Genomic DNA, 72089 nt, shown 5'->3' with positions numbered 1-72089 from the left:
GATGTGGAGAGGGAGAAATAATTTGAAGATGAAGCCACAGATTTTGAATACGGGGTGAAAGGTGGAGCCATACATTTAATAGGGAAGAGAAGAAGGAGCTTTAAAAAAGGAGGTGGAAAAATCTGTAAATAACAATGGTCATTCATTCAAGAGGAAGTGTTGTGTAGACATTTCGGATTTAAGAGCTCTGTAGTTGAGAAGAAAGATTTGGACCTCAAAATTACATTTGAGAGAAAGTGCACAGGCAGCATTTGAAGCCACTGGGGAGGACACACTTGCTTAAGGTCTGAGAATAGGACAGGAGAGAAGAGTTCATCAGACCAAATCCATCAAGTCAACGTTCAATGACTGAATTGAATTGAATTGAATTGAATTGAATTGAACGTTCCTGGGAAGGAAATAATGGAGAGGCATCAAGAATAAAGAAAAAGAACCACCAATATTTGACATTAGGATAACTTAGAAGGTAACGTGGCCATAAGTGGTGAGGGGTCATTTGTTTAATGTAATGGAGAGATTAGGTTATGACTAAAAAGTGTACATTGCATTCAGTGCCATGAAAGTCACTGGTGAACTTGACAAGCTATGTGTAATTAATTAGCAGCTGTATGAAAATTTCAAATCCCTAAGGAATATTGCAGATCATGTTATCCTCAAACTCTTTTGACAGATACAAACACAGGTTCAAGGCATTCAAGTAAAACTCCCAAGGTCGCATAGCCATCCCTGGACTGGGAGCTTCTTCCACAGCTCTTTTTATTATATCATGGTCACTGAAATTTTCTTAACCTGGGTTGTCAAATTGAATTTTTAACTAAATTAGACCTATGACTGTCCAAAGAGATAAGAATGAGATTCAATTGTATAGAATAGTAAGTCTTCTTTTCCTCCAGATATTGATAGGAGTTAGTAAACTGAGATAATTCAATGCAAGGAGAACAGAAATGCTCTCAGTCAAAGGGTCCACCAGAGAAAAGCAGAGGTACCCAGTCCAAAGGACAGTAGTCCCTAGCACAAGGAAGACATCTTTCATTTTGGCATTTAGAAAAAGCCACCAATGGCTTGGTTAAAATTACAAACTAGCATACTGTAAAACGTCATGTCAAAACAAAACAAAACAAAAAGCTCTAAACACCACCTTACAGTGGCATATCAGAAAGTATTTGAAAATGGTTACATGCCATTACTTTTTTCACTTTGGTAAGATGAAAACAACAACATGACTTTTTCTTTTTTTATGTGTTAACAATGTACTCTCTCAGGCTAAGACCTTGTATTCCAAGTTGAAGCCTAGGGCAAAATTTTTATAGCTGAATTATAAATCCCCGAAAATAGAGATTTATAATGGAAATTCTTGGAACCCATGCCTAATAGATCTATACTACCCGGAGCCCCTCTTATGAAAGGAAGGCTTTGAGACTTTCTTCCAGATAACTTTGCTAATAAGATTAAATGATGAAAAGGTGTTCAGATGAAATATTTAAGATCTAACCCTTTTTCACTACAAGTACCTATTGCAGTAGGCCCTATACATTGAAAAACATAAACAGAAGAATCTGTCATAGCTGGATAGAGGAATGTAATATGAAAAATTCTTTGGGGAAATGATGGGTTATTAAGGTATGGACTATAATATCATCGTCAATCTATAAAACTTTTACAACCTAGTCTTATTTGCACAGAGATTACATCCCCAAAGCTCAGTGCCAAAGACACATGTTAATAAGCTCACAACTTTTAATTAAGCGATATGTAAAAGTAGATTCCCATTAAGCTGTGATTTGTGGGCTAGTTCATTACAGTGGGCCCCAACCACCAGACACATATTCAATACAAATCAAGCAGTCTGCATATTATCCAGCTTAATGTGAGCCTACCAGTGATGTTTTATTGCCAGTTCAGGAGAGCGGTTCATAGGAAGTATTTTCCCCCAAAAGACTAGGACAGAGATCAAACCCTAATGACCCCATGGTGCTTGTTTAATGAAATGACTCATCTGCATTGTTTATTTGCATAACACAATAATTACTCATACAGTTAATTATCATACATCTGATGATCTGACCTCAGGGGTTAGAGTTTTTATTGCCATAAACCCATAGAGGGCAGTCCTGGTAGTTGGTTTGGGTAGTTGGGAGCAAGATTAAATTCCCCTTCATTGAATTCCCCTTCAGTTTGGTTGGGAAAGGAAGTGGTAAGGAATTAATGGTCTGGGGAGAATGAGTTAAGTGAAAAGAAAATGAGCCCGAATTTTTCCTCCGTGAACTAAATTCTCCAGGAATTAAAGTGTTAATTCTACGAAATAAAACCATGGAACACTGAGGGGAGAATATGATCTCGTGATTGAGCACATTTTTGGTGTAGAGAAGGGGACCAGAGAAAGGGAAAAACTGGTGTTATTGATGGCATAGACAATAAAAACTCTCTGCATAAAATATAGTCATGAATACCTTAAAAAATAAATGATGTATAATTGAATTGATGTATACATGATTGAATTAATCATTTAATTAATAACTCAATTTATTCCTTGAATATTTATTCAACACTCATTGTGTACCAGGTGCTTTACCAGAAATATATCTGAAATGTGTATCTGATCTTATGTATATCGTATACATATCTGATAAAATGCCTGGCATACAATAAGTGTCTACATGTACATATGTATTCATCTATTTGTATTCATCGACACAAAAGGTCTTTACCAAAAAGAAAATCCTTACAGTTTTCTTGTACCTATTTTAGGCTCTCTATTCAACTCAACCGAGTTTTCTACTTATAACAGTGCCTCTAAAATATTTTGATAATTGATGAAGTTTTTAAAATACACTTTTAAGGGTTATTTTTCCAAGTTTCCTTCACTCTTTTTTTTCTCTCTATTAATTACACCTGTGCTGTATGCTTGTTGCAAAAACATTGGAAATGTAGATACACAGAAAAGAAAATCACCTAAAGCACCAATACCAATAGACAACTAGTGTCAACGTTTGGCATATATCCTCCTATAATTTAAAGCAAATATATCCATATATCTGTATTTATGTAGAGAGATAGAGAGATTTTATAAAAATATATTTAGATTATAAATAACAACCTTTGCATTTTCTTTAAAATATATTACAGGGCGCCTCGCTGACTCAGTCCGTAGAGCACATAACTCTTGATCTCATGATTGTGAGTTCGAGCCCCACACTGGGTGTAGAGATTACTTAAAAATAAAATATTTTATTAAAAAAATATACATTACAGATGCACTTCCACATCAATTACTAAATAGTAGCAGAAACAATGCTTTGTGCTTGCTGAACAAGGGGTTGGAAAATTATGGCTCAAGTCCAAATCCAGATCACCACCTGTTTGTTTGTTTGTTTGTTTGTTTGCTTTTTACATTTATCCATTTATTTTGAGAGAGAGAGAGAGAGAGAGAGAGAGAGCAGGGGAGGGACAGAGAGAGGGAGAGAGAGAATCCCAAACAGGCTCTGCATGCTGTCAGCGTTGGGCTCTAGCTCAATGCAGGGCTCGATCCCATGAGCCTGAGCTCATGACCTGAGCTGAAATCAAGAGGTGCATGCTTAACCAACTGAACCAACCAGGCGCCCCTTACTACCTGTTTTTCTAAATAAAGTTTTACCGGAACACAGGAACACCATTTCCCTTACATATGTCTATGGCTGATTTTATCCTATCACAAGAAAGCTGAAGAGTTGTGACAGAGACAATATGGCCAAAAAACCTGAAAGATTTACCTGGTCCTTTACAGGAAAAGTATAGACCCCTACACTAAACCATATCTCTTGGGAAGATTACATTCCTACTGTGCAGTGTGTTTGGGGCCATACGACAACTCTGGTCAATGAGACATGAGTAGAATTGACATTTCCACTTGGCAGGTCTTGACATGAGAATACCTGTGCAAACTCCAAGTCTCTTTTCTTCCCTGTAAGTAGTATCAGATAAAAAAAAGATACAAGACAGACTTTCCGTGAGTGAGAAATATGCTTTTATATATGTTAGTGAGATTTCAATATTCTGCTGTGTTTTTCAAGACTGTGGAGAATTCCACTACAAGAGTCTAAATGATTTATGTCACCAATCCTTTATCATAGTTTAAATATTTACATTATTTCTAATGTCCTATTTATAAATAACTCACTATGGAAAGTATTAGGTATTTTATTTCCATACTTATTTGAGTATTTCTTAAGATAATTACCTAGTAATGTACTTGCTTAAATATCCAGGTTTTTGTTTGTTTGTTTTTTGGGTTTTTTTGGTAGTGATTTGTTTAAGCTTTTAAAAAATGTTTATTTATTTATTTTGAGAGGGAGATGGGGAGAGGGGTAGAAAGAGAGGCTGAAATAATCTGAAGCAGGTTCTGTCCCACGTGGGGCTCCAATGTCAGAAACCATGGGATCACAACCTGAGCGGAGATCAAGAGTTGGATGCTTAACCCACTAAGCCACACAAGGCACTTCTTAATGTTTTCTGCACCAAATAATGATCCAGTTATCCCATGGAATATCTAAAACTATTCCATTTTTTTTAAATATTGCATCATTACTTTTATTTTGTTCAGATTTTTTGAGGTATAATTGACAAATGAAAGTGTACATATTTAAAGTGTACAAGTGAGATTTGACATAAGTATATTTTGTGAAATGATTACCACAATCAAGTTAATTAACACATCCATCACCTCATGTAGTGACCTTTGTGTGTGTGCGTGCTGAGAACACTTAAGGTCTATTCCCTTAGCAAATTTCAACTACACAACACACAACCATTAACCATAGTGATCATGTTGTGCATTAGATGCTCAGAACTTAATCATCTTATAACTGAAGCATCTCCCCATCTTTCCCTCACCCTCAACCACTGGTAGCCACCATTCTATAGTCTGTTTCTGTGAATTTGACTTTTTAATTTTTGTTGATTTGTTTGTTTGTTGTAGATTTCACATATATGTGAGAGCATATAGTATTCGCCTTCTGTCTGGCTAATTTCCCTTAGCATAATGGCCTCTAGGTTCATTCATATTGTCACAATGACAAATTTCCTTCATTTTTATGACTAAATAATATTCCACTGTGTGTGTATACCACATTTTCTTTGTCCATTCATCTGTTGACAGAAACTTAAGTTGTTCCCATATCTTGGCTGCTGCAAATTATGCTGCAATGAACATGGGAGCGCAGATATTTCTTTGAGATACTGATTTCATTTCTTTTGGATACATACCAAAAAAGAGGAGATTGCTGGACCATATGGTAATTCTACTTTTAATTTCTTGAGGAACCTCAATACTGTTTTCCATAGTGACTGTGCCAGTTTACAGCCTCATGGACGGTATACAGGATTCCCTTTTTCTATTTCCTTGCCAACCCTTATTATCTGTTGTCTTTTTGATTAAAGCCATTTTATTCTACCAGGTGTATGATAATATATCATTGTGGTTTTGACTTGTATTTTCCTGATGACTAGTGATGTTGAGCACTTTTTCATGTACATGTTAGTCATTTGTATGTCTCCTTTGGAAAAATATCTATTCAAATCCTCTGTCCATTTTTTTTAATGTTTATTTATTTTTGAGGGAGAGAAAACCAGTGGGCTCTGAAGTGGGCTCTGTGCTGACAGCAGAGACTCTAATATGGGGCTTGAACTCACAAACCATGAGATCATGAATAACCTGAGTTGAAATTGAACACTTAACCGACTAAGCCACCCAGGCACCCCGTGGTCCTTTGCCCATTTTTTGAGTTGTTTTTTCTTTTGCCATTGAGTTATATGAGTTCCTTATGTATGTTGGATATTAATCCCTTATCAAATATATGGCTTGCGTGTATAGGTTGCCTTTTCCTTTTCTTGATGATTTTCTTTGTTGCACAGGAGCTTTTAGGTTTGATATAGTCTTACTTTTTTTTTTTCTTGCTTTTTTTGTTTGTGCTTTTGGTTTCATATCCAAAGAATCATACACAAGATCAGTGTTGAAGAGCTTCTTCTCTTTGGCTTTTTTCCCAGTACTTATATGGTATCAGAACTTATGTTTATGACTAATTTATTTTGAGTTAATTTTTGTGAGTGATATAAGATTTCATTTTCTCCATGGGTTTATCCGGTTTCCCAACAAGCACCATTTGTTAACAAGACTATCCTTTCCCATTTAGGTATTCCTGGTTTCCTTGTCAAATATTAGTTGACTTTTCCCACAGGTATTTAAATCTGGGCTCTCTTTTCTGTTCCATTGATTTACATGTCTATTTTTATGCCATTGCCATACTGTCTTCATTTCTATACTTTGTAGTATAGTTTTAAAGAAGGAAGTGTGATGATTCTGGCTTTGTTTTTCTTTCTCAAGATCACTTTTGTTGTTTGAAGTTTTTTACAGTTCTATACAAGTTCTAGACCATTTTTTTCCATTTCTGTGAAAAAGGTCAGTGGAATTTCAACAGGGATTGCATTGATTCTAAAGATCACTTTGGATAGAATGAACATTTTAACAATATTAATTCTTCTAATTCATAAACATAGAATATTTTTCCATTTATTTGTGTCTTCTTCAATTTCTTTTATCAGTGTCTTATGCTGTTTAGTGTACAGGTCTATCACCTCTTTGGTTAAATTTATTCCTAATTATGCATTGTTTTTAATGACACTTATTAAAATGGCATTGTTTTAATGGCATTGTTTTAAATGATATTGTTGTCTTAATTTCTCTTTCATGTAGCCCACTATTAGTGTATGGAAACACAACTTACTTCATACAGTGATTTTATATCTTGCAACTTTACTGAATTTGTTTATTAGTTACAATAATTTCAGTGGAATCTTTAGAGTTTTCTATATATAGCATCATGTCATCTACAAACAGAAAATTTTCTTATTTGGATGGCTTTTATTTCTTTTTCTTGCCTAATTGCTCTGGCTAAAACTATGTTGAATAAAAGTAGCAGGAATGGGCATCCTTGTCTTTTTCTTGATCTTAGAAGAAAAGATTTCAGCTTTCTACCATTGAGTGTATCAACTATGGGCTTGTCACATATGACCTTTATTTTGTCAGGTACATTCCTTCTATATTTATTTTTAAATTTTTTGTTTTAGTTTATATTTGAGAGAGCGAGGGAGAGAGAGACGGAGACAGAGCATGAACGGGGGAGGTGCAGAGAGATGGAGACAGAATCTGAAGCAGACTCCAGGCTCCGACCTGTCAGCACAGGGCTTAAACTCAACGAGCAGTTAGATCATGTCCTGAGTTGAAGTCAGATACTTAACCGGCTGAGCTGCCAAGGTGCCCCCTATTTTTTAAGTTTTTACCATGAGTGGACATTGCATTTTGTTTTGCGAATTTATTTTCTGCATTTGTTGAGATGACCATACAATTTTTGTTCTTTTATTTTATTAATGTAGAGTATCACATTTATTGATTTGCATACATTAAACCATCTCGCATGCCGGGGTAAATCCCACTTGATCACGGTGTATGATCTTTCTAATGTACTGCTGAATATAGTTTGCCAACACTTCATTGAAGATTTTTGTATCTATGTTCATCAGGGATAGTGGTCCATAATTCTTGTTTTGCTCTGTCGTAGTCTAATGCTGGCCTTATAAATGACTTTGGAATTTACTCCCTGTCTTCTCTCCAATACTTTGGAAAAGTTTGAGAAAGATTGGTATTAATTTTTCTTTAAATGTTTGGTAGAATTTGGGGTGCTTGGGTGGCTCAGTCGATTAAGCACCCAACTGTTAATTTCAGCTCAGGTCATGATCTCATGGTTTGTGAGACAAGCTCTATGTCAGGTCTTGCACTAACAGTGCAAAGCCTACTTGGAACTCTCTTTTTCCCTCTCTCTCTGCCTCTCCCCACCTGCACGTGCACATGCTCTCTCTCTTTCAAAATAACTAGATAACGTTTTTAAAAAAATGTTTGGTAGAACTCACTAGAAAAGCCATTAGGTCCTGAGTTTTTCTTTATTGGGAGATTTTCGACTACTGATTTAATCCCCTTATGTATTATTGGTCTGTTCAGATTTTCTATTTCCTTGATTCAATCTTGGTAGGTTGTATATGTCTAGCAAGTACCCATTTCTCCTAGGTTGTCCGAATTTTGGTACATAATTATTCATGGTGGTCTCATGATTCTTTGTATTTCTGTGGTAACAGTTATAATGACCCTTCTTTTATTACTGATTTTATTTGTCTTCTCTGTTTTCCTTAGTTTAGCTAAAATTTTGTGATTTTTTTTTCCTTTAAAAAAGAACCAGCTTTTGGTTTCATTGGTCTTTTCTTTAGTTTTCCTAGCCTCTATTTCATTGATTTCTTCTTTGATTTTTGTTATATCCTTCACTTTAACTTTGGCTTTGGTTTGTTATTTTATTTCCAGCTTCTTGAGATTTTAAGTTAGGATTTTTATGTGTGATCTTTCTTCTTTATTTAATGTGGATGTTTACTGCTATAAAATTCCCTCTTAAAACTGCTTTTTCTGCATCCCATAAGTTTTTATATGTTGTGTTCAAGATATTCATTTGGTTCAAGATATTTTTTAAATGTTTATTAATTTATTTTGAGAGAAAGACAGTGAGAGTGAGAGGGAGCAGGACAGAGATAGCCCAACTAAGAGAGAGAATCCCAACTAGGCTTCTCACTGTCAGCACAGAGCCCGATGCGGGGCTCATTCTCAGGAACCATGAGATCAAGACCTGAGCTAAAATCAACAGTTGGATGCTCAACCAACTGAGACACCCAGGTACCCCTCAAAATACCTTTTTAAATATCCCTTTTAAATTCTTCTTTGACCCATTGGCTTTTAAGGAGTGTGTTTTTGGTTTCCCCATATTTGTGAATTTTCCAATTTTCCTTCTGCTATTGATTTTTATTTTCATACCACTGTGTTTGGAAAAGAGCTTTAGTATAATTCAGTTTTATTAAGTTTGCTAAAACTTGTTTTGACCTAACATTTTCTGGAAATTTCTCCGTGTGTGCTTAAGAAAACTGTGTATTCTGCTACTGTGGATGGAACATTCTGTACAGGTTTGTTAGATCCATTTGGTCCAAAGTATAGTTCAAGTTCAATGTTTCATTATTGATTTTCTGTCTGGACAATCTATCCATTGTTGAAAGTGGGGTGTCAAAGTTCTTTACTGTTAGGGCATTGTTGTCTATTCTCTCTTCAGATCTGTTAGTAGTTGCTTCATATATTTAAGTGCTCCGATTTGGGGTGCATGTATATTTACCATTGTTATATCCTCTTGATGAAGGAACTCTTCTGTAATTATGTATTGACCTTCTTTGTCTTTTGTTACAGTTTTTTTTTTTTACTTAAAATCTATTTTATCTTATGTAAGTATTTCTATCCCTCCTCTCTTTTAGTTTTTATTGGAATGGAATATCTTTTTCCATCCCTTTGCTTTGAGCCTGTGTGTGTCCTTAAAGCTCAAGTGAGTGTATTGTAGGTTACTGTTTCTTAATCTGTTCACCAGTTCTATGCCTTTTAATTGGATAATTTAGTCCATTTACTTTTGACTAATTATTAATCAAAATTATTGACAGGTAAGGACTTACTAATGCCACCTTATTGTTTTCTAGTTGTTCTATAGTTCTCTGTGCCTTTGTTCATCTTTTACTGTCTTGTTTTGTAGATTGATGATTTTCTGTAGTGACATCCTTTGAATACATAATCTACTGTCATCTGGTCTGAAGGTTTCTTCTGCGGAGAAATCTACTGATAACCTTACACAGATTCCCTAATGTGAGAATTTTTTTTTCTTGCTGTTTTTAAAATTCTCTCTTTTTTCTTTTTGTTAGACAGCTTTAATGTAATATGTCTTGAATAAGATGTCTTTGGGTTGAATCTTTTGGGGGAACTATGAACTTCATAAACTTGGATATCTGAATCTTTTCCTGATTTGGGAAGTCCTTAGTCATTCATCCTTCAAGTAAAGCTTTCTACCTCTTTCTGTCTCTTTCTTCTGGGACTACAGTATGCATAGAAACTTTCACTTGATGGTATCTCATAATTCACGTAGGTTTTCTTCATTTTTTCGTTCTTTTTTCTTTGTTCTCACCTAACCAGATGATTTCAAATGAGCTGTCTTCTACATCACAGATTCTTTCTTCTTCTTCTGTTCGATCAAATCTGATGTTGATGCTCTCTGTTGCATTCATTGTATTCTTCAGCAACGAATTTTCTACTTGGCTCTTTTTATGATTTCTATTTCTCTGTCAGTCTTCTTATTTTGCTCACATATCTTTTCTCTTGATTCCATTTAAGTGTCTTTGTGTGTTCTTGTAGATCAGTGAGCTTCCTCAGAACAGCTATTTTGAGTTTTTATCAGGCAAATCACAGATTGCTATTCCTTTGGAGCCATTTCCTGGAAAACTGTTGTATTCCCTTGGTGGTGTTATGTTTCCTTGATTTTTCACGGTCCACGAAGACTTCCATTGCTGTCTTTGGATTTGAAGAAGTAGTCACCTCCTCTAATCTTTACTCACTGGTTTCAGGAGAGAAATACCTTCTGTCAGCCCTGCTAGGAATTGTCAGGCTTTCTTGGATTCCTTCTTTGGATATGCCTGCCTTCACCCTTATTCTTTTTTGGTGGAGTGAGTTCTTAAGATGTATGACTTCATTTGGTCCTGCAAAGTCAGGCCAAGTCCTAATAGCTTCTCCCTAGGGTTGCTTCCCCTAGGATGCTACTGAATGCTCATATTTGTGTGCTTTTTTGCAATCCTTTGATATTTGGTCAGCTTTTCACATATGCTCACTAACCATCTGCAAACGTTTTTACTCTTTGTCCTTGAAAAGCACACAGATCACGAAGTGGTGGGGGAGGGTGTTTGGGTGAGACACATAGAGCATTGAGGGTGCCCATGGTATAGGTGGAAAGATCCATTGGTGAGGTGTCCTCAGTGGTTCATGGATAAGATTCCTGATAGAGACTTCAAAGCAATTAATAGGATCTGTGTTGATTATCTCTAAGCACTAGCTATTCTTTCCACCCTTTTCTGCCCCTCAGTTTTGTAGCATACCTCGGTATTGCATCTGAGGCAAGAAAGAAGTGGGCCTTGTAGGCAGCATCATTCATAGATGCAGAAGCTGGGTGCTCACATGCACTCTCTCACTTTCCCCATGGACAAAATCATGGGCCAAGAGCACTGGGCTATGATGCCTTGAAGGACGGTTGATCCAGGTAAAACAAAACTGTTCCTCTTACCCACTTCCATGGGTCTAATCTCGATTTTTTTTTAATCCAGTAGTATGCTAGAACATTTCCACTGGCCTCTAGGACTTCCATAAAAATATTCTGGTCTGATGGTGGTTGTCAAAATTGTTGTTATTGGGGCAGCTGGAAGGCTCAGTCAGTTAAGGATATGACTCTTGGTTTTGGCTTGGGTCATGATCTCACAGTTCAAGAGTCCAAGCCCAACATTGGGCTCTGTGCTGACAGAGCACCTGCTTGGGATTCTCTTTCTCTGTGTCTCTGTGACCCTCCCTCCTCATATTGACTCTCTCTTTCTCAAAATAGTTCAATAAACTTTTTAAAATGGGGTCTTTTAGGGCAACAATGGTAAAAAGTTCTCTTCTACCTTTTTGCTGATGTCACTACTCTAAATCCACCCAACACATTTTACTGGATCGTTCTTTGCTTACTAAAAAAATTGAATGGCTAATAAATGGATAATGAACTCTGTCAATAACATCATTTTAAATGTCTCTCCATTACTAATGTTATACATTGCCCTAGTAAATTTTTAATGGTGAATCATTGCTCAATGACTAAGTGCTATACAAAATTTGCTAACATTTTCTTCAGGTCCGTAATTCTTCTTTGCAGATATTTGTCTCTGTGTGTTTGGATGAGTATACGTACACATCATCATTGTTGGGTAGCCACCAGTCTTACTGTACACACATGCAGGTCATAAAGACATAAAATGTTTAAAAGCTCATACTTTGCAGTTATCGAGAATAATTTAATGCCATACAATGTATCGGTTCCCTAATAACTTTATTTACATCAACCAAAAGAAAAAAAAATCAACCAGAAATTCACCCAGCCTTAATGATTTTCTGAAGGATGTTTTCCGAAATAGTTTAAAAATGTTTTCCAGGTTTATTAATTTAGGAATTCAATTCCTCTAAAATACATTTGATACGTAAAAGATATTTGTCCCAGCGAAGTGTTTTTATTTCTCACCACAGAGGTACGTATATTAAACTCCGATTTTTAACTTCTTCTTTATCTGGGGATATATCATACATCTCTGATATCTAATGTTTTATGTTTGCAATCTTCTTCTTTTCTTTCCTAATCTTAATGGAAGAGGAAATTAATAATGAGGTTTATCACCAAAAAATTGCTACTGTTAATTTATGTTCCTATTTTCTGAATTATCTTCAGTTTTGAAGGTTTATTTGGTATATTTTTTCTAGTTTCTTTACATTTATGTATTTAATAGAAAAATATTTCTATCTAGATACAACTCTGGCCACCTTTCATAAGTTTTCATATGCAGTGTTCTAATTGTTTCTTAAACACTAATTTTTTGATAATTTGTGATTGCAACTTTATTTCCTCTTGGCCCAAAGTACTTTTTTTGGCCCACAAATATTTTTATAAGTTCCTCAACATGTATCCTTTTAATGTAAATTTCTATACCTTTATAACTGTTTCTGTACAGTCTTACCTGAATATGTAATTTACATCTTCTGTTATGTGTGATTTGGTGATTTTTGTTGTTGTTGTTGGAAAGTTCTAATATATGATATATTCTTATAAAAATGATTTTTTATTGTCATCAGAAACATTAACATCCTTCTATGTAAATTATGTTGGTTTATTGTATTATTTATGTTATCTATATTAGTAAATATCTGGCAATTTGTTATAATTACATTCAATGCTTTTTAAATATATAGATTTCCGCGAACTACCAACGCTCTCTTAACTCAAAATATCTAAGAGTTGGTTCTCAGATTGTTTATTAAAAGTTTGCCTCATGGCTCGTAATCAAGTTTGGGTTTTTTGCTTGGTTGGTTGCTTTTGTTTTCATCTGGACATATTATTTTTTCCCAGTAGCAAATATAAGATTTTCTTCTAGGCAAGATTTTTGGTGAGCAAATGCTTTTAAAAGCTTATTCATTGGTCAATGCTCCAGTGGCTGTGCATGTGTTAAAGCCTAGAGTTGTGGTAAATGAAAATAGTTTAACTGATCTGCCTAAGAATTATATAAGATTTAGGGACTATGGAAATATGAAAAAAGTGCTCATCAGATTTAGAGGGTTCTCTAGTGGGTGATTGTGAGATACAGTTTTTAAGAAGGGTCAGTGCTCCCAATGAGAAGATGCCATTTGAGCAAAGACAAGAACGAAGTGAAAGAACTAGTCATGTAGAGCTCTGGGGAAATTTAGCTGTATGGGTATCAGCTTTAGGGGAAAGCATGGAATTATCTTCCGGGCTGAAAGAACAGGTATTATTGGGAAATAGGAAAAGGTCAGGGTGATCGAACAGTGTGAAATAAAGGCAAGTGTAGGTGTGAGATAAGGAGAGGTGATTGAGGATGATTTGAGGCCATGATGATAACTTTGGTTTTTATGCCGACTTAAAAGAGAATTTGAGCAAAGGAATCATATAATCTGACTTATTTTCAAAGGATCATGTCAGCTAATCTGTTGAGAATGGATCAGAGTGGAATGAGAGTAAAAGTCGTGAAATTAGTAAGGAGACTACTGAGAAATCAAGGAGAGCAATAACAGTGACTCAGATTGGGACCATGGAAGGGAACTATGTGATAAGAACTCAGATTCTGGGGTTATTTTCAAGTAGAGTTTCTGGACGATTGATACGGAGTCAAGAGGTGCTCTCAGAGGTAGTCCAGATCTTTACAGTTGAACCAGCCCTCAGGACAGCACTCCCAGCTTTCCATGACCATGTAACTTGCTTTGAACCTCTGGTTGGAAGTGACATACCTCATGTCTTCTGAAAGCTTAAGCATTGGTCATGCTGCCACGTACTCCTTTTTCCCTCTGCTATGACAATCCACAGTGTTCTGGAAAGTTGGTACTTGATGAACATAGGCACAGAGTGAGAATAATAATAATACTGTGTAGATTTCTCAGGGAATCTGTAATGGATATATAACTGGCACAAGAAATTATCTGTCTTTTTTAAGCTAACAGTTGTTAACCAGCAATCACTTGTAAGGTATAAAACATATCTAATGAGTACTCTAGGATGTGACAAAATGAGGAAAAAATACAATGTAAGTAGCAAGTATTGAGTATTACTGGCTGTATTTGACAATGTACTACAAAAAGAGCTGAGCTTAAAAAGAATTTACTGATTAGCAAGCAGAAATCAAAGTGGATGAAGAGAATGGAAAAATTTGGAGATTTACAAGGTTGGAATAGGTAACTGCTTTCCATCAGTACAAAGTAAACTTGAGAATGTCTTTGAGCAAAGGAAGCTTTTTGGCAAGGATCAAATCAATGGAAACCCCTCATTCCCATTCTTCATATCTGTGGGTAGATTACGGTGATGCTCAGTTCATGTAGCAGAATATGACTCAGGAAAAAGATGTCACTTTCCCATCAAGCCTTAATGATCTCAGGGCACCTGCAATTAAGTCCTGTGTCAAAAAAGAACTGTAAGTGGGGCACCTGGGTGGCTCAGTCGGTTAAGCATCCAGCTTCAACTCAGGTCATGATCTCATGGTCTGTGAGTTCGAGCACCGCGTCAGGCTCTGTGCTGACAACTCAGAGCCTGGAGTGTGTTTCGGACTCTGTATCTTCCCCTCTCCCATTCACATTCTGTCTTTCTCTTTCTCTTTCCCAAAGATTAATAAGCATTAAAAAAATATATTAAAAAAAAGAACCGTAAGTATGGTTATTGGTACATGAAACTGATTGGAATTAAATAAATAAAAAGCTGCCTAAGTTTTTGAGACAGTTGTACTGCCAAAAAAAATTTGCTAGCCTAAATTAAGACACTGTAATCATTTCAGACCATAAAGAACCCTGAGGCCCCAAGGATTAGGAAGCAGTTTGACAAAGCTGCTCAGCCTCCAAGGAGAGCATATGCTCTAAAGCTCACTTCAGATATAACTAAACAGGATAATGGCACAGAAAGGAACTCCCAGAAAGTGGATCCAGGAGTCACAGAGAACAATGAACTGGGGGAACTTATCCCATGAAGCAGGAATGAAGTCTAATCAATAATCATTCCCTGCAACCAAAGGAGCAGACCTTTTCGACTGCCTATGGGGTTTTAGAATGGTTCTGAACCAATGATTGCCCCCTCTTTTTGAATGGAAGTATCTACTATGCCTCTATCTCTGCTCTTATGTCGTATATTGAGTACATGGGGTAGTTAGTAACTTTACTTTGTGTTCATAGGTTTCTGAATCAAAGAGAGCTACATTCACACCTAATATAGAGGATACTTGGCATCACCCCTTCCTTCACAGTGGTAAAGACTACTGTACATTGCCCAGAGATCTTGTGCTATGGATATTATGACTTTGAGAGTCTGTAAGTGTATTTTACATACCGAATGATTACTGAACCAAACATTTGGTTGACGAAGTTGAGTTGACTAAAATGGTCAACTGTTGTAGTCATTAGAGGTATTCACAATTTTTTTTTATTTTCTCTCTGGGTATGGTAGAATTCTACTTCTCCCCCCAGTTGAAATAAGGAGTAATTTGGTGACTGCTTTGACGAATGACATATAAATATACCTGATAGGTATAACATACAAGTAGAGATTTACCAACTAATATATATCTTTCCCCTCTGTTTTAATAACTGGCAATTTTTCCATATAATGGTTTCTCCATTCACCTGGGTCCAGAAGGCAGATGACAATGACACAGAACAAATCCTTCTGGTCCCAACACTGGCAACCCCAAGTGGAAATGTTGCATAACTAGGAAACTTTGATGCTATAAGCCGCTGTGGATGAGTAGCGTTTGTTACTGCATTATAATATCCTGAATAATATGAGTCAAGGATAACTTCAAACTTTGGGCTTGAGAAAATTGAAGGTTGATCTCGCCATCAACTGAGATGTATAAAGATGTGGAGAATCAGGGTTAAAGGGGAACATCATAGGTTGGGCGCATACCATGTTAGGTGTTCACTCAAGTGGAGATGTCCGGTAGGCATTTGGATATGAATGTCTGACATGTGTAAGATAGATTTGAGCTAGAGCTGTAAATTTGGGAATGATATGATCTAGTAACTGAGATCAATAGTGAAATGAGAGAGCAAAGAGAAGAGAAAACAAGAACTGAGTCCCAGAGCATTTCACACTAAGAGGTAAGAGAAAAGAAGAGGCTACAGTAAAGGGAACTGAGAGCTGTAACCAAGATGCAGGAGGAAAACTAAGAGGGCAGTGGCCTGGCAGCCAAGTAAAGAAAGTGTACAAAGAATGAACGTGTTCAATTATGAAAAACATTTATTCTGAATCAGGTAAGATGCGGATTGAGAATTGACCACTGGATTTAAGAACATGGGGATGGGGTGATTGTTGGCCTTGGTGAAAGTAGTTTCCGTGGAGTACAGGTGTGAAATAATGAGTAGAGTGGGTTTCGGCAAGCATTGGAGGAATTAGTGATAGCAAGAAGAGACATTTCTTCCAAGGAGGTAGCAAAGATGTGAGGCGGTAAATCATAAGGAGAGTGGAGTCTGGAGAAGTAATTTTTTTCCAGAATGGAGAAACAATAGATTTGTATTATTGAATAGGGAGTTTAAAATGATAATTTAGAAAAAAGGAAAAAGGCTGTTGGAGTGGTGCCCTTGACAGAGGATGTGATCAATGCCTAAGGAGAGAGCTCAACTTTAGAAGAGCATAGTGTCTTCATCTTTGCTTAAGGCTGAAAGGAAGCATATCTGGAGACAGGTGTCAGTCGGTTAGTTATCTAACCGACAAGAATTTGTGGCAAGAATTGGTGGTGGTGGTTCTCTTCTGATTGCTTCAATTTCCCAGTGAAGTAGAAAACCAATTTATCAGTTGAGAATGAGCCTAGGGAAGAATAGGTTGCAGGTTTGAAAAGAGACAGTAAAATGTGATAGAGTCGTGCAGGACAGTGAGAGAGCAAATGAAATAGAAAGCATAATAGGATTACCAGATAGTGTTAAACCACCACTTGAGACCTATGGTTATGAATTTAAAGTAGGATTAGCTGCTACCAAAGTATATTTTTTGCCAATTGCATGTAACTGCATAGGTGGATAGGCGTACATGAGGTGCAGGTGGGTTCAACTAGGGCTATAGTTTTTTATATGAGGATATAAGCAGAGGGTATATTCAAAGGGAACATGTGACTATGAAATTTAAGCAGTTTAAGGAGGAAAGAGAAAAGGGTTGAAATCAGAGGAAAGGTGATAGAGTCTGAATTCGCGTGTTGGGGATGGATTGTTAGAGTCGAATTCTAGAGTAGGTGAGTTGGAAAGACAGGAGGTAGTAATCAGTAAGGGGCATGCGTGGAATTGGCATTATGATTTAATTTTCTGCAGCATCAGCTCTGCCCTTTCAAGCCTCTGGAATGTCTCTTAAATTTGCTATTGGATTTTTTAAGTTTATTTATTTGAGAGAAAGAGAGACAGAGGCAGAGAGAGAGAGAGAGAGAGAGAGAGAGAGAGAGAATCCCAAGCAGGCTCCACAGCATTAGCACAGAGTCCAATGTTGGGCTTAAACTCACCAACTGTGAGATCATGGCCTGAGCCAAAGTCTGACACTTAACTGACTGAGCCACCCAGGCACCCCAACTTTGCTATTGCATTTTTAATTTTCTTTAATCTTCCTTTACCGCATTCATCTTTTTTATTTCATTCTGCTGTATCTTCTTCTAAAGTTGTCCTTTATTTATAGATTTTGTTCCTATTTCATAGAAGCTTATCTTCTAAAATGTTTTCAGAATGCAACTTTTGCGCCGCCCTCTTGGGCAGATAATGCTGATAGAGATAACTTTTTGTTTTATAGGTGCTATCACATATTTTAAAATTATTTCTTCAGTGGTTTTAGTGGTTAAAATTCTTCATAGTTTCGGCATGGATTAAGAGCAACTTGAGCTCATAGAAAGATATGTGGAAAATATAGAATGATATTAGAAAAACTAAAATGAGGTTAATGTGTTATCTCAACACCCACAGATAACCATTATCAATGTCTCTTTGTGTGTGTTTTCAGATTCTTCCTATGCAATATGTGTTTTCTACCATCAGATCAAAGTACTGCGTATGCTCCACATTATATTTTTAACATTTCCTCATTATTATTTATTATTTGAATGTACTTTCATGGATATATAATATTATGTTATACTTCCTCCATGTGTATTCTGTTCTATAACCTTCCTAATTTATTACTATGAAAAATTTCAAGCATACAAAACTAGAAGAAAATAGTATCTACTGAACACATATATTTATTACATAGGTCCAATATTCTTCTCATGTCATGTTCTCTCCACTCTCCTTCTTCCCCTGCTGCCAGCAAATCTTTCACAGTGCTGTGAAGTTCGGCCTCAGGATGCTCCTGATTCATCTATGAGCTACATTAATCAATGGAGTCAGATACTAGCATGAGAATAGACAATAAAACAGTGGAACAACAACACTCTCCAGGTCAAAACTACATAACCTATATGTGCTTATTATACAATAAAAGTGGCATATCAAAACATAAGGAAAATGATAAACTATGTAATATACCATGTTAAAACAAAAAAGAAAGAAATTTACAGATTAAAGTACATAGAAATGTAGAACTTCTTTATGCCAAAATATATATTGAAGCAAACTGAACAACTTACAACTTTGGCATATTTTGGTGACATCCTATATGCAAAGTTTTGCAGCACTTAATATACAGCACTTAATATACAAAGAGCTATTATAAATCAATAACAATAAAGGAGTTCCATAGTAAAACTTTACGTTTTTATGAATCATCTAAAATAAATAGCATTTCTAGGAGCGCCTGGATGGCTCAGTCAGCTGAGCATCTGACTTTGGTTCAGGTCATGATCTCATGGCTTGTCAGTTTGAGCCCCACTTTGGGCTCTGTGCTCACAGCTCAGAGCCTGGAGCCTGCTTCAGATTCTGTGTCTCCCTCTCTCTCTCTCTTCCCCCTCCCTAACTCACACTCTGTCTCTGTCTCTATCTCTCTCTCAAAATATAAATAAACATCAAAAAATAATAAAATAAATCACATCTCTAATGAAAATTTTTTTTTACCTTTTCAGTTAAGAAAATACTTTTACTACTAACATCAATTACTAGCAATACTCTGGAGAAATAGGTTATCTCAATTACCATTTGTGATTGAAATGGAAATTAAGAAATTATTTCTGAAATAAAAATTATTATATATTGAAGTTTTGAATGTGGTACCCATTGATTTAACCAATCTTACTTTTAGAAATTTAGTTTTTCTTTTCATCCTTCTTTCCTTCGATTCTTCTCGTATTTCTTCTTTCCCTATCCCATTCTTCTTTTTGTCTGTTTCTTTCTCTCCTCCTCTTCTTTCTCTCATTAATTTGCTTCACCACCATCATAGCTAATACACTTCCTTTGTCATCCCTGTTCTTCCTTGCAACCCCCTTGTAAAGTGGACACTGAAAAAGCTCAAAATGAGAGGTTTGCTGGAACTAATTTGGTACCTTCATGAAGAGAACTGTTAAGAAAATCATGCCACATTCACACTGAGCGTAGGACTGATTGAAATAAAGCAACACAACCAAGGCCATTCAAGGAGAGGCTGAACTGAAAGCACACAGTCAGCTTCAGAAGACAAGAAACTTTTGGTGCATTAGTTGATAATGTGTCTTGGACAGTCAGTCGATACCTATTCAAACTCTCTTCCTAAACAAGCAGCTCTTACATCCCATGTGGTCAGCCTAGGACCTGATGATCCCAATTGTGAAGTAGTTTTTTTTTCCCAGGACTCAGGTGGACAGAGTGCATCAGATATTCACATATTATAGATATTGTCTCTAATCATGTGATCTGAAAAACATGTATACAAATTATGTCACTGGATTAGCAGATACTCTTTGATGTATTACAGTAAGTTGAGTAACGCATTCAATGTTGCATAGCTAGAAAGTTATAGAGCAGGATTTCAACCTGGATCTAACTCAGAACTCTTTCATTTTTAAGTTTATTTTTTTAAGTTTATTTATTTATTTTGAAAGAGAGAGAGGAAAGAAGAAGGAAAAGAGAAGGAAGGAGAGAGAGAATCTCAAGCAGGCTCCACACCAGCAGTGTGAAGCCTAACGTGAGGCTCGAACTCACAAACCATGAGATCGTGATCTGAGCCGAGAACAAGATCAGACGCTTAACCAACTGAGCTATCCAGGCGCCCCTCAAGTGCCAGCTCTTAGCCACTATGCTATACTGTATAATTCATAAACACCCTTAATATAGTTACTGAGTTCCTATTATGACCTAGATCTTGGAGAGGTTATCCTTAAGGAATTTATGCCATTTTAGGAATGAACCTCTGCTCCTTCCAGGATTTCAGCAGATCAAGAAAATCAGTAAGAGAAGGGCTTCTAAATTCCAATCTATCCTAGTGCTACAAATGTCCTCATTGTCCAAGATCAAGCCAAGTCCCTAGCCAGACTCTCTGTTGTTCAACACCACAAGGCCAGCATCTCACTGTATAATATAAATATATGGTCCTTTGAGACAAAGCATTTGAGGCATGGATGGAATAGTTAAGAAGTTAATTTGTGTGTGGTGGTGAGAGTTGAACTTTTACTGGAACCCTGGAGGGAGTACCCAGGGTTAACTTCTCCACCTTGGAGTATATCTGCTTTTCTCTCACCTCTCCTCCTTATCAGTCATAAAAAGGAAAATCTATGTAAATACACATGTACTGTCTTTAAAAGAAAAGAATTTGGATTTAAAAAACCACAAGGCTTACTTTACCTCACTCAGTCAGTAACTTGTTGAGTTAGGACCTACCAGTTGTCAAGGCCCTGAGTTATTACATTTAGTAGGTTTTCACAAAGATCTCAGACCCAGCAAGAGCTCTTCTCCAGCTTCTGGAAGGTATTCCTGTAGTAAGCATTCTCATCTAAAGTGGTGATTTTTTCCCATTCCTCGAGGTAATTAAGATTAAGTTAGATGGCCAACTGGAAGTGAGGTCGTATTTGGTATTTGTGCTTCCCATAGGTGGCTGAGCCAGATGAAATTGTGTGTGTGTACGTGTGTGTGTATCCACACTGACTGAAATATATAGAAATGGCCATTTTGGAGACATCTTGAATAAGCACTCATAAAAAGGAAATGCCATAATGTCATCAAGGCTTTTTTTCCTCTGCTTATCCAAACATTATCAATTGATGTATTTAATAAAGCTGAGGACCAACAAGGACCGGAGATACAACTTCCAATAGGATGCTCTCATGCTGTGATTTCTGAGGTGATAAGTAATTTGCTTTTAATGCTAGCACTTACCACTTAGCACCATATTTAACTGAAGGATGAAAATCACTCATTTTTTATCCACTTGCTCAAGTGACACTGGGTGTAATCTATTTATTGTCACTGAGCTTACTACCAGGAACATTTTATAGATCTCACTTTCAAATGTACAGCAAACACTTAAATTTTTAATTTCTTCTCATGTATATTTTCATTCCTTAAAAGAATTTAACTTCAAATGGAAAATCTGTTTAGGTAATAAGAACACAGTAGGTACTAACAAAAACAAAATCTACTAAAAGGATTTTTTAATTCACAGTTTTCAATTATACGCATATTTTGTATTGTGTATTATTTCTATATGTGAAAAATATCAATGTAGCTGACACACATTAATTAGTAACTCTACGGGGCGCCTGGGTGGCGCAGTCGGTTAAGCCTCCGACTTCAGCCAGGTCGCGATCTCGCGGTCCGTGGGTTCGAGCCCCGCGTCGGGCTCTGGGCTGACGGCTCAGAGCCTGGAGCCTGTTTCCGATTCTGTGTCTCCCTCTCTCTCTGCCCCTCCCCCGTTCATGCTCTGTCTCTCTCTGTCCCAAAAATAAAATAAACGTTGAAAAAAAAAATTAAAAAAAAAATTAGTAACTCTAATACTCGAAATAAAGTTACCAATGAAATTATTAAGTAAATAGGCATGAATTTATAGATAAAGCAAAGCTTGTTTTACTAACAGATTCTTGAAAAATAATTATGAAAATTATAAATTATCCTCAATATACTGAGGAAAATGATGACTGGATTCATAGATGATAGATAGATGATAGATAGATAGATAGTAGATAAATAGATAGACAGACAGACAGGTAGGTAGATAGACAGATAGATCCCCAGAAATCTATCTGGAATTTTAACATTACACTTTGCCCTGTGTATAAATATGTATACCTTTTTAAGGGGATATTATACTAGGGTGTCATATGTTAGAACTCTGTTCTGGTAGACCATCTATTTACAATGACCACTCCATGGAGTTATCATTTATAATTCATAAAGATGAATTTTTGTGAGTTCATAATTCACAAAAGATGAGCGGAATTGATTCTAAAGATAAAAAGTTCCTTTATTTTCTTTTTCTCTATTTTTCTATTAAGCACCCAACCATACCTGTACATGCAAACAAAAAAAAAAATCTAAATTAAAGACGTCATCTCAATGCCAATGCAAATGTGATATTTACTTCAGAGGTAAGATAGTACCAAATTCTTGAGTGTTGGATTGAATTATATCACTGAGCCCATGAATATTCAGCAACAAAAGAAAACTCCTGAAAAACACGTTAGTCAATCTCTACTCAACACATAAGCACACACACACGCACACACACAGACACACATGCATGAGCATGCAAACATACACATCATGTTATATAAGTGTTAGAATGACTCGTATGTTGAATCTATTACTTAATGCTTACTGCTCAGTAAGATAAGTTCAATGGCAAGGAAAACATATATGAAGCAATGAGAGCAACAAAACACTACAGACTTCCATTTAAAAACACTGAACAACTTCTATGCTGAAATAATGTAGTGAGAGACTCCTTGGATTAAGAAATACACTGTGGATATGGGCATCTTTCAGGGGCCAGAAAATATCGCTTCTCTTAATTATGCCACTTCTTGCATTGGGACCACCAATTCCTAAAGGAAACACACAACAAAGAAAAGTGAGTTTTTTTGTTTTTGTTTTTGCTGGTCTCCGTATTGTTTATTCAATTCACTGTCATAACAGCATATTAAATATAAAGTTAAGTGAAACTTGACCTATCACTTTATTCTTTCATCCAAGAAAAACTTACTGAGCTCTTAGTAGTTCAAAGTATAGCATTAAGGACTGGGGAGGGCAAAAGTAAATAAAGGAAACAATGATTCCTGTCCTCATAAAGCTTACATTTTAGTGAAGGGAGTATAAATAAAAGTGGCAGGCTTAAAAAAAATCAGAAAGCTAAAAAAAAAAAATCAGTAGGGATTTTTATTAATTTAGTCAAGTGAATGACAGCTAAATAAAAAAAAATTACCATGTCATTTGTTCAACTATGAGTTATCAACTTGAACTAAGGATCTAATGAAATGTAGCTTAAGATGCAGAAATCTAATTGTATACATTTATTCCTCTTCAGTATATTTTGTGCTCATACAAGTCTTTCATAGAATTTAGGGGCGCCTGGGTGGCGCAGTCGGTTAAGCGTCCGACTTCAGCCAGGTCACGATCTCGCGGTCCGTGAGTTCGAGCCCCGCGTCGGGCTCTGGGCGGATGGCTCGGAGCCTGGAGCCTGTTTCCGATTCTGTGTCTCCCTCTCTCTCTGCCCCTCCCCCGTTCATGCTCTGTCTCTCTCTGTCCCAAAAATAAATAAAAACGTTGAAAAAAAAAAAAGAATTTGTTTTACTGAGCCGCCCCCCCTTTTTTTCTGGCCTTCTTTATACTATAACTGACAACACCATAGAGACCTGGCCTTCATCACCACCACACCCCCATTCTGTTTCACACCATGTTTTCAACAGCAAATATTTACTGAGCTCCTAAATTGTGCCCAGCCCCCTTCCAAGTTCTGTTAACAGGAAGGTACGCAGGAAAAATTCTCGGTCTACAGGTAAGCCATGTTGTAATGGGGAATGTAGAAGTATGCAATTTGAATATAAAACTGTTGAGTGAAAGCAGAGGGAAGGTCCTGGTGATCAAAACTCTAACGAATTATAGTTGGAAAAATGGAGGCAAGGAAGGAAAAGAAATCATTGATCGTGACATTCAAGTCTCATCTTAAAAGGCGAGTTGAACCGCCTGAGGTGTGCGTGTGTGTTAATTTGAGCTATTAAAACGTGTTTAGAATCTTTATTCAATAATACGATATTATGTTGGTTGATCTGCCTTCAGTAATAGCCAAAGAGGATGAAAAATATAGACAGTATATGCATATGCTAATTTCAGCTGATAGAGGGAACACCTTGTATAATCCTTAATGCAGTCGGCTTGTGTGAGACTGAAGATACCATCATATTAGACAATGATTAAAGCCCAGAATCGGAAATCACCAGGGCCAGATGTGTTCATGTTTCCTACGTATAAGAATTAGTTTTGAGGGGCACCTGGGTGGCGCAGTCGGTTAAGCGTCCGACTTCAGCCAGGTCACGATCTCGCGGTCCGCGAGTTCGAGCCCCGCGTCAGGCTCTGGGCTGATGGCTCAGAGCCTGGAGCCTGTTTCCGATTCTGTGTCTCCCTCTCTCTCTGCCCCTCCCCCGTTCATGCTCTGTCTCTCTCTGTCCCAAAAATAAATAAAAACGTTGAAAAAAAAAAAAAAAGAATTAGTTTTGATACTTCTATAGCATTGCTTCCTGTTTGACAGAAGTGGCTTTTAAATACTTGTTCACCCTTCGTTAAAGGTGCAGAGAAAGATCAGAGCTAGCTGTCCACTGTATTGGTCTATGGTGAGGCCAAAGATTCTGCACGATGCAGGACTTTTTATGGCTCATCTACCCTCTGATGGTTCATTGTCCATTTGTGATCATAAATCCCACTCCAAATCTTCAGTTGCACGAGAGAAAGGTAACCCAGCAAAAAGAAAAGCGCTAACATAAGAACTGAAAAGTTCCTGTGCTCCTTGATCCCATTAGAAAGAGCTGAGGTACATGCAGGGAACCCACATCTGAGCCAGCCATTTGGGGATTGGTTGTTGTTATCTTAGAACACAAAATATATGCTCTGCAAGCCTACTCACTTAAGGGACTTTATTTTTATTATTTATTTTTTCCATTTTTTTCCCTTGAAGTTCCTTCTTAAAAAATACACGAAAAGGAAAGGCTACACGAAAAGGAAAGGGCATTTATTGAGAGTTGGTTATATCATGTTCTAGCCACTCCCCTTATTCCCTCCAAATGAAAGAGTACCACTTGTAAAAGAAAGTAAACAATGGTATCCTAGCACTCTGCAAATTCCACAGTAGCCAAGTATGTTTTTTCTAAACTATCAAAGACTGGCAAGATTCTGCACTCTCCGAAAAACATAGTCGAGATGATCATGACTTCTGGTTGTGGTTACCAGTACTGACTATTGACTTACAGTAAAGTACGTGTTATCAGGCAGTAGGTTGAAAAGGAAGGTGGACAAGTCTGGCTTGTGCGCCACCATGAAGCTTTAGGAAAACAAGAACAAAACAGCGCTCGGTGACTCCTACTTAGTTGATATACTCACATACAGCAGAGTTAAATATCTAATCAGTTGGCAAATAATACCTTTTAATTTTAATGGATTCTTTTCATTTCTCTTGATTTAATATCAAAGGAGTCTTCGGATGTACCATCCATTTCATTTATATGCTCCTGAATTGCTGTGGCCACTTCCGTGGGGATAAACCTTAGGCCACTGATATCACCAAACACCTGAGAAGTGGTGATAAAATGGCACATATTAACCTACCATGTTTAAAAGAAATATTTAGTAGGAATGAGCACATGCTGTGACTTCCTTCTTACCCCCTTAACCCCCAAGGTTACAGCCTGGAAATCCCCTGAAATGCCATATTGTTAACCTAACTCCACAGTTTTAACAGAAGCTTACAATTTAGGTTTTATCGTTCAGTTTCACTTCTGACTTCAGCAATCGTTGTATAACACACAAAAATGTCAATTAAAATTTGTATAACATTTGTTAATATAGAGCACGAGGTCATAATTAGTGATTAAAACACATTTGGAAGGTGGATTATCTTAATTCTATGAAAGCCAAAAATGCCAAAATCAAAGACAGAGATTTTCTTTCTCTTTCTTTCTTTCTTTCTTTCTTTCTTTCTTTCTTTCTTCTGTTTCTTTCTTTCTTTCTTTTGCCTTTAATAACTTTTGTGTGATGAAATGGATCAAAAACAAAACTGTTTTTGAATGGGGGAAAACACATGACAACATTCTTTTTAATAGGAACTCATTGTCCCTAGAGAAACTTTCTGTATATACAAGACTAGAAAGCATGCCAACATCCTGTTTCACTTGTCATACACAGTTTGGGTTTATTCCTGGGCTGTTTATAATAATCATCAATTTCACTGACTTCATATGTCTTTCCTACATCCTGAAGGTATCTAGCATTCCCAGGCATTCCGCTGAATGATCGGTTTCCCTTAGAACTAACGGCCTCTTGAACCAAAGGCTATCCTGGTTAGAAAGGCAGAGAGCCACCTCTACATCTACCTTGGCTAAATGGATGCATATCTCTAGATAACAAAGAGGATATCTGCTTATTTGACAAACTCTTCTTCTGGTTACAAAAGCCATTTTTCTCTTTTAGCTAGAACCAGTTACTACCAGTGACTACTCTAGAACTACTCTTCCAAATCCTAAGGAGACTATACATCATATAGCAAGCCAATCAGAAAGCTGTTTTCCAGAAATGGGCACACAGATGGGTATAGAGGGGAAACCAGGGCAAGAAAATTACCTTCCAAGATAAGAAGTATTAAGAATGATCAGAACCTAGAGTTATGCTACCATACAAAAAAGACAGAATCAAGAATGAAGCCAACATAGGCAGAAATAAGGGAAAGACAGAAAGGGAGAGAAGAAAGAGAATGAGAGAGAGAGAGAGAGAGAGAGATCTGATAACATCCTTTGAACTCTCAAATTCAGCCATTCCATTAGAATATCTACTGTAATTCCCACTTATGTGAGTTAATTAGTACCTTTTGCGATTAAGCAGAAATAGTTAGGTGTTTGACATATACAATTAAACAGGTTAAGAAAAATAGATATCTTTGGACACCTTGATTTTTCCTGTCTTGTTGAGTCTCTCTTGCAGACCTTCTTAGAGTCCACTTTCCCCATTGGTACCTAAACTTTTGTGGTCGTTTTCCATTATTTGCTTCTTCATCACCCTTGTTAACCATCTCTTATATTTATTCTTTATTCTACATCTTTCTTTCTACTTCTTTGTAGATGATCTTTAGAAACCTGAATTTCTCGGGAAATATTTGGCATCACAACAGCGCCTATCGACATGGCATATTTTCTTTCTTTTCAAGACTGTTTCAAAATACAAGTCAGAATCACCATTAGAAAGCTTTGTCCATGTTTCTTGAGATATCTTCCCTTTTACATCTTCGTTTGGTGGATGATGCCAATTGTTGTCAGAACTTCTGAAAGGCACATTCCTAATATCAAATTGGGGGGCATTCAGCCTGCACCAGAATCAGGAATAACAAAACGACAAGGTCCCTCTCTTCTAAGTTTCCTATAATTTACAATCTTTCTTTGTGGATGAGAATTAGATTCAGAGAAACAACCTCAATCATCACTTTGTCTTCTAAGGAATGAATTCTTGGGACATCTCTGTATTCAGTGGTATGGCTCCAGCCATAGGAATTCCTTAAAGAGTCCAGAGCGTGTGGGTAAGAAGGGACGTGTGTGTAGGAGGGGTTTTGTCTTCTGGAGATTTGAGGAATGTCTCCAGTTATCATCTGGACCAATTATCTGGAAGTATCTCTCTATCCTGCTGCACAATGGCAGGACCATCAGCAGCAGGTAGATTTCTAGCTCGTATTGGTCCTTCTCACGTGCTCCTGCAATTTTAATAGTTTTCTTTGTACTCATCGTGGAAGTATCCAGATCTACCTCTTTAAATGAGTTGTACGTATTGTGTGAATATATATGCTTTGGCCTGAGAGATTGGGGAAAAGGGAATAAGAAGATAGTTAGCCTTGAATATATTGCTAAAGAAACCTGTTTGTTGTCACTTCTGAGTAAACTGGCGTGCAAGACAGGTGTCTTTCCAATTGCTGCAATGTGATTTTAGAGTGGTTTTGGGATATTTTTAATTTGTATCCATCTGTATAGAGTCATTTATTTCAAGTGTTTGTTCTAGAAAAATAAGTTAAGAATATAATCATACTTATTTTATTTCATGGGCTTCATTGATTACTGGGAAGAAACATTGCTACAAAATAGATATTACAAACAAGTGCAATCTCATAACAAACCAGTATTGAAATGTGCCATGCTTTGAAAATACATGCTAGTCATGTATCATTTTTCAAAGGCAGAAAGTGACCCTGAGCTGGGGTACCCATGTGATCTCTTATTTCAAACATAACACTATCTCACTAAGTTAGAGAAAGTGAAATTTGTGTGACTGTGGCCAAAAAGATTACCAAAATGTTGGACAAACTTCATTCCGTATAATTGTGGGTATTTTTGTTCATCTTTTCTGGAGGGCAATTGGGATCTATCTATCTATCTATCTATCTAAATCGATAGCAAATATACACATAAATGTCTATCCTTTTAAATTGTCATATTTTTGGCCTAGTAGCTCCACGGGTCAGAATTGGATAAAAACAATTTCTGGTAAACTATGTGGCTGAGGTTGAAGCTATTAAGGACTTGACTAGCCACTCGGGCCCCCACCCCCTGGTGTTAGAAATTTCTGACGTGAACAAGTGGAGTTCAAACACTTGGTGCCATTGCTGGGCGGTGTGGCTGGCAGAGGGTTTCTGCAGAGACAGACGAGGATGTCTCAGGCCTCACGGAGCTCGCGCTCCACAGTGATGCCCGTGAGTGTGCAGACAATGGCACATGTGAGTTCCTTCCGTCTTGTGTTTGAGACATGACTGGCCCTTTTTGGTATAAAGAAGTCCCTGGATTTCTTTCAAAAATGTGTGGATAAACCAGGCCAAAAGAAAGAGATAGTAAATTATCTGCTAACAAGGGTAGATATATCTTCAAGTGTCCAACTGGACAAATGAAGTCAAGTTTATTGGCAAGATGGCTGGTGGAATGGGTCATACCTAGCTGCCAAAAAACACACCGATAAAGCTGCAGTGAGAGGCCATCATAAATATAGTAAGGAAGACGAAGCCGAGGAATAATAACCTAGATACACTATTCCCAGATAGGTTTTGATTTAATTTGCCCCCTTAACGCAGGACTCATGTATGCAGAGCAGTAATTCACCGACTGAAGCAACACAGCAATATTTGGAGGCCTAGTTAAACCTATTATGGTTCTGTACTGAAATACAATTTTTTCTCCAGCAGAATTCAGATTGCTCTACTTGGAGAGCAGCAAGCTGAACTAGGGGTAAAGGGCCTATTAAAATCGATTACAACTGTAGACTTCAAAAATAGAACAGCAATAATAGGACGCTCTATAATAAGTAATAGGGTGAATCAGCATTGTTGTAGAGAAAGGATGTTTTGCATTTTGAAGAAGGAGAATGTTGATGTTAATTTCCCAAGCAGTTCTCTGGGACTTAGCAATGATGACCCTGTTGGTCACCACAGCTGTGAAAATTATAAGCCAAAGCACAGTCTCCTTTCATTTTTGCAAGAGTGTACTTTACTTGGTTGTAAAATATTCAATGTTCTTAAGATTAAATATCTGAATATTGCTTCTGAAGGAGCCGCTGTCATCTTAAATCTAAAGTCTAGTTTGTTTACTGGCTGTATTTTATATCCTTTAGAAAATGACACAAAATGGCAATAAAATCATTGTAAGTATTCTACAGGGGAATATAAATGCCCTTTGGTTACAGTATACATACCTTTATACATAATTCCAGTTTATTTTCCCTGGAATTATGTTAAATATGTAAAAAGCCTTTTCTCATAAAGGTAAAAATGCTAGATGTTTCCAAGTTGTAATTTAGTATTAGTGTCAGAATTGCTTCAGAAAATAAGCTACTGTTACTGTTTCATTTCTTTTAGGTGTCATTCAGCATACTATATGTGATTTTGCACATAAAATAAGCGTATATGATTTTATGTCAGTGTTTAGAAAATGTGAGACTGAAAATAATTTATTGGATACAAACATGTAAAAATAAATGACGCTACACCACTGGTTTTTTTCGCACCATTTTAGCATATGATCGTTAGGTAATTGTTTCAGGGAATTACAGAAGAATTTGTCACATAAGCTATTTAGGAGAAACCATAATACTTCTATATCTATGCATTCTTAGAGATCAGAACATTTGTAGATAGTTTTTAGGTTAATATTGACACAATTACAAGACGCACCAAAATACTTTCATAATATTTCTGTATATAGATATAAGGAAAAATAATTATGTTGACTGTTTTGAGTTTTTTTTTTTTTTCCATGAGTGGATTATCTTGAAATAGTTAAGTAATTAGTATTAACCTTATCAAATGGAGTCAAGATAAAAATCACTGACTAGTAGTATCATGGCATGGTCTAAAAATGCTCCTCTCAAGCACTGACTTTTGTTTGCATGGATTTAAAATGTGTTTTTAATGCAAAACTCAATTCGTTTCCAAACGTGGTAACAGGATTCAGAAATAAAGAGAAGTATAATTTTTTTCACATTTCCCCCTTCAAGATATGGTTTTTTAAATCCAATTGAATAAGAGAGAAAAATATTCAGAAGTAAAAGGGAATATATTTTTATGAAAGATAAAACATTCAGTCGTTATCAAGTGTGCAATAAAGAGTTAATTATTTGTCTTTCTAATATTTCTATTAGACACTTAACCAGTTTATTAATTAATATGTTAAGGCTTATTTTTAACACTGATTCTTTATATTTAATATGTGTTCTAAAACATTTCCTATGATTTAGAATCCTGGGAATTTTTTTCTCCAGTATGTCAGATGTATTATTTCTGATAGATATATGAATATAATAATAGAATACATTTTTTCTATGGCTTTTAAAAGTTCTAATAGTTTGAAGAGTTTTCAAAGGAGATCAAAGATGCTGAAAATAATTTTATGTGTATTTTCAGAAATATGTATCTGATCCTTTTTTTCTTATATACACAAAAAATATGAGGTCTGTAAAAAACAAAAATTGTTAATAAATGATGGTCTCAAATTATAAGTATAAATAAAATATAGGAAATTTGATAGTTTATAAGATAGGGCAAGAGTGGTTATTTCAGAAAAGACGTGGAGAATCTCTAAAATGTTTCTAAATATCATCTTGATATACAATAAATAGAATCAGAACAGTTCTTCATGATTTTCTGTGGAAACCAAACATGGCTATACTAGCATTAATTTAGTTACTAAAAAAGTTAATATTTTGACCTTATTATTGAAATAGCTTTTTACAAATCTACTATATCTGTAATGTATTGTATTGAAATCTGCTGTATTTATTTAAAATTTATAATGTGCTAATTAAAAAATGTTTTTTTTTCTCTTACAGGCAACCAGTAATATATATATATATAGTAAGTATATATATAAGTATATATATATATATATATAGTAAGTATATACATATATATGTATATATATATATGTATAATATATATAGTATATATAGTAAGTATATACATATACATGTATATATATATGTATACTATATATAGTATATATATATAGTATATATACAGTAAACTAAGCCTGATGTGAGAATTGTCTAGCTTAGTTTTGTGAAAAACAAAAAACCTCATAGCAAGTTATACTGCCCCAATTATTATGGACAAAAATCACTTATTTTGACACACACACATATGGGAATAATAATTTTATCACATTTTTCAAATAATACAATTCATATATATATTTAAAAGATTAGTAAATGTGCCTACTCAAGATTTTTAGTATTAATTAATTAGGACAGGAAAATGTCTTATAAATAATATTATATTCTAATACTAGTCTGATTTTTTATTTCCTCTTTGCTTTTACATCCTGATTCTTTTTTATTATGTTTCTTATAATAGGGTCTAAGTTTTAGATGCTACAAAATGATGACCCTCTACAGTTTACAAAAAGAGCCAATCCTTCTTGGAGAAAGAAAAAGACAAATATCCGGACCCAATTTTTAAAAAATTCTAAGTGGAGACTCTTAAGTTTGAATTTGAAAACCAGAAATAAAAGACATTAGTGTCCTTGACATTTTGAACAATATTTCATGCAAAGCCATAACTATTGCTATTATTATTTCATTTTAAGGTACATTTTCAATATTGTCATATAAGCAAATGTGCCCAAAAGACTAACTGCATCTTTTTATTCAAGTGTTGTGCAAAAAATGTAAAGTGGTCCAAATTTAGGGAATGAAAACATGACTTTCTCCCATTTGCGTGCATAAATTAATTTTAATATTTCTTTAGGTGAATCTAAAACTGTACACAATAAAAACGACAAACCGCACAAATGTTTTCTTTTTTTCTTCCCACGTGCAATGCCTTTCAACAAAATAAAAACAATGGATGGAAGAAATCCCCCTGAAAATGAAAGCTATCATCAACAATTTATGCATTTAACGAATATATTCCAGAGACCCCCCAATTTTCTGTATTTTCCTATTGATTTCTTTTCCACATTAGTGTGTATATTTCTCTATCTCATACACTCTGCAAATTGGTCATTGTAGTTGATGAATGTGGGAATTTTGAAATTCACTAGTCTTTCCTGAAAGATTTGAAAATATGAGTTAAAACTGAAAAGTCTCAATTATATGAATGACGTTTCCCCATGCAATTTACTGATTCAAGGACCAAATTCAAGTGGTTCCCCCACCCCTCCACTCTGCCTAGTCAAAGCATTATATAGATTTGCAGGGGACAGTCAACTTATCTGCGATCTTCTCATTGAGACTAACAAAGGTCCAGTCCCAACACCTACTCTTTGCACTGTGTGGTAACTGAACTCCATGAGCAGAAGAAAAGCCCAGAGCTGAGTAAAACTCATCTAGTAACAAAACTGTGTTTCCATTTTTCTTTTTTGCCTTTCTTCTCCTGCTGCTTTCTATCAGCAGAGCACTTAACAATCATTAATTGGTTAATGTGTTATTTAGGCAAGTATTAATATTCTCATTTTGCAGACAAGGAATCAGGCTTCCTGCTGTGTATCTCCTGGCCCTGGGTAAGGAGCTCTTCAGATGGGAGATTCAAAGTAGGTGAGCCCGTCCTCCTGAGGCCCAGAGACTTGCCCGAAGCGGCTCAGCTGGGTCTCACAGAGCCTCTGTGAGATCGCCGAGTTCCTGACTCCCACTTCTCCGCTCAGACCACCGGGCGACACTGCCTCTAATGACAAAAAAAAAAAAAAAACCAAAAAACCCCTTTTCCCATCCCACCCCAACCAATGCTCCAAGGACTTTCTTAATTGCAGCGGATACCCTGGGATCGGGAAGCTTATTTGTGACTTGATGAATCTGTACCAGTCTTGCCTGGGTTTCTAGGTTTTGTAGCATTAAAAACTTTAAAGTAACTTTGTACTTAAAAAAAAAAAGAAAAAAAAAGAAAAAACATGCACACACAGGATAGCCTACCTATGGAGTAGAGATGAAGCATTGATCTCTGAGGGTCTAAGGAATCACTGAGCTCAGAGGTAAAGATAAAAAGAGAATTAAAGAGAGGTACTCCTCGACAGACAGAGCAATGACCTTCTGCACAAGTGTGTGTGTGTGTGGGGGGGGGGGGGGCGGCACTTTACTCCTTAAAGCAAAATATGTAGAACACAGTAAGAGCCATGTCCTCGTGGGTGACAGGTCTGGATGAAAAACAAAATGGTGAACACAAATCCATTGCAAAGATCCTTGGTAATATAACTTCTATTTCAGATGTGTGAAATCTGACCTCTTTAATGTAGAACCCATTCTGTTCCAAAAACATGACTTTCCATAAAAATAAAATCTTGAAGATAATTTGTTCAAACCCAAATTACTAGGGTTTTATTGAGAGAAAGAAAAAGGTTAACATATGACCTATATTTCATATCAGGATAAGGAGAGGCTTTGAAATCACTCTTATCACCAGTTAGAGCTGTGTTAAATGCAAAAGGATCTTACGGAACTAGAAATTCTATTTAAAATGCACCATAGGGGTGCCTGGGTGGCTCTGTAGGTTGAGCGTCCGACTTCGGCCCAGCTCATGATCTCACAGTTCGTGAGTTCAAGCCCTGCGTTGGGCTCTGTGCTGACAGCTCGGAGCCTGAGCCTGCTTCCAATTTTGTGTCTCCCCCTCTCTGCCCCTTCCCTGCTCATGCTCCGTCTCTCTTTGTCTCTCAAAGATGAATAAACGTCAAAAAAAATAAAAAATAAAATAAAATCTACCATTAAACCTTTAAGACTCATGTTCAGGCTAGAAGGCTGAAGCAAAATTTCATCCATTTTTATTTTGTTTTTTGCCACATCTAGATTTCTAAATAAATGAGGCTCAGACACAGCTACCTTTTTCTTCCCATAGCAGAGTATCCATTAAAAATGTGGTTTGGATCTTACAGGTATTCCCAAGTGGGTCTAAGTCATTTCCGAAATAGAAATTCTCTCAATCCACATAATGTGGGCGTTAATGGAAAGGATACCATGGTGCCCACTTACGAACCTTGGAGAACCATTTGGCATCCAGAAAGTCAATGCAATTTAGTAGATTTCTTAGAGCATCAATACCACACTTAGTATAGAGATAGGGAGCTCGAGGGTAGAAGTTAACTTTATCTGAGTAGGTGACCACTTATAAACCATAATTTTAAAAGTCAAATAGATTTTTCTTTAATCCAGAAAGCATCATCTACCTAGATGTTGATTTTTGCAATTTCTTTTCAATGCATACATCTTTTGGGAAAGAAATACACTAATTTCATTTCTCACTGAGGTTACAAAAGACCGGTCTCAAATGCCCTCCAATTTCAGGTTTTATAGCTCACAAGGCCAATAACACACCTGGAAGTAACCTGGTGAGGGTGAAGAGAGGTAGGGAGGAAACTAAGACGATTGTCAATAGCCGGCCATGTGGCTGAAAGAAAATTTGTCTAAGATTCAAGTTGCTCCACAACTTGTACTGTTTTATGGTTCCTGTCCTCTTAGAAGACAAAATTTCATACTGGAAACAAGTTTAGAAAAGCTAAATAAAATCTAGTACTCGTGCTAAGTGTTAGAGAAGGTGCAAGGGGATAGGTCAGTTTGAAATGGGTTTCAATAGATTTCATAGAGCAAAAAGCAGGAAAAGCAAAGCATGAAGAAATAAGTGGGGAATGTCTAGACTGCAGACCCACGAGTAAGCAGGACCTTGTGCATTTCCTGGCATCTGCAAAAGAGGGAGAGCTGGTTCAGCATTTGCTAGAATCTCTGCTGGGCACCGGTTCACAAATGCCGGGGTGGACTTTTGCATCACCCAGGCCACCCTACCATTGCCATCACATAATGCAACAGTGGCAAAAACACAGGCTAAGAGAGTCAGATGTGCCCATGAGCCCTATTGCCTCATGATTCAATCCTTCCAGAAAGTGACTTCTTTTTTAGCATAATGTCGCTATTAGTACTTGGGGAAACAATGTTGACCAGTTGAATGAATTTAACACTGCATGATCCATCATACTTCGGCATCTTTATTTTACACTCTTTTAAGAAAAAGAGCTAAAAATACCTTGCAAATGTGATCCCATTCATCTGCCCCAAATCTCTATGAGGCAGGGAGCAGACGTATACATGAACCCAGTTTTACAGATAAGAATGTAGGCAGAGAGGAGTGGGGAATGACAAAGGCAGGGCTCTGGAGCAAATGCAGAAGTGAGTGAATCAAAGGGTCCTGATGATTGCTCGGCTAGTGAGAACATGCCATCTCGTGCGGGGCCTTCCCGCTCAGGTCCCAAGGCCTGCAAGTTGCCACAAGATGGTTTGTAACAGAAGCACAGACACCCCTGGTGTCCTGGCTTCTTTAGGTCTATCAGTGCACGGTGTATGCACGTATCTAAGCACACACCTGTGTAAAATAAAAACAAGCAAAACAAGCAAAACAAAATAAAACAAGAAAACACCAAAAAAAAAAAAAAAAAAAAACAATTAAACCAGGGCAGTTTTGCTCCGTACGGAGATTTCTAAAGCAAATGCTTCAGAAGTCTAAAAAGGACCCTACAGCAGCCCTTGACCCAAACCCACAAAGAATTCTATCACATACATTCAGAATCTCCCTACCTGTTGCTTTGCTACAATAGGCACAGTTCTGTCATTTCCCACCTCAGTAAGGGAGTGAGGAGGTGAAGCGATCAAGAATCCTGGGGCACGTCTGTGCTTTTTCCAAGTACAGTCTCTGTGTGAGTCGCTCAAGTACCCAAACACTGTCGTGGGTTGGGATTGTAGACACGAGAGGCTCCCTATCTGCAAGACTGCTCTCCAAGCCACGTGAACTTTCCTCAAGGTTATATTTAAACGAATTTTATGAGGACAGGCCTTCATGAACTTTATAATAAAAACAATGGCCAAAGTCCATAGGGAAAGGATGGTGGGAACAGAAATATTCTGCAAATTCTTACCAATTAATAGTGTGACACTGTTAAGTGACTTGCATGCCAACACGTCCAGGGAACCAGACGTGAAATGAATCTAAATTTTCCTTCTCCTGTACCCTTTATCTCCACCATATAATGGGAAATAACATTCATTCTGACTTCAGAATTCAGTAACACTGAGGCAAATAGGGCTGAGCCTCAGGTTTAAACGTGCCATGAAATTTGGATTTTAAGAATGTGGTGCAATGTGAGAGATTTCTTTTTTAAACTCAAGTTAGCTCACCTAAAGCCTCTGACTTTTTAAGAGAAAACATGACTTCAAGACCTTTGCTACGTGCTACTTGAACGTTTCTTAAAATTTAAGGGTGAGCACTTAATGTTTTAAGAATTTTCTCATGGAAATAGTATGAAATGCCACCATTTCATTTATTTTGTGTGAGAGAATTTCAGCCAGGGACTGTGTACTTTCCTGAGAAATTGAAGTGTCCGTGGACTCAGAGAACCCCTCTTTATCAACCTGCTGATATTTACGAATGTTAACTGAGTCAAAGTTGGCATAGGCTGAATCCTGAATTATTTCACTTGATTTGTTTCCATCTCTCTCCCGCACAGCTATGTGCAGAAACAGTTTATTTCTTACATAGTGCCTTTATTTCTAAAGGAAAACACTGAAATAGATCATCAAGTCTATTTGGGGTATTCAAAAAAAACGTTAATTACAATATGCTTGCAACGTAATTTTGCAGCCCTTGAAATCAAGTTTTAACACACACACAAACATATACATTCATGCACTAAAAGTACACAGCATTTGCATTAAAATATTTTCATATGTACGTACCTCAACAATGGCACCACTGGGGAGTCTGAGAAAATGGCGGTACAGCTCTTGGAATCCACTGGGATAAACGGTGTATATAGATACATGAGAAATAATATCTCCTGGACCAAGTGCAGACACAGAAATTTCATTTTGCTTTTGGAGGTCACAGCTGGAGATTCTGGACTTGAAGCCATGGTTTTTCCAGATATAATCATACACTGCCACCTAGTGAGACACAGAGCCCCCCCCAGCCCCCCCGGCCCCAGAAATGAAGAGAAAAAAATTAATTAACTTCTGGCAAGAGCATAACCAATTTTAAATGATTTTACAATAAATCTGTAGGTCTCTGCCATCTGCAATGCCTGCACTCCATTCCATGCATATTTTTATGACATGTATCTAAATAGTGAAGATAGACAAATCCCCGGTGTGTGCTCCATAAAGTTAATTCTAAACAGATGAAGCTGTAATTGGCTCCCATATTAACCCAAAGTAGGAAGATCAAGCGGGATGTGACAATGACAATGTTGATTAAAAAAAAAATGCTTACGAATGGCGTTACGAATAGGTGTTTGTGCATTCTCATCCAAAAGAAATCCTTGCTCATTTTTCCTTGTTCCCGCTGTGCTAAGTGCTAAGTCTCGGCATCATCAAAACAGTGGACAAGATAAATTAAAGATGTGTTTTGATGAACTGCACAGGGCAAGATTTTTGCCTACTTTGTACATTTACCTACTATTTTGCCTTTGTAATGATCCCAACTGTTGTACTTACTGGACTTTTTTTTCTGGTAGGATTTCTCAGGTAACAATTCTATTTTCTGATACGATGTACCTGTGGGGCCTTCATTAATACTAATTGAATTAGGAATGAGTGGAAAAGACACTGTTTTATTGCTTGTGTAAAATATCGGTGATGAAGGGGAGCCTGGGTAGCTCAGTTGGTTGAGCATCTCTGACTCTTGACTTTGGCTCAGGGCATGAACTTGCAGTTTGTGAGTTCGAGCCCTGTTATCAGTCTCTGCGCTGATGACGCAGAGTCTGCTTGGGATTCTCTGTCTCCTCTGTCTGCCCCCTCTCTTTTTTAAAAACTTTAAATATTGGTGATGAAGATTAGACTGTACCATTATAACATTTGTTTGTGGCTGATAAACCTTCTAGTCTCCAGATATCTTATCATTTCCTACACCCATTGAGCTATATAGATGCTTTCTATAATTTCCAATTTTCATATCTGTAGATGCCGTAGTTTCAGAAGTAGACAGAGGAAAGTAGTCAATGGATTTCTTTCCTCACTGATTTTTTTCTGAGGCAGGAAACATTTATCTGTTTTTTTGCAGGAAGTTCATATCAAACGTGTGCTCCAAAGTTAACTCCTCCTAATACATTTCACAAATACTTTAAACCCTCAGAAATATGTAAAGATATAGCAAACTGAAAGAAAGTTCTGGCCAATTACTTGTTACTTCAAGTCTAGTGATTCTTTTTTCTTTGAAACTAAAAAGGCAAGATTGAAATCTGGATGAACAGGTACAGAAGTGGTAAATGGCTTGAATGAGAAAAGATCAAGGTCTATTATAATTAGAAACTGGAGTTTACTGAGGATCCATTCTAAGGTTTCTGAGAAAATCGAAATATGTTTTAGGAGCTAACAGTCTAGCAGGAATTCATGGTAAGCATACATTTAACCCAACTTTAGCTGTGATGAGTACACAGAAGGAACCTTATGGAGGAAGTAAGACTTGAATTGTATCTCAAGACCCTCGCAGGATTTCAGTAGGTGTGAAAAGAACCATAGGTGTTTCTCGCAAAGGAGCAGTAGTCCTAATGGTACTGATATGCAAACGTGCACGTTGGACTCAAGGGCTGATGAATGGTCCCGTGGATTGGATTGTAGCAGGGTGTGAGGGCCAGGATATGAGGCTGGAAACATCATCTGGGATTGCAAAGCTGTCAGACGCTGTGCTAACATACTTTGATTGTAATTCATAAAGGGGGGGAGTTTTTGGAACAGAGGAGAGGCCTGATTTGACTTGTATTTTACAGGAATAGAGCTGAAAGCATCGGGAAAGGTAGACCAGAAGGACAAGAGATTGGAGATCATCCCACCCAAGATAGACGATGAGGGCTGGCATTTGGGTTGGATTGGAGACAGAGTCCATGATTTCTTTTCCAGAGGTAGACCCACCAGAGTTTGGTTGCTAGGTAGATACAGAGGTGTGAGTGAAAGAGAGGCCTCAAAGCCTGAGACCCCACTGGCCAGTGACCCCACTGCAATGGGGCTACGGTGAGTGAGCACGTAATGCAGCTTTGGTGGGGGGCGATAATCAATTCATTGTCTATCTCAAAATGTATGAGAAATTTATGAAACTATGTCACAACTGTGGTAGCAACTATGCAAACACAAATCAATTTTTATAATTCATTCTTAAATGTGTGAGGTCGCCTGGTGAGGATGGTAAGCCACACCACGCACCCCCAGGGAAAAATCAGAACAGGAACCATGAGAGCCCGCCCTTCAGGCCCCCAAGAAGTCTGTGCAGGTTCAGCACTGAGGCCACCTAGCTCTCCGCCCTGTGCCCACAGCTCCAGGCCAGGTATTACATACATCTCTCCTTCTCTTCTTTAAAGGCGCCCATTCACTGATGTTTCCCAGCCTCTGGATGTAAAAGACGGAGCTTCGGGAAAAGCAGAATACAATGAATGAGACGGGAACAAGCATGGCGTGTCCGGGAGACCCATAGAGCCTCTGCGCCTTCCACAAAGTACCAGGTGATACGGGAGTTAGATTGGAGCCTTGATAGATAAGAGCCTCTCTGTCTTGGAAATGCAATATGAAACGAACCCATGTGGCAGTCCTGGACACCGTTTGTCCGCCTACAGGTCTATGAAGATGTACACATTTGTCTGCGGAGCAGCAACTCCTACTTTGGAAGCCGACTCATTTCAAATGGTAAGTGATCTTCAGGATCTGGGCAGGAAAACGTGCCGAGGAGATTTCTTAAATAGTTTTTATTCACTTGGATGACACACTTCCTTGGTCCTCTCCTTTTTAACCATTTCTAATCCTAGGAAAGAGAGCATAAGTTGCTCTCTGCCCCGAGACACCTTTGATCTAAGTGTCTAGAAAGAAAGAGGTAGGTGGACTTGAAAGTAAGTCAACAATATTTAGTGGCAGGTCTTAACCTGGGCGGTTAACACACACCACACACGCACACACACGTCTGTATGTATATTTTTATTTAACGTTGCAAGTCTGCCAAATTGGTGTATTAGTCCCTTTTTCTAGATTAGGAAACTAAGGCTCAGAAATGTTAAGCAACTTGTCTGGAGACACAGTGATGTGATGATATTTACTAAGAGATAATCCTTATTCATTATCCTTATTCACCTTAGTTAGCCCTACACTCCTGGCTTCTCTCCACAACTTTACTTATTCTCTCCCTGGTGAACTCGGAACAAGAAATCAGAATACCACCCCCCGCCCCGCCCCCCCGTCCTGTCCCTTTCCTTCTGTTACATCCAAGCTGCCTCTAGGAAGCACTCATATTCTCTGCCCATCCATAGTCTAGGTTTAACAAGAGTATCCTCTTCTGAGATCGACCTTGCATTCCAACTCTGTCTCTTGTCGAGTCTCCTTCCTTATGGGGTGATGCATTAACAAGCCCACCTGGCAGCTGATCTAGACCCGTATCTTCCAAATGGCTTTATCAGTGATGAGGCTGGCATGTTTGTGGCCTTCGGTCTGGTTCCTGGGTTTCCTTAATTTTCTCACATAGCTCAGATGGGGAAAAGACATGAGACCCCAACAATAATCAAGTCACTCTGATATTTGAACCCAGGTTGGTCTCACTCCGAAGCCCATGCACCTCTGATTACACCGTTTGATCACGTAATACACTATTAATGTTTGATCATTAAACGTTTGATCACGTAATACACTATTATCTTGGTGTGTTCGCGTGTGGCTGCAGAATGGGGATGTGTCCGAACATGACCATGGACGCGGAGTTTTCCCTTGAGTTAGGTGCTCGTCTGGAAGAATCCGAAGGAAGTTGGTTTTTGGTTTTGCTTTTTTTTTTTTTTAATTTTTTTGGTTGTTTTTGTTCTTGTTTTGTTTTTGTTTTATCTTGGGTGGGAACTCTATAAACACCCTTTTTTGACTCAAAAAGAGTGTGGCACAGGTCGTCACGAAAACCAGGAACAGAGGCAGTGTCAAAAGCACTCCGGGCATCCCCCCCTCTCTCTGCCCCTCCCCCGCTCATGTCCCGTCTCTCTCTGGCTCTCAGAAATAAACAAACATTACAACCATTTTAACAAAAGCACTGCGGACATTAAGTCTACTATACCCCGTGGAATTGTCTTGAGGTTCTTTGAATCGAAGATCAACCAGAAAAAATGCCAGGGTGTGTTATTCTCCCCTCTTTTGGACCATAAAGTTGTAACACTAAAGCAATTGGGGTCGTTTTTAGGATTTCTAGCTAGCGGTTCTTAAGATAGGATAATCGAATACCTGTCAACAGCAAAGCATGTGGATCAGGTTAAACCCCATTATTTTGCTGTATGGGTACACACTCCTTATGGAAAAGAAGGCAGAGCACAGCAGAGGTGAGGGAAAGAGACCCATAAAACCTCACTAGAAATGGTTAAGAATCTGAACCAGATGTTCACGCAGAAGAGAATATTTTCGGTTACCTGCTGATATATTGAACATTCTCCCATTGGCCATGAACGCATCCTACCCTACGGGTAATTGCTTTATATTCTGACTTACAACCAAAGACAGCCTGAAGCAGTTGGGGATGCTTAGCTTTGAAACCTTCTTAAAATCCTCCCTAGGGTTAAGAAAGTAGGGCAAGGTAAAAAAAAAAAAATTAAAAAAAGAAGAAGAACATGGGTTTTTACAACAGGAACTAAATCTGAAGAAAGGCAGATCAGATGGATGGACACAGAGGTGAGGAGTGATGAGGAAATCACCATTCGATTTTTCTTTGGTCCTTTGGCTCAAGCCTGAATAACCTATGTGAGCGAACGTGATTCTTGGCGACTATGTCCTCTTTGACTTTTCGCTCTATTTCTTTAAAACTAGCTGTAGAGTAACAAGCTTCTCAGCAAACTGCCTTTTGATAGTTGATAAATATTCACGTGCAATATTTCTCATTCGATTTTTTTTCAGACCATGAAGGCAATCCAAATAGAGGAAAGGAAAGATTTGTTAAGGCAAATACCAGACAACCTAGACATTCTTGCCTAGGGTAGGTGAGGGATAAAAGGAAGGAAGCAGGATATGATTTTTCTATAAAGTGCATTTTCTATAGATGCCTTTGTTTTCCATTTCCTAGTGAGGAATGGTTAAACTATTTGGCAGTCTGAGTAATATCCCTGGAAAATTGGATTCACTCAGTATTTCTGGAAATGATAGGCCAGAAGACAGCTACTGTGCCCTACTGAGTCTGAAGTGAACTCTCCTGTCATCTGAAATCTCTTTCATAAAACCAATCGACTCCGTCCCTTCCCTTCCAGGACGGCCCAGGAAGTACGCCTCTGAAGAGCTCAATCTGGACACACAGTGGCTTAGAAGAACCCACAAAATGCCAGACCCGCAAACTGTAATCCTTAAATGAAACTCATCGTTCAGCAGAAAAACAAGTTAAGGGCGGTAATAAAATGATAGACGAAACAGGCCGGAACAGGTTCAAATGCTGCATATTTCACAACAGAGCTTAATTAAAATAGGACTATGAGGCTGTTAATTGCATTATAATAGTTCAGCATGAAATTAGGTCTGATGTGAATGTCCTTATAGTGGATTTGTTTATGTTATTATAATTACACAGTGGTACATACATTTACTGCATAGATACATTTTTAACAGGTCGGCTCTTGGGGGTGGATTTCTTTTCTTTCCTCACTGGAATTTGCACTCTATTTACAAGTGTGGAAAGTCGGCAAGAGGGAACCAGGGTCAGGAAATTAGGTCATACTGGATAATCCATTTGGTCTCGGGTGTTTAAAGCTTAGAACTCCAAACAAGTTGTGTCTTGTTGATGGTGATTTTATTCACCATTTCATTGGGAGAGACTATGTCACTAAAAAACTAGGTCTCAGTAAGATGGGTGTTTTGTGTTGTCTTAGAAAGCAACACCTTTCTTTAGAATCGATGAATGCAAATGTCTGACTAAATGTGTCTGTAGTACCACAATATCATGTATTCCAGTGTAGATTTTAAAAAATGGCAACATTTCCAAGATTTGGGTCTAGTAAAAAATAGTAATTCTTGTTCACAGGATGGAAAAAACATGGCAGGACTTGGTTGGATTTTCCAAATATAAAAATGGATTTACATTTTTCCTTGATTCATCCGTAGTTTCCACTTTCTGGACAGAGACATACTTGGCTCACATGAAAATCTCACCTATGACCTTGGCTTAAACACTAAACGCTGAGATACTATCAGAAGTTTTGGGGGCGCCTGGGTGGCGCAGTCGGTTAAGCGTCCGACTTCAGCCAGGTCACGATCTCGCGGTCTGCAAGTTCGAGCCCCGCGTCGGGCTCTGGGCTGACGGCTCAGAGCCTGGAGCCTGTTTCCGATTCTGTGTCTCCCTCTCTCTCTGCCCCTCCCCCGTTCATGCTCTGTCTCTCTCTGTCCCAAAAATAAATAAACGTTGAAAAAAAAAATTAAAAAAAAAAAAAAAGAAGTTTTGGAAGCAAATATTACACATTTGATTACACATTTGATAATGTTTTCAATTTTCATCAAGATATTTTTATTTCCCTGCAAACTATAGATCTCCGCAATTTTGCAAGTTTCTTCATTTTGTATGTTGCTTTGAAATAAAAGGGCAAAAAATTAATAGAAGATTACCCGTAAATAAATTAGGTAAGCAAGACGACTATGCCTTTGTTGTTTCTTTCTTTAACACGACCATTAGGAGTATAGAAGGAGCACTTAAGTAAATTTGAATCAATTTAGAGAAAGGTAATAAACTATGTTGCACTGCCAGGAAGCCATACTTCTGAACAAAATTACCTGTGCTTAATTTGGGTAGAAATTATGCAATTTGGGAAAGCTAATGTATATCTTTATGTGCCTGTATACACATTAGATAATCAGTTTTGCTGTTGGGAATATCTCTAATGTTAGTAACCCCCACAATTTTATATCTCATATCTATTCGCAGATATATGTGCTTTTCATAGCACTGCTGCAAAATTCTTAAGGCGCGAGGAGGCCACAAAGAACTTCTGGTTCTGACATGTGTCAAAGGCCTTGGGAGTGGAAGTAAATGAAAGAAAGAGTTACAGGTCATTTCATGCAAGTAGAAGGTCCCAGGTCTTAGCAGTGTTCCCAAGGTTTCTGTACATATGTATGCCAGTATTGATAATAGCACAGATGCACCTACTTGGGAACAACTACAGATTTGTTTCAGAGAGCGTACAAGCATGGTGCAGCTCCCCGTACCCCCTGCCACCTCCCCGTCTCCAGTCCCCATCCCCGCCCCCCCCCCCACACTCCTGTCTTTGCACTTGCATGGGAACCGCTGGCATAGGAAGAGAGGACTATAAGGTGAAAACGTTTCACTACAAATCTGACATCAGGAGCGGAGATGAGATTCAAAAGATGACAGAAAGGAGAAAGGGAAGGGAAAGAAACTAAACTTTGCTCCAGCCGCCAGCTGCTTTTGGAGATAAATCCTACAGGTGGCAAATGCATTTGTTGAAGAGGAAAGCACTCATAATGACGTGGCCAGCAGTATTTTCCATTCATGTGCTTCCCTCTTTATAGATATAGAAAGAAAAAAAACCTTAATTTTACAGTCAGATTTCATAAAATATATAAACCGTGGCCAAAGAATTGCACAATATACCCAGATCTTCAAATTTAAAAGGAGCCTCTTTTTCTTCCCTTCAATGCCACCAAGAAATGACTCACTCTTTCTTTCTAAAATATTCCACCAGCACCCCTACCTTTGCTTTGATGGGCTGTGAGCTCTCTATCAGCAAATACTCATCTAAAATCACCACCATACTGGTGACTCAGACTTGGTTCTTAATCATACTTTTAGCTTCATTTTCTCCAACAGTAGAAAAATACCAAAGCGTAAGGCAAGCAAACAATAGAGGGAGAAGTTGTCTGTATGTGCATGTATGTGTGTGTATGTTTGAGTGTTTTACTTTATATTCAGGGTAAGTAACCCCCAAAGTTCAGTTGCTCAAACATTTTTGCCTGAACTGAAATGAACAAAACTATACAAATTATCATTTTTCTCATATCCTAACCAATTTTTCCCCCTCAACCTTAGTTAGGGAGTATAAATTGGCTGAAAACCTAGGAAGGAGAATTAGCAGCGGCTAGGGTGAACTTACCAAACACTGAGCATGCTCCTGCATGAGTTTTTGCAATGGCTGTTGCGTGAATCTCTCCAAGATACCTAGTAGAATACTCCATTCCTTTAAAATGCTACTCACATGTCACCTTATCAGTGCATCTCTCCTGACCTCGCCCCGTATGAAATAACATTTGTATCCTCAGCCATACCCTGTGCTTTATTTTCAGCACCACACTTACTGAAAGTATTACTAGCAACCACACTCTAGATTTACTTGTTTCTTGTCTTCCTGCGCCCAAATGTAAGCTTTGTGAGAAAAAGGGAATAGCGCCTGGTTCAGAAGGGGCCCCACATATGTATTTGTTGAAGGAACACGTACGTGAATTAAGTGATTTGAATCTGTTCAGTGTTGAAGGCACCCGGTTTTTGTTTTGTTTTTACCATGCCTAAACATGCCTCTTTAGCTCTTTGAAGCTGCTGAAATTGATTCATTTTGGCCAGATCCAAAATGGATATGCAAAACAACAGCTCTTGTATGTAATTAAAAAAAAAAAAAATTCTAAGACCACTCCATCAGAAATGTAGGCAAGGTGAACTCTCCACCAGCTTCCCACAATGCAAGTTGTAATTCCTTATTTCCTAATTTACTGAAGTTTTTTCAGCTGCTATCTTATCATATCATCCACCCACTCCACCCACAAGCCAAAGATTGCCTATGTCATAACTCTTCTGGAATAATACCCCTTTGCACGCATATAAACCTTTACTCCAAAGCTATTATATGATAATTAATTGTCTTATTAAACAGCTCAACAAGTAAAGAAATATTATTTTGACTGGACTAATAATGGTTTAATGGCATAAAAAAGGGACTCTATTTAATTTAATATCTTCCTCTTACAGGACCAGGGAATGTTTCCCAATTATTTTTCATAATCATAAAAGAAATCGGTGGGTATCATTTGTGCTTTAAAACTAGGTCCTTTTTCATTATTCAACAATGTTTTTGAGTCCCCTCGTTCAAGCCAGATGTTGTGAGATATATAGGTTAAATTATATCATCTTGGGTTCCACGAAATTTACAACTTAGTAAGGGAAGTGAGACACATATATAAATAATTCCCATTTACAATGAAGTTTTTTTTTAAGTTTATTTATTGATTTTGAGAGAGAGTGTGTGTGATAAGGGGAAGGGCAGAGAGGGAGGGAGAGAGCAAATCCCTAGCAGGCTCAACAGTCAGGATCGAGCCCATGTAAGGGCTCAATCCCATGAAGGTGAGATCATGACCTGAGCCGAAATCAAAAGTCGGGAGCTTAATTGATTAAGTCATCCATGTGGCCTACAACTAAGAAGTTTTAAATGCTCTATGAGAGATTAAAAATTCTAAAAAAAAATTGAGGAGGCATAAATCATGTCTGGAAGTGATGGAAATAAATGACTCATTCTGGAAATCTCCCCTAGGCTGAGATTTAGAAGGAAGAGAAAGGCTATATATGGAAAGATACAGAATTTTGTCTTGAAAAATAAAAGAATGGGAGAAATTGGCACTCATCTTTCCACCAAACTTCTAGTTTAATGACTTCTCGTTGAGTCTAAGTTTCCAGAATATTAACACCTTTTGAGATTTCACGAGATTTTTGTCAATTGCTGATTTCATCATCATACTTACCATCCTCCCCCACCCCCTTTTTTAATGTAGTTCTCGCTTTGAGCATGAATTTTCCAGGGCAGAATAAAATAAAAAAGGAAAACAGCATATTGAAGATTGATCACAGCAGTAACTATTTGGGAAAAAATCAATTAAGTATAAGAATTATAAATAATACTTATTTAGGACTCATTATATAAAAGGCTCTGTTCGAAGACCATGGAGGAAGGGAAGGGGGAAAAATAGTTATAGAGAGGGAGGGAGGCAAACCATAAGAGACTTTTAAATACTGAGAACAAACGGAGGGTTGATGGCGGGTTGGGGAGAGGGGAAAGTGGGTGATGGGCATTGAGGAGGACACTTGTTGGGATGAGCCCTGGATGCTGTACAGAAACCAATTTGACAACAAATTATATTTTAAAAATAAACAAATAAATAAAATAATAAAATAAAATGAAAGGCTCTGTTCAAAGCACATTCATTCATTAGTTCATTCATTCAACCTTCCACTCAAAATCTATGTACTCAAATCTACCTCCTACCAGGGCAATATGGACACATGGAACTGAATGAATAAGACCAAGCCCTTGCTCTACTTCAAACGGCATGCCAGGGAAGAGAAACATTGGGTACGTCACTGAATGTATCATACATGCTATGGAGGAAACGGAAACAGGGTAAGGGATGAGGCAGTGGGGTGGAGTGGGGAAGGTAGAGCGACTTCTTGCAATTTTTTTTTTTTTATTCAGAGCTTTTATTTCATTTGGGGAAAGCCTCTCTGGGAAGCAGACAGTTGAATAAATGTGAATGAAGGGAAGGTGTGTCGGTCATGGATGTAACTGGGAGAATAGCATAAGACAAAGAAACGGCAAGTGCAATGGCTGTGAGTAGAGCACACTTGCCTTTTGTTCAAGAAAAAGCAAAGAAACCAAAAGAACTGAAACAAAGGGAGGAAGGGGAGAAATAGGAGGTCAGATCGAAGTGGTGGGAGTCCGTGGCGAGAAGCCAAGTCTTCAGGGATGTGAAGACCCCTAAAGAATGATGGGCTTTTATGCTAACTGGATTGAGAAACCATCGAGCATTTGTGAACAGAGGAGAAACATCTATGACATTATAGGGAAGGAATCACTCTGGCTGACACTGAAGGAATAACTCAGGATGGGGAAAATGTTATGGATTGAATCCTGTTCCCTTAAAGTATATTGAAGTCTTAAATCCCAGTACCTATGACTGTGAACTTATTTGGGAATAGTCTTTGCATTCCATCAATACAAGCTCAGTAGCATGAGCCCTAATCCAGTATGACTGTGTCTTTATAAAAATGGGGAATTTGGGGCACCTGGGTGAGTCGGTAGGTTAAGTGTCCGACTTCAGCTCAGGTCATGATCTCACAGCTCGTGAGTTCAAGCCCCAGGTTGGGGTCTGTGCTGACAGCTCAGAGCTTGGAGCTTCAGAGCCTCAGAGCCTGTCTCTGTCTCTCTCTCTGCCCTTCCCCCACTCCCCCCCCCCCGCTTTTTCTGTCTCAAATATAAACAAACATTTAAAAATTATTTTTAAAAAAGGGAGGGGGAATTTGGACACAGAGAGAGATGTGAACACACAGGGAGAATGTCATATAAATATGAAGGCAGACATTGAAGTGATTCATCTACAAGCCAAAGAATGCCAAAGTTGACCAGAAAATTGCTAGAATCCAGGAGAGAGGCATGGAACAGATCTTTCCTCAAAACTGTCAGAAGGATTCAATCCAGCCAACACCTTAACCTTGGACTTCTAGCCCCCAGAGCATGAGACAACACATTCCTGTTGTTTAAGCTGCCACATGTGTGGCACTCTGAAATGACAGCCCCAGGAAACTAACACAGACAATGATCCGCTTTACATGAATTATTGCATTTAATCCTCATCGTAAACCTAGGTGGTTACCATTACCCCAAATCTCAGGTAAAGAAAATGAAGGAAAAGAGGGGGGCAGTCAACTAACTTACCTGGGATGAATTAGTAAACGGTAGAGCCAAAGTATGGCTGCAAGGACATCTGACCCCAGAACCTAGGCTTTTAAACTCTGTGTCTACTTTGTCTCTAAAGGACACATTTTATTTTATTTTATTTTTAAATATTTATTTATTTTTGAGAGAGAGAGAGAGTGCACATGAGCTGGGGAGACAGAGAATCTCAAGCGGTCTCCACGTTCAGTGTGGAGCCCGTCACAGGGCTCAAACTCCCAAACCGTGAGATCATGACTTGAGCTGAAATCAAGAGTGAAATCAAGAGTCTGACGCTTAACCGACTGAGCCACCCAGGTGCCCCTAATGGACACACGTTAAAACTGTAAAGCATGTGGAAAATATTGTTGCCAACGTGCCCTAGCCGCAATGAAGCTAGGAAATTATATTCACTTTAAACCATATATATCAAATAGTTATATCTGTGCTCTTTATTACTGAAATTGAATGATAGGGAACAAGTGTTTGGAGGGGACTTGGCTTTAAAGAAATATCCTGTCTTCTTGCCTTGTTTACCTTGATGAAGAATAATACACTGGGAACCTACACTGTACCCTGCCTCAGTCATCAGTGAACCCTGGGTCTCGGTTTCTTTACCCATAAAATGAGAAAATTGGATTAAGTATTTTCTAAGGCATCTTCCAGGTCTAAGAGTTATATATTTTGTTTTCTTAACTTTTTTGTCCTTGTGTAAATTTTACGTCAATTCCTTTTTAGAGGTGAAAAGCACCTCCTGTTGAAGACAATACTCACATAAGACTGAAGGGTCACTGCATTATAGAAACTTAGCTTATCAGTGCATTCATGTTGCAACTGCATAATCCATGAAACAGAATGCTTAGAATTGTTAATGTGGCTAATAGAAACTGATGATGCGGTATCTCTTGATTTCTAAGAGATCGACCCTATCAGTAATATAAAATTCTATACGTTTTGGGAGAACCTGGGTGGCTCAGTCAGTTAAGCACCCGACTTCGGCTCAGGTCATGATCTCACGGTTGGTGGGTTCGATCCCCGCATCGGGCTCTGTGCTGATGGCTCAGAGCCTGGAGCCTGCTTCGGATTCCGTGTCTCCTCTCTCTGCCCCTTCCCCACTCTGTCTCTCTCCGTCTCTCTTTCTCTCTCAAAAATAAAGGGAAAAATTTTTTTTTAAAATTATACATATTTGTTATCTATTCTTATTGGGGTTCCCTAATTTGAGTTTACATTAAAAATTTTTTAAAAAGTAAATAAGTAAATATTGAACAAATGTTTCCCTTCAGTTCTTTTCTTGGACCAAGGACAAACCCAGAACACTTTAAATTTTTTTTTTTTTTATTACTTCATTTGAGAGAGACAGAGACAGTGAGAGTGGGGGAAGGGCAGAGAGAGAGAGGGAGAGAGAATCCCAACCAGGTTCTGTGCTGCCAGTGCAGAGCCCGATGTGGGGCTCAAACCCATGAATCCGTGAGACCATGACCTGAGCCAAAACCAAGAGTCAGACGCTTAACCGACTGAGCTACCAGGGCACTTTAAAAATGCAAACTTTGGATTGTTTGATTATGCTCTGTGTTCACAAAACCTGTAAATGCAGATTATATCATTTTAATATTTGTTTTAAATATTAATAGACCATTGATTTTTGCCTATGTTTTTGGCTTATCATCCTTTCTTGTCTCTGGAAAGCAGTCTTCTCCAGTAGGCATGAGAACAAAATTTTAGATTTGTATTCTTTTTTTTTAATGCGTGTTTATTTTTGAGAGAAAGAGAACATGAGTGGTGTAGCGGGGGAGGGGTAGAGAGCGAGGAAGAAAGAGGATTTGAAGCAGGCTGAGTGCTGACAGCAGAGAGTCTGATGCTGGGCTCGAACTCACAAACCGTGAGATCATTCCCTGAGCTGAAGTCAGTTGCTTAACCGACTGAGCCACCCAGGCGCCCCTGGATTTGTATTCTTATCATTTGGGCAAAATTCTTGATTTCTCATTTTCCTCAGTGGTAAAATGGAGTTATTGAACTCAGTAATTTCTAAGAGAATTTCAACCTCTGAAATGTAGTAAGATATTAGAGTGATAATGTGCATTAGGTTGAGAATACATAAGAAATCCAAGACTGAGGGCCATACGTCAGTGTTTTCACTTTCTCAAGTTTCTAGAGATCAGCAAATCATGATACACTTATTTGTTAACAGAACTGTTTTCTTCAACTTTGCTATAATCTGAAAGAGTACAAGGCCAAAATATGTAAATGTTATCCATTGATCTATCCGTCTTAGGAACCGGAAATTCAAGACACAGGACAATGATTACCATGCATTTCTCATTTAAGAGACCAGAAGAAATAAATATTTCCAAGATTTTAGTTAAAATTTAGCACGAAACTCATCTGCTATGAAATTCTACCGGCTATACACCAGGAAGATTAGCATCTCCCTGTATATCAATAGAATGGAGCAGTGAATTTATGAATTGTTTATTTCAGGTAGCGTGTGGTGACATGTTTACTAGTTTCTCTTGTGTACTCAGTTTACTTGACGTGAGACTGGAAAATGGATGAGTGGTTAGTTAAGAGGAGGACATCAGTGTTCACTTGTGCTCTCTGCCTCTGTGTGTATCTCTCTGTTTCTGTCTCTCTTATAAACACACACATGCACACACTCACACACACACGAAACCAAGCACCTCTATTTTCTGGGTAATTAAAAAAAGTTCTGGGGCGCCTGGGTGGCTCAGTGGGTTGGGCATCCGACTTCAGCTCAGCTCATGATCTCACAGTTTGTGAGTTCGAGCCCCGCCTTGGGCTCTGTGCTGACAGCTCGGAGCCTGGAGTCTGCTTCGGATTCTGGGTCTCCCCTTCTCTCTGCCCCGCCCCTGCTCATGCTCAGTCTTTCTCTATCTCTCAATAATGAATAAACGTTAAAAATAAATTTAAAAAAAAGGTTCTAATCCAGATTTTAAGCAATGTCAGACTGAAGGAATTTTTTTAGTTGAACACCTTTTGTAATCTTTTAAATACAGTTTATTACTATCTCTGTCAAAACTACAGCTTTATTTTTATTGACAGCTGACCAGCATCTGCGTTTTGTCCGGCTATCAGATTAGGTTTCAATTCTCTGACATCCTTCATTTTTCTCTTCAGTCTCTTAAGAGAACCAAAACTCTCACGTGACATTTAGTCTACCCATTTCCTAAGAAAGGAGGCATAGAGAGAAATAAAATTCATGTGCAAATTCTCATTCCAACATATTATTTTCAAGATAATGTAAAAAAGAATGTAAACAAAATAATAACTGACCGATAATACACTGTCATGTTTTTCTAAAATATTGGGCATAATTACTTGGAGACCATAAGAATATATCAATATCTCTTGAGTGATGGGAAAATTGAAGAGATTTTAAAGACACATAAGTTGATTCTTAAAAACTAATTTTAAAACAAAAAAAAAGTTCAAATTAATGAAGTTATTCAAATTGCCTGACTATTTCAGCTAAAAGGTTTTGATTGTCACTAATTTAGCTTTTGTTAAATTGGCTCAATGGAGGGTATTTACAAATTTTTTAATTGTTTGCCCAATTGAAGTTTACCAGTGATTTTGTGGGGTAATATCTTGAATTCAGGCAGGAATTTACTGATGGAACATACAGGTATTAGAGATCGGCTTGAGATTCACAAACTGGAGAAAAAAAGCAACGAAAGAATCAATTCACCCCTGGAGATACTTCAAGAAAATCCTGTGCAGGCTGTACACAGAGTGCATGAGGCATGGCATTCTGTCTCCACCATAATTCTAGAAATATCTGTACAGAGATCTTCAAATGGTTAGCCGCACTTCATCTCTTGAATCTTTACCTTTCAGGGGCTTTTAATTCCGAGGTCACCTACAGGCTACCTAGAGTTTAAGAAACACAGTGCTCTTCGTGAGTGTCTGTGAACAGGAAAAAATAGAAAACACTAGATTCAGGATTAGAAGGTACTTTACACTCTTCTTTTTTCAATATCTATTTATTTTTGAGAGAGACAGAGACAGAATGCGAGTGGTTTAGGGGCAGAGAGAGAGAGGGAGACACAGAATGGGAAGCAGGCTCCAGGCTCTGAGCTGTCAGCACAGAGCCCGACGCGCGGCTCGAACTCACGGGCCCTAAGATCATGACCTGAGCCGAAGTCGGACGCTCAACCGACTGAGCCACCCAGGCACCCCGTGGTACTTTATAATCTTAAACTTAAGGTTACTTTAGGTAACTGTTGTTGAGTTGTTATAGGAATTCATAGAGACTATGTGTCCCTATGTGCTTTCTTCCCATGAAGAAACAATTTTTTTTTATAGGAATTAGTGTGTGGGAAGGATGAGGAAGGAGAAGTTGAGGTAGAAATTTATGGGATAAGTCGGGGGAAATGAAGAGCTTATTACTGTAGGCATTATTAAGCATGACTATTGTGACAAATATCAACCGAAAGTTAACAACAAGAACAAAGAAAAGGTGAATTCATTCTGAAGAAAAATCAACCCAATTACTTACGAAGTGGACATTCTGAATGTAGTCAAATGAGTTGTCTTCAAACACGATACATCTAACGGGGGAAAAAAATCCCAGGCAGAGGCTAAAAGTGACATTAGATGGTTAAAAACAAGTAGTCGTGGGCTGAAAATCGTATATGTCTTTCCAAAAGGGAAAGAAATAAGGCAGGCTACAGAGGGTGGAAGTTGAGAGTTTTGGAATTAACTGGGTATCAACAAAGAGTCCTCATGGGATAGAAAAAAGAAAGACTCCGAAAGCACCCAAGTTAGAGACGAAATGAGCATTTATAGAGAGAAGATGGAACAGCTTAGGGAAGGCTGTCATAAAACACACGTTGTATAATACATGATGGATCAGTTCTATTATTTAACTTTCCAAAAGATGTAACAATACAGAGATGTGCTAACCATCACAGTCAGCATTAATTTACAGTGGGAGAAATAATTAGAATCTCACTTTTTTCCGGAGAATAGAGTAAAAATGTAAACAATGCTTCCCTCCAGGCAAGTGCTTTATCAAGTTGACAGGTGCATTTGAATTTCCATGGGTGGGGGATATAATAGGTTATTTATGTGTCATTTTAATAGAAAGACCCAACCATCAAGATGGACAGCAGACTTTATCAGTACTGCTGTTTGCAACTAATCCTCCAATTTAGTGCCCCATGAAAGTACCTGCAACAAAACCTGTCCATTTTTCTTTTACACTCCATTATGGAAAAATCAATATGGGCACTATTCATCACAAATCTCCTGCTTGGCGGGTGCCTGAGCCACAGAATTTGAAAAAAAAAAAAAAAACCTGACAGTTTAGCACTCTGTGTGGCAGGCCCCATTGCTTACAGGTTTTTTCCTGCTACATTCTGCCACTCAGAATGGCCCAGTTGGCCGAGTATATGTTCTAGATTGTAATATATGTTGGCCGGAGACCCTGAATCTGATTACTGCCAGGTGAACTTCATCTGGAGTTAGTTTTAGAGCCAAGAACAGGAATGAGTTGATTTCCAAACTTGACAGATTTCCTTTTAATCAGTTTTTTAACATTCAAGCAGTGAATGATAACTGGGAATTTAGTGAATAGTAATTCAGTCAGGCAACCCATAAACTATACAATGATTCATCACTTCACTTTTCGCCCAGTATTATCAAAGAGATAGAGTCTGTCTACCTATTTTCCAGGAAAATGATCCTTGTTTTTCCTCCAAAACATCTCCACCAGGTTTAAAATCCAAAATCACATGGTCAATGGGAAGAATTCTACTCTCTCTCAAAATAAGGACACCATATATGAATAGAATGTCACAGAGTTCATAACTGTCAACTATAAAGCTACATAAGACTAATTATCAAAGTGCAAAGTGTTCAAACTTCAACACTTGCCCTGCAGAAGAATCTTAAAGGCAGAGAGTTTATTTGATCCCTCTTTGTTTCCTCCCAAATCACCCAAGTTACATACTTGCCTAGTATGTATTATTAGTTCCATGGGTGTCCTACAGAGCAAAAATTCATGTATTTATTTTTGCTATTGGATATGTTAGCAAAAGCAAACCTTACAGAAAAATGCTTTAAAAAAAACCCATAAATGATTCTTAGACATCAAGATTTTAATTAACCTAAATTTAGGTCAATTGAGTATATTGCTTGGAGCTCTGTACCAGATCCAGCAGACTGGCTCACGCAACATACACTCCAGACCCATTATAGGTGGAGAAAAACCTAAGACAATATTTATCAGATTCCTTTTAAACCCCAAGCCCCCTTTATACAGTCATGTCTTCTGAAGCTGGCCAGGGAGGTTCTGACCATAACTCTGACCAATAAGATATCCAAGGACTGCCCCAGGATGTTGTGCTAGTTAAGTGACAAACGGTTATTTCCATTTTGAAATCATAAGTCTGCATGTCCTTTTGACGTAAAAGTTAAAATTCTACAAATTATCAGCTCGCAGTGTTTCCTCAATAGCGACCTCCCGTACTTTAATGACTTTCAAAAAACCAAGTTGCTACATTTTATCTCTGCCTTTCTTTGAATCGTACCTACCCATCTGCAGACATTACCAGAAATAACGTGATGCCATTTACTAGTATGTATTGTCTCAACCATATCATATTGATTGAACATTCCATCATATTTCAGACACATCCCCAAAGCATGTTTTGCGAATAAGGACAGAGTCCATGAAAAGAAAAGTTTCTTCAAAACATGTGTTTTATTTCCATGATGTTTGATTTGGGGACCCAACAAGAAACCTCATGTCTTTCAGAGGATAGATGCCCCCACTCCGCGTCCACCCATGTACTAGTTTGCCTGTCGATGCAGAGGAGTGATTTGGTGTGCAGTCTTGAGTTGTGTTGATCACATATCACAGAGGCACAACAGCTGTGCCAAAGGGCGAGAAAAAATTTATCAGTGTGCTCTTTTTATTGGCCTCGATTCTAAGGACTATTTGCTTCCAACAGTTCCGCAGGTGATAATAAAACTGATTCGTTTGGAGGCAAATAAATTCTCTGATATAAACAAACTCTTTGAGAAGTGATGTTACCTCTGCAACTTTTTGATATGTAGATATGTCTCCGATCATACAGGCACACATATTTCCTTATGGGGTGTATATACACATCAAAATCAAACCAAACAATGGAGCAATTAATTACAGCGGCAACTTTTCGCTCACTGATTGTTTTATGTGTTTAATTTCTGTCCTACACTTCTGGCTAGTAAGCTCCTTTACAACATACTTTATATGTCTTTATATCCTCCAGGGTATTTACTGCAGCGTTGGACAGAGCAGTGCTCCATAAATGCCACACTCACTGTCAAGGATATTTGGCACTTTGAATGAGTTTTAAAGATTCAAGCAGGTTCATAGCTCTGTGATGTCTTATTAGTAGTATTTTAGTGTCATCCCTCCCTTGCAATGGCCTGCAGAGGCTTCTTCGTTAATGGGCCAAAATGGCACATTCAAAACACAACTTCCAGCGACATCAACTGAGTGGTCAACGTAACCCTGAAGAATTCATGGTCACTGCAACAAACATCAGACACGAGAGGGCGAAATTTGGACTAGCATTTCTATCAGTTCACAACAGATCATACCTGGACTTGCGTCCATTTTTCAATCATGATTATTGATGGGCCCTGTTCAGACATTGCTATATCATGAGACACTGTAGCTTGGATTTTCTAAATAATTTTACTCCCTGCTTTTTCTGTCATGTGAGTGATCAGTATTGCCTGGACCCAGGGGATGTGTGATTATTTATGCATAGCTGGTGTGTTTGATTCTAATGGATATTGGAAGGAGTGTGTTCCTAAGAAAAGGAAATTATTTTCATTGAACTATTTTGACAACAGTAGGTATAATATAGTAAAAAAGAATAGTTATTGGACTCAGACCAGGACAGTCAAGGTTTGAATGTTATGTCAGTCACTTGCTTTAAGCCATCTGAGCTTTAATTTCTCCATTAGGAAAATGAGACTTACAGCTTCCTTTTCAGGCTTATAAAAATATGACATATGACAAAGCAAGTGAGATTAAGTCTATATTTTATCATTATTACGATTACTATTGTTATTTTAAATGATCATCACTGTTTGTTAGGAACTAGATCATAGTCAAGTAATTAAGAAAGCGAACGTGTTTTTAATAATCTATTGGCTTCTCAAGATGTAAACATTCAAACTGCACGACATTTCACTTGCAATTGTCTTCGCAAAATAATTTAAATATAACAAAGTGATATTTATAAGCCGATTATTTTTTTTCTAAGTAGCCTCCACCTAAACAATCTGAAAATCATTACTCCACCGGAATCGACCTGTGATCTTTTTATAGTGGATCTTGGGTATATGACTCTTAAGGCCATGGTCACTTCTGTGTACATTTATTCTAAATATATATTTCAAGACCACATGTTTCTTGTACGTTCGGTTCTATATTTTTAGTTGTGTGCGGAACTCTGGTTTCCCTTTGTTGGAGGCTATTTGTCTTGGGGCCTACATTGGTACACCAAAGGTCTTTGATGTGCTTCTCTGACACAAAAGGCCACCTACTCTCAGTGGCTCTTCCTTTAGTGGCATGAAAGGATAGTAGAGGCGGTGGTGTTACTTGTTCTATGTCACCTGCCTAACCCCTGCCTCTTCTAGGAAGCAGGGTGACTAATTCCAAGTCAGATTTAAATAAGCTCTCATTATATATATATATATATATACATATACATATATACATATATATATATATATACACATTCTGTTTAATGCTCGTCAAGTTGGTCACGTCAAAAAGATCTGACCTCTTCTATTTCTTTGATGTCTTCCCACACCTGTGCCATTCTAAAGGAATTTGGAAATAGAAGCCATTGCCTTCATGTCTCATCCCACTTACTGTGAGGTAGGCTTCTAAGGGACATCATATCTCATAACATTCACTAGGTTTCAGGACTTTGGCAGGTATCAGATGACATGATAAAGGAAGCCATCTTTGATGATTTCTTTAATCTCAGCCCCTTGCCCCTTTAACAGGGTATTATATTTGAGACTGCACACCCACGCCTTTTTTCAAATCATTTTTTTTAAGTTTACTTATTTATTTTGAAAGAGATAGAGTGTGTGCATGGGTGCTCAGGTGGGGGAGGGGAAGAGAGAGAGGAGGAGAGAGAGAGAGAGAAAAAGAATCCCAAGCAAGCTCAGCACTATCAGCACAGAGCCCGACACAGGTCCTGAACTCATAAACCATGAGACCATAACCTGAGCCAAAACCAAGAGTTGGATGCTTAACCGACTGAGCCACCCAGGCGCCCCAAGACCACACATCCACACTTTTAAGTGGACGCAATGAGAAGGAATACTACATTTCAAGGCTAAATATCATGTCTGTATTTCTCTTAATGTGTACATTTCAATTCAAATTAAAAACAAGACTGCTCTTTTGTCTTGGGGCAATCATTTACCTGGACTGTTTGCTTATTGAAAGGGAAAGTATGATTCTGTTTGCAATCGAGACTTCTGAAAAACTCTAAAAACACTGCTGAGCATAATGATATAAACTGTTGTCTCCACTGTGTACAGTTGCATTTTCCAGACTGTTTCCTCCTGGAAACCCGTTATATTTTCTTTTCTTGAGTTTCATGGCAGTGAGATAGTAGACTGTAGACTATCTCAGAAATTTGCACAGGACACTCCCTACGGGGAAAGAATACTAGTGTGAACAGGGCACCGGGAAGATACAGCCAAAGGGATACATGAGAAGGTTCTGGTTTTGTGAATTCTTGAAGAAGAAACTAAACTACATTAAAACAAATGAACTAATAATGTGTCTCTGTTAGCCAGAATCATATGGACAAATGCCAGGGAATTAGGGAAATAAAAGCACGTTTTCCTACACTGATCTTAAAGAGATTAGAAAAAAACTCATAGGCTCAAGCAATTTTTAATTTTAAATGTAACCAGTTATGAAATTAAAAATAAGTTATACTTAAGAAACCACTGAGGAGTGAGAAAATGTATACATTTCAGAGAGCAAAAGGCACAGAATCAAGGCAATTTAAAGGAAAATAGAATATCCAATAGTTTGTAAGACAAGATGGCAGAACCAATTAGTAAATGGAAATTATGGGAATGTACAAAATGGTATAAGTTCTCTCATTGAGGAGCAGGATCCAAACTAGATTTTAAAAACTGAAATACAAGCTGCTCATGAGGAAATACAAAGCAATATGAAAAGATTAATAATAATAGCATTTTTACTTATTAAGCACTTGCAATGTGCCACACACTTTTCATTGCTTTACTGAGACACCCTCATCCAATATGAGGTAATGCTATTATTGTCATTCATTATGGATTTCTACTCTTTCCATCCTAATAATCTTTTAATGTTTATTTTTTTAAATTTTTTTAACGTTTACTTATTTTTGAGACAGAGAGAGAGCATGAACGGGGGAGGGTCAGAGAGGGAGACACAGAATCTGAAACAGGCTCCAGGCTCTGAGCTGTCAGCACAGAGCCTGACGTGGGGCTCGAACTCACGGACCGCGAGATCATGACCTGAGCCGAAGTCGGCCACTTAACTGACTGAGCCACCCAGGCGCCCCTAATGTTTATTTTTGAGAGAGAGAGAGACAGAGCGTAAGTGGGGAAGGAGCAGAGAGAGAGAGAGGGAGACACAGAATCCAAAGCAGGCTCTAATCCGAGCTGTCAGCACAGAGTCTGACGCAGGGCTCGAACACACGATGGCAAGATCATGACTTGAGCCGAAGTGGGACGTTTAACTGACTGAGCCCCCTCAGCGGCCCTTTCCACCCTAATAGATCCAATTTTTATCAAGTGGTTAGCCTTCCCCTTCAGCCTTGCTCAGAAACAAATCTGACCAGGCCTCCAGCTTCCATCGGTCTCCTGAGACCAATGAGAGGTAAAGAGGAGCTGGTGAAAAAAGGTTCCAAGTTCTTGGACGTGAAGCATCATGGTCAATGGATGTGAAGCTTTTCACTGCAGCAACCCCCTTACAACCGTGTGCAAGGCCAGCCTGAGAGTGAAACTAACACCCAGAAGATGTGCAGCAGAGGGCATTTCAAAGAAATGAGGAAGAATGACGCCAAACTGATTTGAATTGGAGATCAGCTAGATGATCCTAACTGAAATAACTCATTTTATAAATGAGGAAATGGACAGAGTACTGAGGAGGCAGAATCAGAATTTAAACTCTGCTGGTGTTTCGAAATCTGCACTTACAGCAAGTATATACTATACTAAGAAAGATTCACTAAAGTATAAATACAGTATTGTGGAATATACCAATTATATACCATATAAGCATTTAAGGTAAAAGAAAAAAAAAAGATTCATTTTATACCCTAAAAGGTCAAACCATGGCCATGATTGATTAGCTACAGAAATATAAATCCAAAGTTCTCAGAGGTATAAGAGAATTGTAATAACTGTAATGTCATTTGAGTTTTTGCTAAGTCAGGTGTGCAAAACAAAGACATAAGGTATTTTAATACACTAATAAAGACGATTTGAATTAATGGGCACTCTGGAAAAAGACATATCGAACTGTAAATACAAAAGGAGAATAATCTTTTTTTTTTCAAGGGTACACTAAACCTCAATAGAGTTTTCAGTGAAAAAATATACAAGCCATACACATTCTCAGAATATATTACAATAGCTAGGAACTAATCTTGTAAATTTAAGTGGGATCGTGTAAGTTTATTTTGTTTTCTAAATGTTTATTTATTTTGAGAGAGGGATAGAGACAGTGAGCAGGGGAGGGGCAGAGAGAGAGGGAGAGAGAGACCCAAGCAGGCTCCAACATGGGGCTCAAACTCAGCACAGAACCCAACATGGGGCTCAAACTCCTGAAAGGTGAGATCATGATTTGAGCCAAAACCAAGAGTCGTACGCTCAACCGACTAAGCCACCCAGGGGCCCCCGGAATCGTATGAAGCATGTAAATCGTATAAATTTCTAAAACATTTAGAAATTTAAAACTTAACATTATAGCAACAAATAGCATCTTCTAAATACAGATTAGGTCAGAAAAGAAATAAAAACTACAGGGGCGCCTGGGTGGCGCAGTCGGTTAAGTGTCCAACTTCAGCCAGGTCACGATCTCGCGGTCCGTGAGTTCGAGCCCCGCGTCGGGCTCTGGGCTGATGGCTCAGAGCCTGGAGCCTGTTTCCGATTCTGTGTCTCCCTCTCTCTCTGCCCCTCCCCCATTCATGCTCTGTCTCTCTCTGTCCCAAAAAAATAAATAAACGTTGAAAAAAAAAATTTAAAAAAAAAGAAATAAAAACTACAATTAACTACATTTCAGAAAATAAAAATAGGATAACATAATTAAATATAAGATAATGCAACCAAATCTGTAAACACTTAAAGACAGATTCACGGACACAAACAAATGCTTCAAATGCCTAATAAAATAATCAAATAAAAAAGTTAGGGGGACTGTTTCAATAAAACATAAATAAATACTAAAGTAAAAATTAAATAAATCAAATTGATTCATAAACCCCTCAGCTACACATTTGAGCAGAACAAAGCAAAACAGATAATAGTCCTTATCTAATCTAGGCAAGATAGAAAAAATAGATACAAGTGAACATTTTGAATTCTCAAAGCATAACAAGTCAAAACAGGGATAGAGCAAGGATCAAGAAAATGAAATGCATGATGAAAGCTTTTTTATTTCCTGTGTTTGCATGATGTTGATTTATCCATCCTTGTGTTTCGATATATGTGCATGAAATAGCTATTTTGTAATATTAAACTTCTAAAATCATTTTGCCCATCCTTTAACCTATCTTCCTGTTCTTGTAAGCTTTTTCAACCGAACAGCTTTGAACTAAGCCAAAGCTGTTAGCTTTTTAGCAAATAAAATGTGCTATTAAAAAAATAAATAAATATGGGACACCAGGGTGGCCCAGTTGGTTAAGCGTCTGACTCTTGATTTCGGTTCAGGTCATGAGCTCAGGGTTCATGAGATCAAGCCCCGTGTGGGGCTCTGAGCTGCAGCAGTTTCTCTGTCTCCCTCCCTCTCAGCCTTTCCCCTGCTTGTGCATGTGTGTGCACCCTGTCTCTCTCTCCCTCTCTCTCTCAAAATAAACATTCAAAAAATTGAATAAAATGAATAAACGTACAGTAGAAGAACCCAAGCTCTCCGCTAAGTTCCATGCTTTTCTCTTTAGCAAATAGCCATGCTTGGTTGCTGCCATCTATTTATAGGAAGAGCTGCAGAGTCTCTTTAGGAAGTACTCGTGGTCAAGGGAAACAAGGCTTCCCCATCAACAAAGCCACGGGCAACAGAGAGAACTGGTTCTGGGAGCACCATGGTCTTTTTCACCATGACTTGTCTTCAACTCCAGCCTTTTGTCAATTTAAACTAAACATTCATAAGGTGCTTCAGGTACATTTTGAGGACATGTTAACCAAGCAGAACACAGAGGATCCCATCCCAGACACCTTGCGTCAGATTCTCCTTTGCTGATACCTGAGTATCCTTGTGGGGGAGTATAGCAACAGAGCATAGAAAGTTACTTCTTTAAATTTTTTTTTTCAACGTTTATTTATTTTGGGGACAGAGAGAGACAGAGCACGAACGGGGGAGGGGCAGAGAGAGAGGGAGACACAGAATCCGAAACAGGTTCCAGGCTCTGAGCCATCAGTCCAGAGCCTGACGCGGGGCTCAAACTCACGGACCGCGAGATCGTGACCTGACTGAAGTCGGACGCTTAACCGACTGCGCCACCCAGGCGCCCCAGAAAGTTACTTCTTGACGGAACTAGAGTTCCACTAGTGGTTACGCGCCTTGAGGAGACAGGAACTTACGAATGTACGTGAAGGAAGAGGGAGTTAGCAGCAGTCCCGAGGAGACAGGGTGGGGGCCAGTAGAAACAGAGGTGCCTACGGCCCAAGGGGATTTACTAGGTTTTGCAGACATGGTACTCCATGGAATGAAACAGCTGTCTACACACCCGGAAGCCCCAGAAGATCAAGGAGGGCAGGGGATAACGTCAGGTGCCTGAGTTGACAGGACCTGTATTGGAACACCCGGGCCTCCCTGAGAACACACAGGAATAACAGTTGGTGGCTTCAGGGAAGGGAGTTTGTACGGTAAGAGGGTATGTGCCAGATGCAGCTGCTGAAAATGGATACATTTTATATTAACATAATGGCACACAACTTTGTAAACAGATTGGTAAGTCTCAATAAAGATGAAAGCTTTCTGGGAAAATCGCAGATCCTCCACAATAAGCCAAAGAAGCAATAAGAGGAAAACATCAATGACCCAGAAAGAAAATAAATGCATTATCAAAAAATTATTTCAAAACGGGCTTAACGCTAGAGCACCTTATTTGTGAACACACACTAGAAACATTTTTCAAAACTGGAATTATTCTAATGCTATTTAAACTCTTTCAGACCGGGGGTACCTAACCAGCTCAGTTGGAACACCTTGCAACTCTTGATCTCAGGGTCGTGAGTTCAAGCCCCATGTTGGGTGCAGAGTATGTAAATATAAGTAAAACTGAAAAAAACATACATATAAGCGTCCAACTTCAGCTCGGGTCATGATCTCACGGTTCGTGGGTTCAAGACCCACATCGGGCTCTGTGCTGACAGCTCAGAGCCTGGAGCCTGCTTTGTATTCTGTGTCTCTCTCTCTCTCTCCCCTTCCCCTGCTCATGTTCTCTCTCTTTCTCTCTCTCAAAAATAAATAATAAACATTTTTAAAATGTTGAAAAATACATACATACGTAAATACATGTTTTCAGACCAAAAAAGGTAATTTTTATTAAACTATCATAATCATAAATCAAAAAAACATAAAGTGTAAAAAAAGAAATAACTCAAAATCACTTATTAATATATGATTTAAAAATCTTAATAATTCTGAGGGAAATTATTCATTAGTGTAATAAAAAATTATCTCCCTCAACTAAGTAAGGTTTCTCTTTAAGACACAAAATTATTTCAGTGTTGGTAAATATATTACCATAGTATATTACATTAACAAGTTTCAAAAGAAACATATTCTAAAACCCTACTAAAAGTTTAAAAGTTTGAATGATATTCAGAATATATTTGTGATAAAATTCTAAGAAAATTAGAAAAAGGATTCTTATTTAATATAAAAAAAAAGATTATTTACCTTAAACTGAGAGTCAACATAATTTCAACATTGAAACACAAGAGGCAGACCAATTTAAATTATACAAACAAACAAACAAAAAACAATTAAGTGTTATCTGTTATCACTAGGGCTATTTTTTAAAATTTTTTAGAGGTTTTTATTTATTTTTGAGACAGAGAGAGATAGAGCATGAGCAGGGGAGGGGCAGAGAGAGGGAGACACAGAATCGGAAGCAGCTCCAGGCTCCCAGCTGTCAGCACAGAGCCTGATGAGGGGCTTGAACTCACGGACCTCGAGATCATGACCTGAGATGAAGTTGAATGCTCAACCGACTGAGCCACCCAGGCGCCCCATCACTAGGGCTATTTAAACTTGTTCTGCAATTATAGATAACTTCAAATCAATAAGATATGAATTGAAAGCAAGGAATACAAAAAAAGAAAAAAAAAAGAAGAAGAAAAGAAAGAAAATAAAAAATGTAATCAGAGAATAAGGAGTGGGTAAGAGTTACCTTACTATTCCAAAACTCTGAAGAGAATAAATAGAAAAAAAAAAGGTCTCTTTTTATATTAATAGGGGACTACAAAAATCAGACACAAGATAAATATTTTATTAAATCAGTAACTTTGCTATTTAAGAGCATAAGTAGTTAAAAGTTACTGTCAAAAAGAAAAAGAAAAAAAAGGTGAGGGAGGAGGTTTAACTTAAAATAAATTTAAAATAAGGAGGAAGTACCTTGCAATGTATTCAACCTAGAAGAAGAACACTCTAATGTTTTCCTTAGAGATCTTAAAATGAAAATGTAATGTAATTAGTGGATTAATTTATATGCCTGGAATATAGATTCCAAGCTATAAATATTTTCACAGGGTATTTACACAGGATGGATGATGTTCCTGTATAAGAAGACTGTGGGTAAAATATATTCACTGATTTTTTCAGGCAGTTCTCACCTTGCTTGGTACTGTGTTAACGAAAACAAGTGTTTATTGGACAGACGCCTTGTTTTGCACACTCACGTGGTATGAATTCCAGTTAACTATGCTCAGTGAGAACTGTCTGTAATTTTAAAGCAATTTGGTACAATCCTGATGACATTTTTCTTTCTAACTTTGACAAGATGTTTCTAACGTTCATTTAAAAGAATAAATACGCAAGCATATGTAACAAGTTTGCAATGGCAGAAAGACGAGAATAAAATTGTGTGATCAGATATGATAATTCATAAGGAACAATTAAAATACTATGGTCTACAAGAATTAATAATGAATGTAATAGAATATTTTGTCCCCAAATAAGTCCCAGTGTATGCATGTCTTTAATAGTTAAGGGAAATTTGATAGTTAACAAAGTGATAGATTTTTTATTGGATTCTGATGATGCCACCCGCACACCAAAATTAATTCCCAGGTGCATCAAAGTTTTACGTGTTTAAAGTAAAATTATTTTAAAAATATGAGCAGTGACCTTGTTGCCACATCTTTTTCAAAAAAATTTTAATGTTTATTTTTGAGAGAGAAAGAGCACAAGTGAGAGGGGAGCAGAGAGAGAAGGAGACACAGAATCAGAAACAGGCTCCAGGTTCTGAGCTGTCAGCACAGAGCCTGACGCGGGGCTTGAACTCATGAACTGCGAGATCATGACCTGAGCCAAAGTCTGACACTCAACCCACTGAGCCACCCAGTCACCCCACAGTGACCTTCAGCCTTAGACCAACTAATTTGGAGTTAGAAAGACTCAGAGGCCATAAAACCAATGCAAGTACTCAGAAAGAAAAACTTACATCACTAAGAATTAAAGCTTTAAAAAAAATTGGTCATTATTAAAAGGCTAATGACAAACTGGAAACATGTTTGTAACAATAATAATAAAAAAAAAGAATGGTGACCAAAAGTAAAACAGTATAGCTATAATCAGTAATGAGTTCTGACAAATTAAAAAGGAAATTGCTAACATCCCAACAGAAAAATAGCAAATGTCCTAAGTGAACAGCTCATAGAAGAAATGTAAATAGACATTAAACATATGAACAACTTCAGAGTCATTAGCAAAGAAATAAAAATTAAGATGATGAAATTCTTTTTCACACTGGCAAAGCCTTTCTTGATTCCTTCCTTCCTTCCTTCCTTCCTTCCTTCCTTCCTTCCTTTTTCTTTCTTTCTCTTTCTTTCTTTCTTTCTTTCTTTCTTTTTTTCTTTCTTTCTTTCTTTCTTTCTTTTCTTTTTCTTTCTTTCTCTTTCTCTTTCTTTCTTTCTTTCTCTCTTTCCTTCCTTTCTTCTTCCTTCCTTCTTTCCTTCCCTACTTCCCTCCCTCCTTCCTTCCTTCCTCCCTTCCTTCCTTTCTCTCTCTCTCTTTCTTTCATTCTTTCTATTTTTAAGAATGACAATCAGTAATGGTAATGATGGGTTGGAATGTATACTGCCCTGAACCACTGGTGATAATGTAAGTTATTACATTTCTAGAGAGTAATTTGTTAACAGGTCTTTTAAAGTTTTATTTCTTTTGATTTGGTAATTATACTGCTAGGAAATGAGCCTAAGACAATTATCACATATGCAGACCAAGATTTCTGTATAACAATGTTCATTATTATTCATAATAGTGTAAAATTAGGGGGAGAGGGGAGGAACTACTTAAATGCTAAATAATAGTGTGGGAGGGTCCCCTCCCCAAGGAGAGAGAAAAAAGGAAGAGAAAACTTCAAGGTGACCTGGCTATGCACGCACGTGACAACATTCTTCATGACCTTGTAAACTGAGACTACTTAATCAGACTACACGTTTGTGTGTGTTACTATATATGGGGGACAAAGAACTAGAAAATGTATAAAAAAAACCATGGCACATATCGTGCGGGGCTCAGTTCTTGGGGTACGGACCCAACTAGGCTGTGCGGGCACAAATAAAGTTGCTTCCTGGAAATTAAAAAGCCTCGGTGTCATGACTCTCTGTGCGAGAATCCTGCTACGGTAGAAAATAAAGGCACCTGAGTGGCCCAGTGGCTTGAACATCTGACTCTTGATTTCTGCTCAGGTCATGTTCTCATGGTTCCCGAGATTGAGCCCCCCCCCCCCGTGGGCTCCACACTGAGCGTGGATAATGCTTACTCTCTCTTCCTCTGTCCCTCTCCCCGACTCATACACACTCTCTCTCTCAAATAAATAAATTAGTAAATAAATAAATAAAGGAAAATAAATTAGATCAATATTGGTACCCTTATGCAAAGGTCTACTATATAAATAAATATGAATATCATAGTTCCATAGAACCATTAAGGACGGGGGAAATGTTTTAAGCAGAGTGAGACATGCATACAGTATGACCTTAAATTTTTTTTTTAATTATTTTTAACATTAATTTATTTTTGAGACAGAGACAGAGCATGAACCGGGGGGAGGGCCAGAGCGAGAGGGAGACACAGAATCCGAAGCGGGCTCCGGGCTCTGAGCTGTCGGCACAGAGACCGACGCAGGGCTTGAACTCACAAACCAACCGTGAGATCCTGACCTGAGCCGAAGTCGGAGGCTCGACCGACTGAGCCAGTCACACCCAGGCGCCTAGTGTGACCTAAATTCTGCTGAGATTTGAAAATTGTGCCTCATTCTCCTTTTCTCCTGATGCTTTTGGTCCGCTCGCCAATTTCTCCTGGAACGCGCACACGGACGACACCGGCCACCGGCCAACGCCCCACACGTCCTGCAAAAGTCACCCTGTCTCTCAAGAAGACGGAGGTCTGCACCCTGAGGCGCTCGAACGCCTGTGTCTGGTGTGGGAAAGAAATCCTGTGTCTTTAAATCCGCGTTCTGCGGTCGGAGTTGGGGGGGTGGGGGGGGCGCCCCTGGGAGGTTGTGCCGAAAGTTGCCTCATTAAGCGGTTTCCTAAGGAGAAGCCACGTGATCAAGAGCTCCCGGCACCATTTCTTCGGATTTTTAATTTCAAAACCTCTCGCTTGGCAGAGGCAGACCGGGGAGCCCTGTCGGTGACCGCTGGTAGTTGGCAAGGACGGAGGAAGCCCGGGAAGGAACAGAGCTCAAGCCAGCGCGTTTTAATCAGCTTCTAGCCGTGAAAGAGCCAAGATTCGCGAGGGCCTCACGCCCCTAGGTATCAGCAAAGTGACGCGCTCCAGCGTGGCTGTGAGGTTTTATGGCGATGTTATCGCTCAGAGAACAGAGACATCAAGGCCGAGGAGTGGGAAGAAAAGTACATAATGTTTTCACACACTAAGCTTAATTTCAATATTGTTTTCCGCTCCTGGGGCTTCCCCCTGAATGACTGTAAAACGCTATTGTTTTGAAAATTAGCGCATTGCAAGGAAAATAGCACCTTTGGTGACCCTGGTATACTGGGGGCCACAGCTCACATCGGGGCAGGCTAAGTTTGCCCTCCTTTCAAGAAAAAAAAAAAAAAACAGATTTGCAGAGAACACAAAGATAAAACTTTTTTTCTTTCTTTCTTTCTTTACTTTACTTTTTTTTTTTTTTTTTGCATTTGGCACAACCCACATTAAAAAAGAAAAAGATAAAAGGAGAAAGCACAATGCCAGCAACGCTCCAAGGAGCCATGCCTACGATTTAAATTCAGCTTTAGGTTATTTCTAACTTACGTGACCAATATGAGCTATGTGGGGTAGGGTGACACACGCAGGTTTTGAACTTGACGGCGTTACCCAGTGTTTCCATACCCCCCCCCCAACTTTTGAATAATTTCTGGTAGGATTATATACTGCATTTACAGCTGTGCGATGTGCAGTGGCCATAAAACCATCCGTTTGTATAATCTCGGGGCAAAAAACACCACAAAGGGAAGCAATGGGACTGGGAAAATGATCGATCTTCATTTACGCATTTAAAATTTTTCTCACTGTGAGAGCCTGGTGAGGTGGATGTCTTCCTGTGAAAACCGCAGAGAGCCAGCTGCCTTTTCCTCGTGCAACAAACATCAGCAGAGACAATAACATTAAGGATTCATAATCCCACACAGAAGAACACAACATTATCCTAACTAAATTTTCTCCTTTTGCATCCCCACGACTTATTAATACACAGGATAAAAAGCTATGGGAGCTCCAGCTTCCACAGCGTATGTGATGGAGATCACATTCCAGCTGTTCGATTTGGAAGCCGTTGTCCCAGAGTCATCAAGTTCTGGTGGAAATAAACGAAAGGGGGACGTCGGATCCTTGCGGTTTGTCTGAACACACGGCCTTCGTTTCTCCTCTTCGCTATGTCCAAACTACCCCTGAAATCCAAAATGCTCTCCGTCTTCTCAGTCCCGTGGAATTCTTACCTCCAGTGAGACTGCGCGTGGCCCTCAGACTGCAATAAATACCTCGAGCATTTAAAATCCTGTTCTAGGGAAGAGACACCGATTGTGGCTCCACCATCATGCAATCTTTTTTGCTCGTTCTCTATCCTTTTCAACCCCCCACCCCCATTGTCTCCAGGACTGTGGCTTCCTGCCGGCCAAGTCTCAACCCTCTCTTGACAAGCTCTTCCTGATTTGAATATTACCAACGTGTGGATGACGCTCAGATTTAGGTTGCTTTTCCAGACTTCTCCCCTGAGCTACAGACGTGTGTCCAATTGAATGTTGGACATCTGCACAAGTGCACCTGGCAGGCATCTCAAATTCCACAAAGCTGGAATAGAAGATGGCTTTTCACCCCACCCTGTTCTCTAGAAAAGGGAGTCTCTGGCATCTATCTGCCTTCACCAGTCTGTGGCACTGAAGCATCCCTCAATTGCTCAGACTTAACATCTGGGTGTCACCTTCCATTTCCTGTTCTTCACGTTCCCCATCCAGCCAATCCATCAGAGTGACTTCACAGAAACCTTTTCTAATAGCTCATCCATTTGTTCGTTTGAAAATTGTCTCTCCTGTTACTCTGCTTCACTCTGAAGAGTCAGGAGAGATACTCCAAAGAGCGGCAGGAGGTTTTAGGCAATGTGGTGGGGTGAGAACAGAGGGTCATCGGCTCTTCTTGGCATCTTTCCATGCCCCGTGTTCATTGAGGCAATCTTCCTTATTGCCTGGTCACTGCTTGTTCCACTGAGGTTGGCAGCTGATGTAACTCATGATAAGGCCTTCTGCCTGGTCAGGGCCCAATGGTGGCCCCTGGATGATTCGGCCACCCCTCCGATCTTACTGAGGCTTCTGTGACATCTTCTGTCATTACTTCCATTCAACCCTTGACCAGGCTGCTTTATCCTGCAGCTGAGGCTGTGGGATGGCCAACCAGGGCTGCCATCAATGCGCCACGGCGGTATTGACTGCCTCTCCACTCCGTTGCCCTTCCAGCTTCTTCCATCTTTTCAGGTTTGTCCCCATGTTCCCAGGAATAGGGAATCACACCTCTACCATATGCTTTATGCCCTACACTTTTAGTGTTAGCTTCAAACACTACAGTTTTGGTGGAGCATAGAGGCTATCCTTCAAGTTTCCATCAGCTACTTTGCATCACCTCCTTTTCTTAGCCCAAAGACTAGAATGTAAGGATGAGAACTATAGATCTGAGAATCTGCCTCTGTCGCTCCTAATTCTATACCTGTCACTCCTCTCTGCCAGCTCCCAAGGAACAAGGGACAACCTTCAAACTTTTATACACTCTAAATAATATCTTTTTCCATCCCAGTTCTGAAACCCAAACCTGTGCTGTATCTGGATTGGGTTTGGGAAAGAGAAGTCAGCATATGCATTAAGGAAACTACGGTAGCAGGCATTTCAAATATTTTGTATTGTTGAGATTGCATGTCAGGGTTTTAGGTGCCTCTTTTGGATATTTCATATATATATATATATATATATATATATATATATATATATATTATCCCTGTGTAACAAACTACCATACACTTTGCATCTCAAAACAATATCCTTTTTGATTTTACAGTTTCTGTAGGTCAGGAGTCCAGGCTAGTTGGGTCCTCTTGGTGAAAGTCATCCCAGGCTACCATTAAGATATCAGCCAGGCTGTGGTCTCATCTGGGGCTTGAGTAAGAAGACTCCCTTTCCATGCCCATTCATGTTTTCAGCAGAATTGAATTACCTGTGGCTATAAGACTGCAGTCCACGTGTTCCAGGCAGCTGTCACTGAGGGATTGCTTCCAGTAACTCAGGACCTTGGCACATGGCCCCCTCCATAGGTAGTTCACGATGTTTCTTTAAGGCTAATGAAAGACTATCACTTTGAGTCTCTCATACAAGGTCTGGAATGAATTTTAAAGCACTCATCCGATTAAGTCTGGCCCACCCCAAATCATCTCCCTTCTCATTAATTCAGAGCCATGTCATTTGGAACTCCTTTATATCTACATCATCCCTTCACCTTGGCACACAACTAACCTAGTCACAGGGGTGACTCATCACAGGTTCATCTTGCCTTCCATGCTGGGGGATCACACAGGGTGCTTACACCAGGGGGTGGAATCTGGGCAGCCATGTAGAATTCTGCCTACCATCGTGCGCCTGGGTGGCTCAGTTGG

The 72089-nt window shown here is 38.4% G+C and overlaps 2 long non-coding RNA genes across 2 annotated transcripts; one reads left to right on the top strand and one right to left on the bottom strand.

The window, feature by feature from the left end:
* Nucleotides 1-22649: 22649 nt before the first annotated feature.
* LOC123609700 lies at nucleotides 22650-38494 on the bottom strand. Its single transcript, XR_006717911.1, has 3 exons — nucleotides 37514-38494; nucleotides 25717-25863; nucleotides 22650-23130 (listed from the first exon to the last, which is right to left on the bottom strand). It is a non-coding gene; the product is annotated as an uncharacterized LOC123609700 (long non-coding RNA).
* Nucleotides 38495-38647: 153 nt separating this feature from the next.
* LOC123609699 lies at nucleotides 38648-43179 on the top strand. Its single transcript, XR_006717910.1, has 2 exons — nucleotides 38648-40447; nucleotides 43018-43179. It is a non-coding gene; the product is annotated as an uncharacterized LOC123609699 (long non-coding RNA).
* The last annotated feature ends 28910 nt before the right edge of the window (nucleotides 43180-72089 follow it).

This window comes from Leopardus geoffroyi, chromosome B2 (genome assembly GCF_018350155.1).
Source record: "Leopardus geoffroyi isolate Oge1 chromosome B2, O.geoffroyi_Oge1_pat1.0, whole genome shotgun sequence".
Taxonomy (NCBI): domain Eukaryota; kingdom Metazoa; phylum Chordata; class Mammalia; order Carnivora; family Felidae; genus Leopardus; species Leopardus geoffroyi.
The sequence above is the reverse complement of the archived record's forward strand: the minus strand, read 5'-3'. Positions and strand labels throughout refer to the sequence as shown.